This window comes from Canis lupus, chromosome 17 (assembly GCF_011100685.1).
Source record: "Canis lupus familiaris isolate Mischka breed German Shepherd chromosome 17, alternate assembly UU_Cfam_GSD_1.0, whole genome shotgun sequence".
In the NCBI taxonomy this organism is placed as follows: domain Eukaryota; kingdom Metazoa; phylum Chordata; class Mammalia; order Carnivora; family Canidae; genus Canis; species Canis lupus.
This window is the reverse complement of record NC_049238.1, coordinates 53,303,263-53,375,351: the sequence shown is the minus strand read 5'-3', so window position 1 is coordinate 53,375,351 and position 72,089 is coordinate 53,303,263. Positions and strand designations below refer to the sequence as shown.

General features: G+C 42.8%; 1 long non-coding RNA gene and 1 pseudogene across 3 annotated transcripts; both read right to left on the bottom strand.

Annotated features, from left to right (window-relative positions):
* Nucleotides 1-11,872: 11,872 nt before the first annotated feature.
* On the bottom strand, nt 11,873-14,385 carry LOC100688064 (annotated as a pseudogene).
* A 10,535-nt stretch (nt 14,386-24,920) lies between these two features.
* On the bottom strand, nt 24,921-71,852 carry LOC111090445. Of its 3 annotated transcripts, none has more exons than XR_005371907.1 (4): nt 71,657-71,852; nt 43,043-43,201; nt 26,414-27,005; nt 24,921-26,014 (listed from the first exon to the last, which is right to left on the bottom strand). It is a non-coding gene; the product is annotated as an uncharacterized LOC111090445 (long non-coding RNA). The 3 variants fall into 3 exon arrangements; XR_005371905.1 differs by having other exon boundaries at nt 26,768-27,005; XR_005371906.1 differs by lacking the exon at nt 71,657-71,852 and adding an exon at nt 45,574-45,794 and having other exon boundaries at nt 26,768-27,005.
* Nucleotides 71,853-72,089: the final 237 nt, after the last annotated feature.

Below are 72,089 nucleotides of genomic sequence, written 5' to 3'. Positions count from 1 at the left end.
GATCTTTGAAATATAACCAGGTGATGAGAGCTTTGAGGGTCATGAATAGGATGCATGCCCTTGTAAAAAGACTCCAGAGAGAGCCCTTGCACCTTCCACCATGTAAGGGCACAGCCAGAAGTTGGCAATCTGCAGTCTGGAAAAGGGCAGTCACCAGAACCTGACTGTGTTGGCACCTTGATCTTGGACTTGCAGCCCATGGAACTGTGAGAAATAGATTTTTGTTGTTTATAAGGTTCCCAGTCTGTGGTATTTTGTTACAGCAGCCAGAACGAATTGAGACATCCACCTTGAGCACTTGTCAGGTGGACCAGAAATAATCCAAAGGCCAACTCCTTAGACCCATAAGAGTCATCATCTGCCATCTGATTTCCCTGGTTTGGGCCACATTCTCCTTATTTGCTTCCTGATACTGAGATAGGGAATAGCTTTGTAGTTATACAATATTGGATGTATCTTCCTGACTTTAAATACCTGGATGAAAAGTAGAAAATCCTTTCAGAAAATCAGGATGTTTAGCATCATAGTGACAAGGTTCCAGATACCTGCAGATTTATTCCTTCATTGAGATCCTTTTTTGGTTATTGGTTTCAATATCTCCTTGCATGTTGCTTTGTCAACAGTAAGCAGCCTTCCAGGCGAGCATTCTTCTGTTCCAAAGAAGGGCAGTAAGCTCTGGGAAGGAAGTGCTGAGCATCTTCACCCTGGGGGTAAATGGAGTCAGTACAGAAGAGATCTAAGAGAACACTGCAGAAGCAGGCAGGTGAGAAGACTGAACGTACAGGAGGTTGGGGTTAAAGATTTTGGACTCTTGCAGATAAGCAATTCTGAGTTCAGCCACGGTATAGTAATCAGTACTAATATGTGGCTGATGAGGAACTAAAGAGAACAAAGATAAAGATCACAGGAACTGACTCCATTAAGGAACTGGACTGGGAGGGCAGAGATACCTCCATATGGATGCCAAAGTCCCTGAGATGATACAGCATAATAACCTGTGCTCAAATCCTCAAGAACATCCATAGATCATCCACAAGATATCAAATGATAAAAGCAAAAGGCAGTAAATAGAATAGTATGAGAGGATTGGCCTTCCAAAGAGGTGTCGTGCCCAGAAGTTCAGAAATTAGATCCTAGACCTGACCATCACTAATTTCCTGATGACCTTATACAAGTCATTTAACATCTTTGAGACTGGGTTTAACTCATATGTAAGAGAAAAGAGCTAGTTTGGATGATCTCTATGGCCTTCCCTAGTTCTGACGACCAGTCCACTCTGGCTCAGGAAGGAGGGAGTTGAGGGAAGCACAGAGGTCCTAGATGATGGGTTATTGCTGCCAAAATCACCCTTTCCCCTCCCTCCTCCTGTTCTCTCATTGACATGCCCTTTATTATCTTGTTGTTGTTGATGTAGTGTTTTTTCCCACAGAGCTCTGTGGGATAGGACAGCAGAGAACACACAGAGCAGATAGGAAAGGAGAGCGGGAGTGGGAAAGGGGAGGAAGGACTTCTCCAGGATTCCCCAAGCCCCTGCTCTCTAGAGCCACAGGCCGAGGAGGCGTGTCTTCCAGGCTGGGAATCTGAGAAGGTGAAGATCTCTCAACATCCTCCAGCCCCTCCAAACTCTACAACCTTTTCCTGAGTCTTCCTGATTCCAGCACTAGATCACTGGCCATTGTCCTCCATCATGTTCTGTTTTCTTTCCAAGCTTCTTTGGAGGCTCTGGCTCATTCCTGTAAAGGCCAAAGAGCTGAATTGGTAGGATCTATAAAGCACAGTATACTTCTGGTAATAGATTTTTTTTTTGTTTTTGCTGCATAAGAAAACATGATAGAACTTAGTCATTTAAAGCAACAACCATTCTATTTACTCCAATTCTGTTGATCATCTGGGTGGTTATTCTGGTCTGGGATGGCTTGTCTGTGGCTAAACAGTCTAGAATAGAGCTGTCCAATAGAAATATAATACAAACCATGTCTGCAATTTGAAATTTTCTAGTAGCCACATTTAAAAAACTTAAAAGAAACAGGTGAAGTTAATTTTAACAATGTATTTTAAGTTAACCCGATGTCCAAATATTATTATTTCTATGTATAATTAACATAAAAATTATTAGTGAAATATTTTACATTCTTTTTATCATACAAGTCTTCAAAGTTGTGTGTATTTTACACTTAGAATACATTTCATATCATATGAGCCACATTTCAAGTGCTCAACAGCCACCATAAAATTATCTCTCACTCATATGTCTGAGGTGTCAGGTGGGTTGGTTCAAATGTCTGGAATGGCTGAGGCTTCTCTTCACATAGCATTTCATCCTCCAGGAGAGCAGCCCAGATTTGTCTGCAGGATAGAAGAAGAGTTCCTATCAGCAATAGAACCCTAATGCACAAGTGATTTTCAAACCTCCATCTGTTTCATGTTTGCTGAAGTTCCATTGGCCAGAGTGACACACATGAGCTAACCAAGAGTCAGAGTGGGAGGGATCTATCTGAGGATGTGGTTACCAGGAGGTAACTAAAGAGGCCATCTCCCCCTAGACCCTCAGGTTGGAGGGAAACATCCCAGTGCTGCCACTAGCCTCCTCCTCCTCCCTCCTTCTTAGGATATTTCCTTTAAAAAAGAAAAATTAAGATAATCTGTAATCTTACCTCCTGCAAATAACACAGATAATTCTATCTCCCACAAATAATCACAGATAATTCTATTTCTCACAAAGAATACAGATAATCCTATTTCCCAAAGGTAAAAGATACTTTTGCCTTCCCATTATTTTTTCAATGCATACATACACAGTCATTTTATATATTAGCAATCAAATCATAAAATACTAACTACTATCATTTAACAAAACATTTTAGCATTTTCCCACATTATTAAATATTCTTCTAAGAAGTGAATTTTAATGGTTTCATAACATTCTATTGAATGGTTATACCACAATTTATATAAACAATTCCTTATTGCTAAAGGATTATATTGTTCCCTAGTTTTCATACTTATAAATAATAAGGAAATTATCTTAATTCACACATTCTCCATTCATTCAAGCCATTTTGTGAAGAATGGATTCCTAGAAATAGAATTTTTAAGTCAAAAAATATTACACATTTCAAAATATCTGATTGATTGATTGATTTAACAAATAATTACTAACCATTATAATGCCAGACACTCTTACAGGTGCTGGGGATACAGCAGTATGAAAAACAGACAGAAATCCCTACTGTCTTGGAGGAAGTTACATTCCAATGGAGCAAGCCTTCAATAAGGAAAGAAGTATATTACCTCATATGTTAGAAAGTACTAAATGCTACAGAGAAAAGTAGATTGGAAATAGGGGAGTGTCAGGGTGAGAACAGGGCTACAAATATAAATAAGATAGTCACTTATGTAACCTTTGCTTAAAATAGGTTCTTTGGTTTCTTTTTTCAGAGTATATAAGATGGGGAACACTGGGGAAATTACTAAACAGATGACCACAAGGTCAGAATCCAATTCATCTTCATCATAGGACTGGCCCAGGCTATTCTATTGGCCTTCACTTGTAAGCAACTGTAGGATTATAACTAGATCCCAGATAGTCAAGCTAGGGATGCATGGGGGAGGAGTCCCTTGCTGCTCGTCCCATGGAGATACATACACACTGGTACTCACATAACTCTTGGGGACAAATACAGCGAGGGAGATATTATGGAGCAGTGCTATCTTTGAGTCCCTGCCTCACCTCTTTGGTCAAGTGTTTCTTCTGATTGGCCAGAAACTTCCCAGAGGCTACAATCAGTACCCTTTTTTCTCAGAAATCTCAAACCACAAATATAAACCCTCTTCCACTATCATAGAAAGGCTTCCAGATATTAAACATTGATTATATGTGTTTGATGAAGGAATGGCAAATTAAATAACTGAGTGAATTTTTTGAGTTAAGAAAAAAGAAACTGCTTTATCTGAGGAGGAAGAAGAGTAGCAAACCTGTGGCATTAGGGAGGCAAAGTGAGATTTGAAAGATGATAGCAGTCTCATGAAAAAAGAACTTCAGTCTGGTTGTTATTCTACCACTGATGACTGCATTCATGTCCTCATAGAGTACTGATCTCTAGATATGCCATCTTTTTATCTGGACATAGATTACACAAAGCAGTATACATCTGTGCCGTTGAGGCCTGAGTCATGAAGGACATCCAGAAAGATCTCCCATAAACTATCCTTTGCCACTACTCACAAAAGCATTCATTCATTCAACCAGCAAACATTTATGATGTGCATGTTATATGCCAGGAATTTGTTCTAGGTATGCAGAATGATTGTTCTGGGTCAGAGATAAACAAGGAAGACCAGTCCAGATCTACATTCTATGGGGGGAGGTAAATATACAAGTATATGAATACAACCAGATAACAATAAGTACTGTTGAGGAAAGGGTGATGTAACAGAAAATGACTCAGTGGTTTCTTCAAGTTGGTGTTCAGGAAAGTCCTCTCTGAGGAAGTGACATTGAAGTTGAGATTTGAATGACAAGCAGGCACCAGACATGTGAAAATCAGAGACCACAAGGAGGCCCAAATGCCCTGAGACATGTTTAAGAAACATAAAGGATGACACCGGAGTAGTTGGAGTATGACAGGTGATGAGAAAATAGTGTGAAATAAGAGTCAGGTAAGGAAGCCTTATAGGCGTTTGGGTTTTAATCGAAAAGCCATTGAAAAGCTTTGAATGAGATATTGTGCATCATGGGGTGCCTGGGTGGTTCAGTCAGTTGAGTATCTGACTTTTGATTTTGGCTCAAGTCACGATCTCAGATTTCAACTCTGTCATCGCCATCTGTGTGGATGGGACCTTCCACAAATATGTCTTCACTCTTGATGGAAACTGCAACACAGAGGCTTTTGATGTGTACCTTGACATCTGTGATGATGATGACTTTTAAGGACACTGTGGAATGGAGCTCTGTGTCAGGCTCCACACCATGGAGACTGCTTAAGAGTCTCTCTCTGTACCTCTTCCTCTGTTCCTCCCCCCACAACCTCCATGCACACACACGCTATCTCTAAAAAAAAAAAAAAAAAAAAGACACTGTGCATGTGTTTTGTGCATGAAAAATGGAGAAAGAAGTAGAAGGCAAGAGTGAAAACAGTAAGACCAACAGTAACTTTGATGAGAAACAGAAGAAGGATTCAGGTGGTAGCAGTGGAAAAGAAAGAAGTGGACAGATTTTGTTATATTTCTCAGTAGGTTACTGATGGACAAGACATTGGCTTCAACTAGAGGATGAATGCTGAGACCATTTACAAAAATGAAAAAGACTATAGGAACAGCAGATTTTTTTTGTATATTTTTTTTTATTGGAGTTCAATTTGCCAACATATAGTATAACAACCAGTGCTCATCCCGTCAAGTGCCCCCCTCAGTGCCCGTCACCCAGTCATTCCCCGCCCACCTCCCTTTCCACTACCCCTTGTTTGTTTATGGGAACAACAGATTTTGAGGTAAAACTCAAAAGATCTATTTGTCCCAGTCAGGTTGGAGAGGCCTACTAGACATCCAAAGACTATGTTATGTAGACATTTGGAAATGAGCCCAGAATTTCAGGTAGAGATCAAGTTTGCAAGTCACAAGTGTAAACTGGCAGGACATGGATGTGGTTCAGTGTAATCTTTCATTAAACTCCTTTCATTAAGGTGTCAAAGGATAAAATGAATGAGTAGTTGTACAGAGAGTAAAGAACACTAACTCAGCCTCGTAAAACCAGAACTGTTTGTCACTCAACAAGTCACTTCTTTGTGAAATGGAGTTAGTGGTGATATCTACCAAGAAAGATTGTTTTAGAACCAAAGGAGCCAACATTTGCAAAAGCACCAATAGAGTATACAGCACAACCTAGGCCTCTTTCAGCAAATGGCTGTCTGCTCTATTCAATCTGAAAAGCTTTCTAGAAAAATGCAAAAAAAAAAAAAAAAAAAAAATTCAGGGACCACCCTCGGAAGGAGTCTACTCCATGCCTCACAGGCCCTTTTGTTGACAGCTTTGGTGAAGGCAAATCAACACTGTGCGGAGCCCTCACTTGAATCCTAAATCAGCTGCTTCTGAGGGAGAGGGGAACCCAGCAATGAATTTCTTGACAGCCATGCTATTTATCAGCTGATATGTATTTTTCACAGATTATTAGACTTGAGCCAAGGAAGCAACAGTAAAAATGCATTCTACAAATATTATTATTGCTTCTAAGTGGAGTTTTGTTTTAGTTTTCTCTCTCTTTCTCCCTCTCTCTCTCTCTCTCTCTCTCTCTTTTTCTTTAGGAAAGTGCCTGCATGGAGCTTATTTTGGGGGCTGGATTGAGCTGTTTTCCTGGCTGCACTCCAGGGAGCTTCATAGCAAAGGTTGCTCAAGCTGCAGATAGTGGTTTTGTGGGCTATTTGTTGCTGCTTTTAAGTGCCCAAAAGACCTCTCATTCCCACGTCTTCCTAGTTCAAAAAGGAGGTGCAGGACTCCTGACCACTAACAATGAGTGTAGATCCTCTGAAATCAAAGGGTTGAGGAGGGAAGGGGGAAGGGCTACTACTGAAGTCCATGGTCATCTGCTCCCTTCTCATGACAGTGGCAATTCTGCACTGGACTTGCTCCAGGATCCTGGTGGGAAAATCTGTAGACGAACTACCACAGCAAACAGCACCCTTGGGGAATGTTCCTGTGGTGTTTCTGTCATAAAGGGGCCATTTGCGCTCAAGAGGTTTCCACAGAGGACACTAACCCAGCATGGTGTGTCATGAAGGGGGCACAGGGCACGGGCCTGCTGTGAACCGTCTAAGCCTTCCACACAGGAGGTGGAGGCAGGGCTGTCGCCCAAGGCCAGGCAACCACAGGCCTGGACAGTCTGCAAACAGAGGCTGTTCAATGGCCAGCTCAACTGGGTACTTAATTCTGGGGGAATAAATTAAGCCTTCACCTGTCACAGACATGGCTTCTCCTGGAAGCACCAGCACCAAACCCCCACTCTGAATTTTCTGGGAACATAATAATCTCCCAGAGATTCTGTCCACATGGAGAATGCTTTCCTCTGAGATCTTTAGGAATGAGTCAGGTTAGGCCAGAAGGTGGGCGTCTCCTACTGGCAGCAAGTGGGGAAATAAGGAATAGGCAGGAAATTCAGGAGCCTAACCAGAGCCAAGAGTTCTATGAGTTTTATCCTAATAAAGCATGCCCCTTTCAAGTGCTCCTGCTTTTGCCAATGTTTCATAAAGAATGCAGAATTACTGCTCAGGTAATCCCATGAAGGCTAGAGGTCCTGATACATTCACAAACAGGAAGGGAAGGAATTCCTCACCTTACATTTTCACACTTTGAGTTGCCCTAGGGTGAACCTCCCTGACTACAGGGATATCTGTCAGGCACCAAGGTAAAACGGGAAGGGGGAGAAATCCATTGTGGAACTGAATCTGACTCTGGATTTCTCTGAGCAAACTTCATTCAGTTATTCAACAGATATAGATTGAGCTTCTTGCAAGTGCCAGAGATTTCCTAGAGGCAGCAATCCGGAGGCAAACTGCTTTCTGGGTTCATGCATTAATGGAGCACACAGTAAGTACACCTCCCTGAGCCTCAGTTCTCTTGTTGATGGAGTGAGGGTAACAGCAACGGCATGGAAACACTGTAAATGACCAGCAGCGTATGAGTGCATCACGGGGTTATGATATAAGCTTGAGAATTCTATACAGCAGTGCAAACATATGAACTAGAACTACATTTGTCAATATGGATGAGTAAGGTAAGTGAAAAAAGCACACTGGAGAAGTATACATTAGTAGGATTATCCATATAAAGTCTTAAAATGTGCAAAACAATAATATATTGTGGATACACCTCTTTGTAACAAAATCAAGAATTTATGCATGGGAATGGTATGTCAAATTTGGAAGAGGGTCTCTGGACTTATATATTCAGAAAACATAAAAGAGCTCTTGAAAGTTTAGAACATAATAGCAGAAGTTAAAAATTCAATAGAAATATGAGAATAGAGTTAGAGAAAATTTTCAGAAAATATAGCAAAAATCCAGAGATGAAGAACGGAAGTGGGAATATACAAAGTTGGAGGACTCATCTAGGAGATCCAGTAACTGAGTAACAGGAGTTTCCAAAAATAAAATTCTAGAGAAAATTAAGGAAAGGAAATTATTAATAAAATAAAAATCTCTAGAATTGGACTCTGAGTCTTTTGGAGCCATTATTTAGCCCAATTATTTAAAATAGGCTCACATCATAGCATATCCCAGGGAAATGTCAGAATATTGGTATATTTGTCAGGGTAATTAGTGCTGGCTCCAGCAATAGGCAACCTTCAAAAATCTTAGTGTTTTAACAAAACCAAAGTTTGTCACTTTTGCAAAGTGTGATATACTTTAGGTTGTCCAACTCTACCTTGTAAATATATCACCTGGATCAAGGGTACACTGAGGTAAGTAGTTGTAGGAGGAGAAAATAAGGTTGGAGAAGGTACACTGGCTTGTAACTTCTTAGCTTGGAGGGGACATGTGTCACTTCTGCTCTTACACCACTGGCCAGAACTAGTCACATGGTCCTAATCTAATCCAGCTAGGCTTGGAAACCTAGGAAAGGGCATGTAATACTTAAATGTTTTGCATATCAATATTTGGAAACAAAAAGAAGATCTTTATAAGTGGTCAATGACACAAGATCAAGAAGCAAAATGGCTTTGTATTTCTTTTTTTTTTTTTAAGATTTTATTTATTTATTCATGAGAGACACACAGAGAGAGAGAGAGGCAGAGACACAGGCAGAGGGAGAAGCAGGCTCCATGCAGGGAACCTAACATGGGACTTGATCTCGGGTCTCCAGAATCAGGCCCTGGGCTGAAGGCAACGCTAAACTGCTGAGCCACCCAGGCTGCCCGGCTTTGTATTTCTCAAAACCAATACTGGAAATCAGAAGACAGTGGAGTGAAGCTTTCAAATATTTCAAAGTGATTTATTTTTTTTTATTTACTTATTTATTTATTCATGATAATCACAGAAAGAGAGAGAGAGAGAGAGAGAGAGGCAGCGACACAGGCAGAGGGAGAAGCAGGCTCCATGCAGGGAGCCCGATGTGGGATTCGATCCCGGGTCTCCAGGATCGCTCCCTGGGCCAAAGGCAGGCGCCAAACCGCTGCGCCACCCAGGGATCCCTTCAAAGTGATTTATAACTTAGAATTCTATACCTAACCAAACTATCAATCAAGGGTTAGTGTAGAATAAAGCCCTTGCAGACAAGATCTCTACCAATTTGCTTTCCATATACACCTTATTTGGAAGCACCCAGAGAATGTACTCCATTATACTGAGAGAGAAAACTAAGCAGAAGAAAGATAAGGAACAGGACATAGGAGATCTAACACAGGAGAAAGGTGAAAATAATTCTCAGTACTAACGTGGGGGAGATCCTATGATAAAAGTGGGGCACCCAGCATTCAAGGAAAACAGAAGCAAGTGGGAAGACTCCAGGAGAGGCTTCTTCAAGACAATGCAATTGACAGACTACATGAAGTATCTGAATATATTGAGAGAAAAGTTGGCAATGAATTTGTTGCATTAATCATAGGTACTTAGGAAATAAAGAAAACAGGAAAAAAGAAAATTGTTAAATCCAGAGAAAACAAAAAGTTGCTCATGGAAGGAATTTAATTATAGCTTACTACACAGCTCAGCTGTGAATGTGCCCTGAGCATGTTAGAATGAAGGGGTGGGAAGAATGCATGTGGGAAGGTGGAGTGGGATGGAAGAAAGAGAGCCAAACTTCATCTTTTACTGTGGGAAATTAACAGATAATTCCTAAAACAAGCAAACAAAAACAAAGTAGCAAGCACGTTATTAAGAGGTAAGAGGCCAAAACCAAAAGAACAAGACAGAGGAACCAGCAAGTGGTTGCTTATGGGAAGGAAGAAATGGTGGTGAGGAGGCTGGGGACCACTGTTTGACTTAATAAACTTTATTGGTAGTTGACTTTTCAAATTATGTGCTCATATAATGTTGTTAAAAATAAAAAGTTAAAAAAAAAAACAAGTTCTAGACTGATAGATATAGCCTGATACAATTTCTATGAATGCCACCACACTATATTTTATAGGCACATACAATGTGTGTTAATGACTGGAGAGAGAGTCTAGGATATCCACCAAACTGGAAACCATTGTTCCTGGGGAGGTTAGCCTCTCATTTAAAGCTATGTATAATGTTTGATAGAGAATTTGGCTTTATTACCATAAAAATGTATTCATATGTTATCTCTGAAATTAAATGTAAATTAAAAACAAAATTTTATTATTTACAAAAGGCAAAAAAGTATTTTAAGTCTGGAATGTAATAGTCTAATTAAAAAGCCCCATTTTGAACCTACTTCACTTTTTCAGAGCTGATGGTGAAATTGTCAACAGGGAGAGTCAGACTGAGCAAAAGGGCAACCATGAGAGGGAGTAATAGAAGTGTTAATGGGGAAGTGGGACAACACAGGAAACTTGCACTGAACCTCATCACTATGTGTACCTGTGTGGCACTAGTTCAGTCCAAAGCCCACAGAGAGATCTACACATTTTCTTTCTTTTTTCCCTCCATCCATTCTTCACTATCCTATTCATTCAATATCCATCTTCATTCATCATCCTTTCACCATCCACTTGCCATCCACCAGTCTTCCTCCACCTAAACATTAAACCATTCATTTACCATACACCCCTCACTACCTACCACCCAACTCCCATCTCTCTACCATCTACTCATGCACCATTCACCTTTCATACATCCATTTTCCATGATGTAGCTATCTATCATTTCATTACCAGTCATCCATCACCGAATCCTGTACCCACCACCCACCTTCCATTTGCACTTTCACAGGACACAACCCATTACTCATCAATCTAACAATCATCCATTTATTTGCCGTGTACTTCCTATTCATGCATCATCCAGCCACCACTTACTTGCCCACCACTTTCAGTTAGAAAGTCTGTTCAGGAGGAAGCTGATTGTTATTATCCTCATGTCCCAGGGAGTGAGGGAAAGCTGAGATATAGAGGGTGGGTGAAGGAGCTGCTTGGTGTCATGCACTGAATCAGGAAGGGTGCCAAGTGGCCCAGGAGTTACTTCCCAGGTAAAATTTCTCAAATGGTAAATACTCAGGCAACAGGACCTGGATTTGAATTCTGAGTCTCCATCTTATGGTCATGTAAGGTCTGCAAGTTCCTCAACTTCAATGAGCTCCAGTGACCTCTCTTAAAATGGTAATAATGCATGTAAAATCCTCAGTGATGATGTATCACATGCCTGGCATGTAGTAAGCACTCAGTAAATGTTGATAATAATAATTATCAGTACAAATCAGTAAGTCAAGTCTTTTATCTAGCCTTCCTCAGAAATTAAATGGCATGTTCTAAATTAGTCTTTTTTTTTTAATTTTTTTATTTATTTATGATAGTCACAGAGAGAGAGAGAGGCAGAGACACAGGCAGAGGGAGAAGCAGGCCCCATGCACCGGGAGCCCGACATGGGATTCGATCCTGGGTCTCCAGGATCACGCCCTGGGCCAAAGGCAGGCGCCAAACCGCTGCGCCACCCAGGGATCCCTAAATGGCATGTTCTATACCCAAATAAGTATGCCTACAATTATTTGCTGTTTGGGTTCTCTATACGACTGTAGAATTGACCAATAATAGGGTTAAAAATTAATTATTCTTATGAGTACAATGTAGCATTCAATTCTTTTATTTCTATATATTTCAAACCAAAGGTTTAAATAATAAAACAAACACCCATGAACCTATTTTTTAAAGATTTTATTTATTTATTCATAAGAGACACACAATGAGAGGGAGAGACATGAACAGAGGAAGAAGCAGGCTCCCTGCAGGGAGCCTGATGCGGGACTCAATCCTAGGACCCTGGGATCACGACCTGAGCCAAAGGCAGACACTCAACCACTGAGCCACCCAGGTGCCCATGGACACACCCATGGACCTATTAGCTCATTGAAAAGATAAAACATTTTAGGTTCAGTGAAAACTCCTGAGTGTACCTTCTGATAAACTCCTGAGTGTACTTTTCAATGCCTTTTCCTCCCCAGAGATTACAGTTTTTCTTTTTTATAAAAATCTTTATTTTAACATTTAAAAGAAGAATCACATGTTCATCCTGACAGTTTTACCAGATTTGGCCATCCAATAAGTTACACACACACGTAGCTACTTGGAAGGTTATTGCATGCGTCTTTCACTGATGGAGTCACGGCGAGGTGGCCACTCTCCCTGCAGTAGGACCCGGAGTGGGTCCTCCACAAGGAGGCCTGACTCGAAACAGGCTGTGGGGAGGTCCAGGTGATCCTCACCTCCAAATTGTGAAACTAGTGACACTGCCACAATTCCTGTGGCTACACTTTCACTCCTGAGCGTACTGTTCACTTAAGTAGACTCAGAGGGGGGAGGACGAGGCGCCACCTGCGCAGTAGGCCTTTCTCTGCAGCTCCCTCCCTCACGGGAAGGCCGTCAGCAGTATCAGCAGCCCTGCTTCTCAGATTTCTCCCCCTGCACAATCCTTAAAACTGTTTGCTAGTTGAGTCTTTGCTTTTTTGACTACTTGATGGTTTTGATGAGTTAGCCGTGATCCACAGGTACATCTCTGAGAGTTGGCTTTTGGCTGGGATTATGTTTCAACAGTCTTGAAATGAGATCCCTGGCTCCCTCCAGCACGAAGTCAGGGAATGTGAATTCAACTTGGAGTACAGTAAGTTCAGTCACAAAATGCAGCTTAGAGAAACAGTATGAATATTCAGCTCACAGCCAATGTTAAGGCTGATAAGCATTCTACCAGAAGCAACGGATCATTTCTCATTAGGTCTTACCTGTGATATTCTTTGTAGGTCTCTTGGTATGTGCTTGCCTCAAAAGGAGGCTTCCCAACTAGAAATTCATAGCAAAGAACCCCAAGGCTCCAGAGATCCACCTTCTCATCATGCATTTGGCCTTCAATCATCTCTGGGGGCAAGTAATCCGGGGTACCACATAGGGTTCTCCTGGAGGATGGAGCATGTACTGACTACCCAAAATTTGCAATCTTAAGCTTTCCAGCTGATCCAAGGAGTAGGTTCTCTGGCTTAATGTCTCTGTGAATTACTCTCTTTGAGTGACAGTAAGACAGGGCATCTGCCAACTCTGTGATATAAGTAGCAGTTCTCTGCTCATCATACTTTGACAGTTTCTGAAGTTCTCTGTAGACAGCTCCAAGAGGTGCATATTCTAGAATTAGGTAAACTCTGGTGGCATCATGGAAATAGCCATACAGCCAAAGAATATTTGGATGCTTAAGGTGGGACTGTATTTCTACTTCTCTTCTCAGCTGATGCTCAACTCCTGCTTTCTCCAGTTCAGCTTTAAATAATACTTTAATAGCCAGGATAAACTTGCTTTGTTTTTCTCTTGCCAAGTAAACATTACCAAACTTTCCTTTACCCAGTGGACGGCCAATTTCAAAATCTTCCAAAGCCCATTGCCCTTTTTTTTTTTTTTTTTTTGATTCTTCATTTTTCTGTTTTGTTGCCAGTTCCATTTCAGAATTATTTCCAGGGGCTGATGACGAGGGGTGCTCACTCTTTTGGGTATTATTCAGTGTCCTAGAGACTAGAGACAGGACGAGGGACACCAATTGCCTGCAATTGCTTCTGCTTCAGATTCTGAGCCGGTTTATGGCTGGAGACGAGCTTTTGTGTTTGTGGAGGAACTCGCTGGGAAGAATTTGAAGGACACAAGACCCGCTGGGCCTGGCCACTATTTGCAGGTAACGGATTCTGTGAAGGAACTTGCTGTGCCACCAGAACACATTTTGGACCATCACCAAGTGCAATTGTAGTCTTAACAGGCCCTGCAATGCAGTTTTCTTTAGATTTGTCCATCATGCCCATCGGCTCCTGCCTCCGACCCAAGCTGCCAAGTCCTCCAGAGAGCTCATGATAATAGTTTTTCTAAATTTGATATATCATTCCCATGCATAAATTCTTGATTTTGTTACAAAGAGATGTATCCACAATATATTATTGTTTTGCGCATTTTAAGACTTTATATGGATAATCCTACCAATGTATACTTCTCCAGTGTGCTTTTTTCACTTACCTTACTCATCCATATTGACAAATGCAGTTCTAGTTCATATGTTTGCACTGCTGTATAGAATTCTCAAGCTTATATCATAACCCCGTGATGCACTCATACGCTGCTGGTCATTTACAGTGTTTCCATGCCGTTGCTGTTACCCTCACTCCATCAACAGGAGAACTGAGGCTCAGGGAGGTGTACTTACTGTGTGCTCCATTAACGCATGAACCCAGAAAGCAGTTTGCCTCCGGATTGCTGCCTCTAGGAAATCTCTGGCACTTGCAAGAAGTTCAATCTATATCTGTTGAATAACTGAATGAGGTTTTCTCAGAGAAATCCAATCAGATTCAGTTCCACAGTGGATTTCTCCCCCTTTCTGTTTTACCCTGGTGCCTGACATATATTCCCTGTGGTCAGGGAGGCCCACTCAGGGCAACACACTCTGTGGAAATGTAAGATGGGAAATGCTGAATGAGGACTTAAAAAACTTGTTCAATTCATGAACAAAGTAGGAATTTAAAGAAAGAGATAAAATACTGAAAAGTACACAACAGAAATCATAGAGGTAAATAATATAATAACTGAAAGGAAAATTCAGTAGAGGAATTTAACAAGAGATTAGATCAAGCAGAAGAATCAGCAAACTCAAAGACAAGGCATTAGAAGTCATCCAATCAAAGAAACAAATGAAAAAGAGTAAAGATAGTTTAAAGGACTTCTAGAACACTAATGTATGCATTGTAGAGGTCTCAAAAGGAGAAGAGAAAGAAATGAGTAGAAGCTTATTCAAAGAAATGGCTAAAAACTTCTCTAATCTGGGGATAGAAATAGATATCCAGATCTATAAAGCCCAAAGAATACCAAATAAGGAGAACTAAAGAGAATCACACCAAGATACATTATAATTAATGTGTCAAGTTAAAGACAAAGAGAGGATCTTAAAAGCAGCTAGAGTAAAGCAACTTGTTACATACAGGGGAAAACCCATAAGACTAAGCATATTTTTCAGCAGAAACCTTGCAGGAATTGAAGAGAGTAGATGATATATTCAAAACCCTGGAAGAAAAAAACTGCCAACCAAGAGCATTTCACCTACCAAAGTAGTACTTCAGAATTGAAGGAAGGATAGATAAATAGTTTCCCACACAAACAAAAGCTAAAGGAATCCATCACCACTAGATTGGCTTAGACTAGTGTTACAAAAAATGTCAAAAGGAATTCTTCAAACTGAAATGACATCATGCTAAGTAGTAACATGAAAACACATGAAAGTATAAAACTCACTGGTAGAATTAAATTCAGAATAATCCAATATTGTGATGGTTGAAGGAAAATCATTTTTAACCCTTGTATAAAGGTTAAAACACTAAGATATTAAAATAACTAAACTACAATAACTCTTTAGTGTATATGCAATATAAATAGATGCAAATTGAAACATCAAAAACAGAAAATGTAGGGGAAGAGTAAAAATTTAGAGTTTTTACATGCATTTATAGTTTGTATCAGCTTAAAATAGGCAGTTAAAAGTATAGGATGTTTTAAGTAGGCTTCACGGTAACCACAAACCAAAAACCTACAGTAGATACACAAAAGAGGAAAAGAAGGAAATCCAAGCATCCTGCTGGAGAAAATCATCAAAACAGAAAGGATGATAGCAACAGAGGAAAAAAAGAACAAAAGAACTACAAAACAGCCAGGAAACAATTAACAAAATGGCAATAAGTCCATACTTAACAATAATTACTTTAAATGTAAAAGGACTTAATTTTTAATCAAAAGACATGGTTGAATAGATATTTTTAAAAAGAAAAAAATAGACCCAAGTATATGCTGCCTCCAAGAGACTTCAGCTTTAAGGACACTTATAGACTAAAAGGGAAAAACATATTCCATGAAAATGGCAATCAAGAGAAAGCAAATTTATATGCTACTGCCTGATGTTTTATAAGGCCATTGTCCTTATACTTGAAGAAGAATGGAAAATTGCCCCCACACGCTTGGTCTGTTTCCTTAAGTAGCAAACCAACCTATCCTAGCAGCTTCTACCCCCAGGCAAAGGACTTCACTAACTAGAATGAATTCTTGCAAACTACTATGTCTCTTAGGCCTGAACATTTAACATTCCTCATCTTTCATTTTAATACCAAAGCACATTTTAAGGGCATGGCTGAGCAAGGTACTGTACCCAGCAAGTCAAGCACATGCAGCCTCTGTTGTCAAAGCAGAGAACACCATGAAGAGGGAATACAGATAATTTGACATAAACACTGAGTAATAATTCCTTTAAGTCTGTGGCCTACTGTGCCTACAGGATGCCAAACATCTGGATGGAAGATGCAACATTTGGACAGGAGTTTCACTATTCTTCCAGATAATTGAATAGACTTTCATTGTGAATTGTATAAACCTAACAATTATAATAGTTATGCCAACTTATATTTCCATGATTTACAACTGCAGGATACATATATGTGTAAGTATGTGTGTGTGTTTATATAACTTCATTTAATTACCATATCCTTATGGAATAGGCTTAATTATCCAATTTTACAGATGAGGAAGTTGAGAGTCTTTGTTACACATGTATTGATCTCATACTCTGTGCCAAACACAAGACCTACAAAAAAGAAATAAAAAAGTTCCTGCCCTAAAGGTGCTCGGAGACCAAAGCAGAAGCTTGGAATTTGAACTTGACTTGCCCAAGGTCACATAACTATTTACTGTCAGATCCGGGACTCCATCCTCCATCCAATTTTTCTGGCACCAAATTCAGTGACCTCTTAACAGCTGTCATCAATAAAGTCCAGATGCAAGAGCAAGGAATAGATAGGATAAGGGATAAAGATGTGCTAGAGTTCGCTGGAATTGGAAGAGTCTTGTTAGTAACACCAAAATCAGAAACAAAGTACAAACAATTAAAGTTACAATTCTGAAGATTATGACCAGACATTAGAAAATGTTTTTGATGTAATGTTGGGTTAAAAAAACAAACAAAAACAAATGGCATGTGTCTACCCATGTTCACTTGGTACACATATGGACAGGTACAGGACAAGAGCATGCACAAATTTAAACAGCGAGATTTTCTTCATGTACCAAGGTAGTTAGTGGCTGAAATTTCCTTTCTTCATTTCCTTCTTTCTTTCTTTCTCTTTCTTTCTTTCTTTCTTTCTTTCTTTCTTTCTTTCTTTCTTTCTTCTTTCTTTCTTTCTTTCTTTCTTTCTTTCTTTCTTTTTCTTTCTTTTTTTCTCCTTCCTATTAGTTTATAGTTTTGTTGATGTTGCTAAAATACAAATTCTAGGTAGGAAAAGAGATAATATGGAAGTATTAAAGTTTTTGCAGCTGGGAAGACCTGGATCCAAATGGCAGTTTTGCCAATGACTAACTATACAATGTAGGGAAAGTTATTTAACTTCTCTGTGCCTCGGTTTCTTTGGCAAAGAATAATATTAATTTTGCAGGGTTATGCTAAAGATTAGTGATTGTGTCTTAGGACACTAAATAAACAAAGACCAACCACTCAACCTGTAATTTTTAAATTTATTTATTTATTTATTTATTTATTTATTTATTTATTTATTTCAGACAGAGAAAGAGAGAGAACACAAGCAGGAGAAGAGGGGCAAAGGGAGAGGAAGAGCATGAAGCAGGCTCCCCACTGAGCAGGGAGCCCGATGCAGGGCTTGACCCCAAGACCCTGAGATTAGGATCCAAGCCAAAGGCAGACACCCAACTGACTGAGCAACCCAGGCACCCCTCAACCTGCAATTATTTTATCATTATGATTATATAATATAAGCCAAGAAGCATGTCAGAGAACATGTAGACTTGCAGAGCCTACTCTGGGGCTCCGGTTTGGCCAAAAGTCTGCAATGACATCTTTAACCCAAAGAAGAGGAATGTGGAATCATCCTTAGCAGCAGCAAAAACACATGTTGAGCCAGGTCCTTAGAATACAAACATATAAAACACCACCTGTTCTAAAGGGATTTACCATCTATCTTTTTACCAACTCAATAAGCATTTATTATGAACCTCTTATAAGTCAGAGACCAAAAGAACAACCAGTGGTATAAAGATAAATAGGACTTAGTCCTTACCATAGTTTACCAGAAAGAAACAATCATGAAAACAGATAAATACAATATAACATAGAGAACATAATCACAAAGTTAGGCATTTGGAAGCATAGATAAACACACCCAACTGGAAAGGGAAGATTAGGGAAGTCTAGGAAGGATTTCTGGAAGCATTGGCCCTGGAACTAAGCCTTTAAGTATAAGCAGAAGTTGGTTAGAAAAAAGGGGACTGGGTGGGTGGCAGAAAATCATCCCAGGAAGAGAGCAAGATATAAGGAATGACATGTTACATAACAGTTAGGTTTTTTTCCAGAGCACAGAATTTGAAGCAGGGGATGAGACTGGAGAAGAAGGTAGGAACCAGCTCAAATGAGGCTTCATATACCTCCAGAGGGTAGTGAAGAATTTAAAGCCAGGAAGGTGGGTGTCAAGGTGGTCAGCTTTACAGCTCATATGAAGGCTCTAGAGCCTGTAGAGGAAAGATGTGAACGGGACAATCAGGATGGAGGTAAGGGTCACCTCTAAGGGTTCAGAAGAAAGATGAGTGTGCACTGAGACAGAGATCGCTTACAAGGAGATGATGGTTATGGAAACCAGATGGAAGACAGTTCCTAACAATCCCAAGAGCCTGATGAGAAGTAGAAAGGAAGTACTTTCTTAAGCTTTGAGAAAAATTTTGTGACAGACTGTCTGGGAAAGCTTAGTAGAGGAGAGAGGAGTTGAGCAGCCCTTTAAACTTTAAAGAAGAAGAAGACATGGTGGAGAAAGAGGGCAGATCCCAGGGGAAGAAACAGAATTAACAAAGACAAGCATAATGTGTAGGTTGGGTTCACAAAAGAAGGTCAGTCAACAATAAGAATGTATAACCTTTGACCGGCCCTCTACATTGTAAATTCTCATCCCCATTACAGGGAAGTATTTGTGCCAGATAGATTATGTTTTCTCCCCCAAACTCCTACTTTCCTGAGGCATAAAGAGAGGTTATCATAAGCTCAAAGTAGAGAGATTCAGAAGTTCTTCTAGACTATAATCCAGAAAAGAAAAGAGTCCCTCCTGATGGCATGAAACCTCTGGTGGTCTTGTGGTGACTCCAGGCTGTGGCCAGACAAGGGCAGAGCCTCCTTCTCCTGCTCTGGCTTTCTCATTCCCCACCTCCAGCTCCACTCCCTGCCATCCAATGGCAGACAGAATAGCTGACCAGTGGTGCCAAAGAAAAGAGAAAAGTGAGATGGGAAGAGGTGGGGAAAAAAACTGTTAAAGTGACCAAAGGGTCAAGGATGAAGGGAAGAAAGACAGTGTCAAAGGTGAGAGGTTCCCTTGCCAACCTGAATGTCATGGGAGTGCACAGGATCAGACAAGAAATATAAGACTTGGTGAGACATTCGCTCTTTGTCTCAACTTCTCATCTCTGCCACTTAGCATCTTGTGTCACTTAGCACAATTGGTAAATAAAGAAGCATAGCTATGTTTCAGTAAAACTTTGTTTTTGGACACTGAGATTTGGATTTCATAAAATGTCCACAAAATATTTGTCTTTGATTTTTTTTTTCAGTTAAAAACATAAAAGCCATTCTTAGCTCACATACTAGTACAGCCAGTGGGCTGGGTTTGGTGTGTGGAATGTGGTTTGCCATCCCTGGTTTAGAATAATGTTCTCACACAGAAGAGCTGGAATGGGTCAAGTAGCCTAGGGAAGTCATTCCTAAACCTACACTCCTGTGGGTTCTGACTGGGATGGGATATAGGGCAGAAAGTGAAGAACGGAACAGTTTCTCTACTTTCACTGGTGTCTCCCTAGATAATAAGTTATACAGTAACTGTACCACTCGTTTTCCCATCATCAAGGATGTAGCAGTGGGGTTTTATATTGTTTTTTATTAATTAAATTTTGAAATACTCCTTCCAATATTTCTATAAACCAAATCATGGTATAAGAAAAACCATAATACAACAATAGCCATACATATTTTGGCTATGATATGCTCCTCTGGATACTAAGGAAGTCAGGTTAACACCTAGAGGCATGCCCATGAACAGCTAGACCTCACGGCCCCAGCTGCCCATCTGGGCAATGGCAAAACTTCTTATGAAGCTGTGAGACCTGCTCTTGCCCAGCTGACTGCTCCCACTTGTAAGGTTCTCATATGTTCTGCAGACACATGATGTTTTATTGACCCTCCCAAGTCTCAGTGTCTTCCCTTACTAGATACTAAACAATCTATCCTAATTTCCAAAGATTTATGTGGCCTTGGTTGGAAAATACTTAAGAATCCTTGGGCTTTGCCTTTTCTCCCAGCAGCATAACTGAGGGGTAGCTGAGCATCAAAATAAGGTGATTAGGAAGATTGACATACGTGATTCTTGACAAAGAGCCCAATTTTCCTTGGCCTAGACATAAGTCTCCAGATTTCCTTAAAATAAATCATCAATATCATATCAAATTCAGATTCTAAAACACCCCAACCCCCGCCCCCGTCCGAACCACTGCCCCCAGAATAAAAGGATCCATGTTGTTACACTTCCCTTCTTTTCTGCTCTCTGGAAGCAGTTATTCTTGCTTTTTAGAGAGGATGTTGGAGATGCTCCCGCTGACCTGTTGCTTTATCTATGCTCTAAAAGTTCTAACTCTGCAGCCACCAGCCCAGACTCTTTCTCCTTTGACACTCAAAATCTTTTAGAAGTGAAGACAAAAGGAAGGAGCAAAGGGAAGAAGAAAAGCCCTAGAAAAAATGAGGATGCATATGGAGGTTTCTTGTTCCTGACACTCCTGACCTCAGCCAGCCATGATGGGTGGGAAAGGAGCCAGCCACACACACTAGTGTATGATCCACAGAACTCAAACCTGAAATGACCCTGCTAAAGGAATTTCATAGAACCAACTATGAAACACTTCGTTGGGTACATTTCCCACAAGTCAAAGCTCACAGGACTCACTTGGCTGGTAGTAGAGAGCCCTTCCCTCACTGCTAGGGTGTCAGGAAGTTGGATGCACTTCTCCCAACTACCCAGATACAGGCAAAACCCCACTTTCTGCCACGAGGCACAAGGGTGGTTCGGCTGGCTTCCCACAAATCTGGTTCTGAAGGAAGCACACAGCTCCTCTGAAAACACATTCATTCTCTTCTCCCATTTGATCTTTCTTCCACATGCTTTTTGGATTAATGCTGGCATTTTATTTCCATCTGTTTTCAACTCTGGGTTAGAAACGTCCGAGTCAGGCTCTAGCCTTCTATGTGGCTGGGGGATCCTTTGCAGGGATCTGTGGAAGATTCTTGCAAAGGAGCAGATCTGTGCTCCAGAGCAGGATCTGTGGAAGATCACCTGCATGTCTTCCTTCCACAAACATTCAGTGAGCACCTCCTATGTGCCAAGCATTGTGCCATTCATCAGGCACTAGGAGGTGCCATGTGCACCTGTGCCACTGTGCAAAATTCAGAACAGGTTCCCATGTCACTTGAGTAAAAGCTCAAGCCATTACAGTGATCAGCAATTCATAAGATGACCCTCCTTCCTGCCCACCATCCCTCTGATCTCACATCCTGCAACTTTCCTTCTGATGATCCAAAGCCATCCTTGACTCGTTGCTGTGCCGTGGCCATGCCTGCCACCTTCTGCCTGGGTGCCTTGGCACTCCCTGCCATCCAATGGCAGACAGAATAGCTGACCAGTGGTGCCAAAGAAAAGAGAAAAGTGAGATGGGAAGAGGTCCCCTCCCCAAATGCCCTTTGCCCACAGTAGCCAACTTCCTCACCTTCAAATCTTTGCTCAAATATCACCTTTCAACAAGGCCAATACTGACAATACTGCTGACAACTGCAACCCATCACCAGCACACCTGACACCACCTTTTACCCACTCTAAATTTTATTTTTTCTGCAGCACTTATCACCTACTGCCTTGGCCCAGTTCCCTGGAAAACATAGCTTAAAGGAATGCAATCCCAGGGAAGCAGACATGAGGGAAGAGGAGGTAAGGTATAGAAGCAGGGAGAGCAAACCTAAGGGAATATGTTTTCCAAATGACCATAGTATTGTAAAATGTGACAGCTGGGTCCCACAGGACATCTTCAGGGAGGCTAAGCAAAGCAATTCATCTCCGAACAATTTGCCCAGGGGAGGAGAGAAGAATGTACCCTTTGGTCGCTGCTCTCTCATTGGTCAAAGTCAGCCCCATGTGTGTCAACTCATACTTCTAAGTGATGTGAAAGCAGATGAGCCCAGAGGAGTTTTTCAGCTTCATGAGAACAGGAAACCCCAGTGTGGAAGGTGAGAATTAAACGATGGCAGGATAGGCACCAGGTGAGGGCTTCTGGGCCATGCCTGAGATCAGCCTAAAGGATGGCCCTTGCAGCTGGCCCCTTAGCTGTAGGAGTGGCAGTGGTGGGTATCTCCAAGGACTGCACCAGTGTGCACGCATAAGTGGCTCCAGACTGGCAGGCACAGACGCAGCCAATGCCAGGCCTGCTCCCAGCCAGGCCAGGTCTGTGGATCTGGATGACATAAAAACTGAATCCTGTATAACCTTCCAACATCTCCCCCGACTAGAAATTAAACTCCTCAAGGCAAGACCTTTGTCTACTTGTGTTCCCCAATGCACCCCAGGAATCTAGGTAAAGGCCTGGCACATGATGGGTCCTCAGTACTTTTTGAAAGAACAAAAGGGCAGTGCTAATGAATGAGATAGAAACCCTGCCCTCGGGATCCCTGGGTGGCGCAGCGGTTTGGCGCCTGCCTTTGGCCCAGGGCGCGATCCTGGAGACCCTGGATCGAATCCCACGTCGGGCTTCCGGTGCATGGAGCCTGCTTCTCCCTCTGCCTGTGTCTCTGCCTCTCTGTGTGTGTGTGTGTGTGACTATCATAGATAAATAAAAAATTAAAAAAAAAAAAAAAAGAAAGAAATCCTGCCCTCAACGAGCTTACAGGGCCTGGGGGACACAGACAAGCAAACAGTTCAGTGCGGTGCCGAGTAGAAGCGTAGTGCTGGCAGTAGAACAGGCAGCTGCAGGAGCACTTGGCAGAGCTGTGAGTCCTGGTGAGTAGACTTTAGATGTGACAAGTTGTTCCCAGCCTGGTGTATCCCATAAAACAAGGACACTGGAACAGGAAGTCAAGATCTGGGCTCCAAACCCAACCTCAGCTGCAAATCAGCCGTAGGATCTTACGAAAATAATTACTATTTATCAAGTGCTCACTTTCCGCCAGATCACAGTGTGAGTAATTCACTGTCTCGGTCCGTTTGGGCTACTGTAACAGAGTACCGTAGACTGGCTGGCTTATAAACAACAGAAATTTATTTCTCACAGTTCTGGAGGCTGGGAAGCCAAAGATCAAGGCACCAGCAGATTCGGCGTCTGGTTCATAGATGGCTGTCTTTGTGCTGTGTCCCCACACGGCCAAAGGGATGAGGGAGCTCCCTGGGTTATCTTTTATAAGAGCGTGAATCTGGTACAGAAAGCAGAGCTCTAATGATTCCCCCAAAGGCCCCACCTCCTAACACCAAAGCCTTGGGTGTAGGATTTAACATATGAATTTGGGTCAGAGTAGGAATGTTTAGTCCATGGCATTTCCATATATTTCTTATGTCATTCTTGCAACAATTCCTTGAGACAGATATGATGGTGTTCATTTAATGGAAATCTAAACCAAATCCAGAAATGTTCAATGACTCTACCCAAGTTTTTCTGACTCAGAAATGGCAGAGCTAGGATTTGAACTCCCAACCTCCTCTGCCAAAGTCTAAGCTCCTAGTCACTGCCCTCTAACATTGTACAGCCAACTCTTAGTGCTCTCTTTTGTAAAATGAAAAGATTAGGCTACCTAATCATTTTTTTTAAAGGTCTATTTATTTCAGAGAGAGAGCACATGTGTGAGTTGGGAGAGGGGCAAAAGGAGAGAATATTCAAGCAGACTCCCTGCAGAGTGTGGAGCCTGACGCAGGGCCTAAACCCATGGCCCATGAGATCATGATCTGAGCCAAAAACCAAGAGCCAGATGCTAAGCCACCCCGATTACCCCATCTTTCCCATTAAGCCTCCTTCTAAACATGTCAAGGTCAAAGCGAAGTGATCCAGCTCAGACTTGGTGGCAAATGGTAGCATATTGTCCAGGACAAATACACTTATGGTGTACTGGGAGCGACCAACCAGATCTGAGTCACCAGGAGCCTCCTTCCAGCCCTGGACCAGTGAGCACAAGTCTATCTATGCTGCACATGGGGACACACACAGGACATCAGCCTGGCCAGGGAAGAGGTGCCACCTGACGGGACTTGGTGTGGGATCCCAAAGGTACACATGAAGACAGAGTGTTCCTACTATTCTCAGTTCTGGAACGTGATTTATGAAAGCCCACCCATTCACTCAATGCACAGCCTGAAGGGTGCAGGGCACCAGGACAAGTACACTCAAAGTCTATGACTCAGCTGAGGCATTGCAAAGTGTCCGTCATTGGTCCAGATCACCACTGTCCCGCAGAAATGTACTATGAGCCACAAATGGAATTTCACGATTTCTAGTAGCCACACTTTAAAAAATAAAAATAGGTAAAATTAATATTGAAATGTATTTAGTTTAACCCAACCTATCCAAAATAGTACCAATTCACAATGCAATCCATATAAGAATTATTGAGATATTTTACATTTTATTTTTCATACTAAATCTTTGAGTGTATATTTTGCTGAAAGCACATCTTAATTCACAAGCCATATTTCAAGCACTCAGTATGAATCAACATGAACCGTGTGAATGAATTGTGGCTGCTAAACTAGAGTGCCGGCCCCAGGGGCTGCTGGTGCTGCCGGAGAACACACACATGCATGCACACACTCACACCAAGCAGCATGGATAACGGAACTTTGTCAAATCCCTGCAGCATCAGGACCAGCAAATAACCCAAGTCACTGCCCTGCAGAGTGGGGGCCCAGGCGAAATGGATACCAACCTGAAATCACGCACATGGAATGCAGACAAATGAGAGGAAACCAGCCCTTCGTGGGGGAAACAAGACATCTGGCCTATTGCCCTTTGAAGTTCAGTTCACCTTCTGATATCAAGAGAGTAGCAGGCCAAGGAAAAAAAGTACTAGAGGCCTTTAAGCAGTTGAGGCAAGAGGTCAGAGTTCCTTGGTCAGTTCCTTAGGAATGAGATTCATTTGAGATCCGGGAGAGGGGAGAAAATTGCCGAAAAACCATCAAGTTAACAATTTGTCTATTTTGGTGGTGTCAAACCACAGGGGCCTGGCATCCTAACACATTAAGGAAAGCCTCAGCCTCATACTCATTTACACTGAAAAGTAATTGTGGCTCGAAACATCCACAGGAGCAAGGGGTAGCAGAGAAAATGTGTGTTTTTCAAAACTGAAGGACTTGGAGACTGCTTGGGGGAGGCGGGGGGATTGTGGTTTTCCAGGAATGGGCTGGAGCGAAAGAGATTTTTTTAAAAAGAAAGAAAGAAAAGAAAACATTTCCCAGCCTCCTTTGTAGCTCCCCAATGCCACCCCAACATGCAAAGCCCTGAAGGCAGGATGACTCCTCTGCCACCAGAAGGGAGAAGGCTGGTACCTCCCAGGGCAGACGTACCCCGGGGCCCATCCTCCCAGCCTCTCCCTGCTCAAGAGCAAACCAGAGGGGCGAGGCCTCAGAGCTGCACCAGGAGTGTTTACTCGCCTGCGTTTGTGAGGCTGACACTGGAGCCACATGGAAGGCACATGCAGGAAGTGTGCTGTAATCATCTTATGTTTATAATTCTGAGAGAGGGATGGCAAAGTCGAGGATGGGATTGATCCGGTTCCAAATCGATTTCCTGGAGTCAGATTTAAAAGAGAGATGTGAAGGGCAAAATCTCTAATGATGCGGGTACGTCACAACAAGTTACAAGTTTATTTCTATTGGTGCTTGTCCTGATTTTTTAAATCTGTTGCTTTCTTCTCACACGCACTGAGCCAGCCCTGCCAGAGCTCGCAGAACTCTGAAAACTGCCTGCTCCGATACGTCCTTATCAAATTCAGAAAATCGGATTTTCTAAGAGTTCATTTACAGAACAACAGACTCCTTTCACTGTAATGCCTTTATCATTTTCCTATTGTTATTGTTCAGATTTTAAGTGTTACCATCTGCCAATCTCATCCCTTCTCAGCGATGTTAAGTATCCGTCCGATCATAGTCTGGTTTCCAAATTTCTCCCTGAACAACTAAAGCTTACCACGGGTCTGCTCGCCTTCATTCCCTGGCACACCCATGTAAGACGTTGTAAGGCCAGAGGAGCCTCAGCAAAGCCTCTTGTCGGAGCGGGCCGCTCCCCTGGAGCTCCTCTGACTCATTGTTCTCCTTTGTCTCTCTCAATTAGGATGGGATGTTTTACAGCTCTTGCTGGGAAGTAGATTTTCTGGGCTCCCTAGCATTTCAGTCCTAGTCACATGCCCCAGGTAGGAAAGCTGCCAGGCAATGAAGGAAACAGGTGAGCTGAAAAACCGACTCTAGGGATGACGAAGAGTAATTACTACCACTGGCACAGCACTTCACAGTTTACAGAGTGATTTTGCACATGATGTCTCACCTAACCTCGCAATCATCCAACAGTAGAGGCTTTTAACCTTCTCTTTACAGTGAGGAAACAGAGTCTGGGTTTGCTGACACATCTCCCTGAGGTCACACACGTAGCTCACAGTGGAGCTGGGAGTGGGAGCAGCTCTTCAGACAAGAAACCCAGCCCAGCTCTGTCTGTGTATCTTCTTCCCTTGGAGACATCAGCAAATAATCCAGGCAGCAGAGACCTTTTGGTTACTCAGTCAAACCTAGAATAATAAGTACGACATGTTTAATAGAAATGAACATACCTTTAAATTTTTTGAGGGGGGGGGGGATCCCTGGGTGGCTCAGCTGTTTCGCGCCTGCCTTTGGCCCAGAGCGTGATCCTGGAGTCCCAGGATCGAGTCCCGCGTCGGGCTCCTGGCATGGAGCCTGCTTCTCCCTCTGCCTGTGTCTCTGCCTCTCTCTCTCATTCTCTGTCTCTTAAATAAATAAAAATAAATCTTTAAAAAAATTTTTTTAATTTATTGATTCATGAGAGACACAGAGACAGAGGCAGAGACATAGACAAAGCAGGCTCCCTGCAGGGAACCCAATGTGGGTCTTGATCCCAGGACCCCAGGATCACACCCTGAGCCAAAGGCAGACGTTCAACCACTGAGCCACCCAGGTGCTTCTGAACATACCTCTCTTCCTTAGCATATTGCTGTGTCTCTTCCCTCATAGCTTTTTGATGGTGCTTGAGTAAAACCATTCCAGGGTTCATCCATAATGGATAGGAGGAAAAAAGTAAACCTTCAACCAACTACGTGTGGAGGGGATCCACTATGTGAGAAAAGACTTGATGCTCACTGTCTGGAAATTTCTATGGCTTGAGTAGAAAAGCTATAGATTGTTGATGACTCTCATTCAGGGTCCCAGAACCACAGCCATCACCTGGTCAAAGCATGAGATACAGCCTGGGCTGGGGAAGAACCACGGAGATTCTGTGGAGGAGGAACATGAGTAAGCCCTAGCCGGGACATCCCAGCTTCTCTAAAGACAGGTCACTAGGAGCGCTTGCTAAAGATACAGATTCCTGGATGCCCTAATCCTACCCCTCTCTTACATGTTTCATAACCCTTTTTTCGCTGTATTTTAATTTTGTATATTTTCTCATTTCTCAAATGAGACATGGAGTTTTAAAATTGAAAGCCCTAGTCTGAAAAAAGAAAAAGAAAATACAGATTCCTGGGCTTCCAACCAGAAGGCAAGAGAAAGGCCTGGTAAACCTGTGCCCCGGATGATCCCTAACTTAGAGAAGGCTGCGAGCCCTGGGAAGCATGAGTCAGCTCTGGAAGTGAGGGAAGGGCAGAAAATGTGGTGAAAGAGACTGAGAGAGGGGAGACTTACAAAGTAAGAGAAATACAGAAAGAAGACAGTGACAGTGAGAAGTAGGCAGGCAGCTGGACAGAGAGAGGGAGGGAAGGCTGGGGGAAAGAAGGACACCTCCCACCTGCCCCTGAGATGAGCTGAGAGGAGCCCTCACTTCAGGTGCCTTGCTTGCTGGGCTGTCCCAGTTTGTCCCCGGAGTCCATGCCAGGGACTGCAATCACCCCCCGCCCTCTTGTTTCCAGCCGAGGGTCCATCAGGGCAGCAGAGAGGTGTAAGTTGCTGAATGAACATAGGAGTTTGCTTGATACCTGATTTTCTTTTTCCTTTTCACTGGGATGTACCCATGATGGAGCCCTAGGAGACTCCAGGGACTTTGTCCCAAAGGCAACCTCTAGTAGCCATGGTGAAGGTGGGAAGGTTCTTGGCCTAGGGTAAACCTGGGCTCTAAGTCCACTTCCAGGAGAGCTTCATGGAGCAAAATCACATTTTGGTCCTTGGTTTCTTCCTAACACTTATATAGGACTTACTACTTGCCCATCATTGTTCTGGATAGATTTACAAGTTTTCGACCTTTGCATTCTCACAACAACCACGTAAGGAAGGTCCTGCTGTTGTCCCTGCTTCATAGATGGGAAACCTGAAGCCCAGAGAGTCTGTCTCTTGCCCAATAAGTAACTGACAGAGGCAAGATTCAAACCCTGGCAGTTGGACTCAGAAGCCCACACTTAACCTCTGTCCCTACCTCCTCTCAGAAGAACAACATCTGCCAACAGACAGAACAGGTGTGTGTGTACATGCGTGTGTTGGCATGTGTGTCATGTGACAGAGGAGAGTTGTTTTTTTTTTTAAGATTTTATTTATTCATTCATGAGAGACACAAACACACACAGAGAGAGAGAGAGAGAGAGGAAGAGACACAGGCAGAGGGAGAAGCAGGCTCCCTCTGAGGAGCACAATGGAGAACTCGATCCCAGGACCCCAGGATCACAACCTGAGCCGAAGGCAGATGCTCAACCACTGAGCCACCCAGGTGCCCAGTAGATTCTGAGAGAGAAGAGGATTCTGGGCAGGGAGTGGGGTGGGGTGGGGGTTGGGAAGGCTTCAGGAAGCAAGTCTACCCACCTGACAGAGAAAGCCCAAAGGAGTGAAGAAGATGCCTCTGGATAGAGACTGGGAGAAAGGGGCCTTAGGGTGAAAATACGCAGCACCCGTGGGCTCGTTCGTTCAACTTGGTAGCTGTTAAGTGAGCACCCGGTGTATCCCAGACCCCAGGGCAGAAGCAGCAGGCACCTGGTGAGCAAACAGACCCCCTCCCTGTGTCTGCAGGGCTCAGAGGCTAGCAGAGGAGATGGCCAAAAAAGAACACCAACAAAGGACTGAAACTGCTAGAAAAGTGATGAACAGCACGGAGAGTAAGAATTAAGTGACTATTTCAGCTGGGGTGGAGACAAAGGCCTGGGGATGGTTGTCTCAGCAGTGACCTGAGGTGCAGGAAGTGGAAGATCAGTGTGACCAGGGAGCCCTAGATGAGGACAAGGTGACAGAAGAGAAGGCAGAAGACAGGCAGCTCCCCTCAAGGCTGCCAGGAGGAAGCTAGAGTGTCTTGCTTCAGGGAGACATAGCCCTTGGATCAGGAAACAAACACTATCCAATTCATGTTTTAAGAAAAACATCTCTGGTGGCTATCAAGAGAGTTACCCGCAGACACTCAGTGACAAGGGAGCTGCTGTTGTCCAGGCAAGGGCCGGTGGTAGCCTGACAGGTGGAGAGAAGGACCATGCCTGGAAGTGTACTTTAGAGGTAGAAGGGACGGACGCCTTGCCCCCACCACCATGGAAGACAAGTTGCATAGACAGTAGCAGGAATTAGACCCCAAGTGGGCGCCTTATTTACCAAGCAAAAGTCCAAAGGAGGTGGGCAAGAAAGACCACATCTGCACAGCGTGTACCGGTGGGAAGGACAGACAGACACAAAGGGACACCCTGGTGTTGGAACAAGTGGTTCTGTGCCACTCTGCAGGTATGCACCATGACTCTGAAAAATGGATGTGAGAGCCAGATCCTCTCCAGCACTTTCCAATGAATCGAATTTAGGGCAGTCATCCAAACAGGAACAATGGGTGCTCTGTGCAGGGCTGAGAAAGGTCCCCACGCTTTGCACTCAGGCAGACAGATAGTCACAGTGACCAAGGGTGTCCTGAGGCATGGAGCCAAGCCAGGAAACCCCAAGCAGCAAGCAGATTCACAGAGCCAGGGACAGGAGGTGGCCACCAGGGACAACCCAGCCGTGTGGGAGCTCAGGCCCAAGGGCTGGGTACTTGGTGCTCTCAGGGGAAATGGGGGTCTGGGGGCAACTCAATGTCTGTGGCTGTGGACCAGAGGCAGGGTCTTCTGCAAGTGGACTGCCATTGGACTTAGTATTTGCTTAGTAGTATTAGTATTGGCTTCCATTTTTAATAGAATTTTCCTTTTAAATAAAACCGGCAGTGTCTGAGCAAGGTATTTTGCTAGCCTCCTAATCTTACTCCTTCATTTATTTATTTAGTACACGGGTTTTTTTTTTTGTTTTGTTTTGTTTTAAAGATTTATTATTTTATTTATTCATAGAGACACAGAGAGAGAGAGAGGCAGAGACACAGGCAGAGGGAGAAGCAGGTTCCATGCAGGGAGCCCGACGTGGGACTCGATCCCTAGTCTCCAGGATCACGCCCCGGGCTGCAGGCAGCACTAAACCGCTGCGCCACCGGGGCTGGTACACGGTTTTTGACACAACGTTCTAGCCCAGAGCTTCTCACGGTTTTATACGCAAATGAATTGCCTGGACAAACTGGTTAACCTGCAGACTCTGGCTCAGTAGGTCTAGGGCAGGGCTTGAGATTCTGAATTTTTATTAGCACTCTGGGGACTCCGACCCTTACGATACACTTTGAGTAGCAAGGCTCCAGCCCAATCAGATGTCCCTTTCATCTTCCTTGAGTCCATTCCTCACTCCACTTCAACTTTAAAATAAAATTAGTCCATTCACTGTTTATCAGAGTAACGCTCTACAGGAGGCAATGGGTTGAGTGTTGAGAGAGATACAGAAACAGACATGAGGCAATGTTACCTATAAGGCAAGTGCAAACTGGCTGGGTGGAGAGATGGGTGCTAACACAGAGTCTAGGGCCTGCCCTGTCCCACACCTCCTACTACAATGCAATTATAATGCATTGCCCCTCAGAAGCCTCACTGCACCCCAAAATAGGAATTGTCTCTATCTTTCAGAGAAGGAAAACTAAGCTAAGAAAAGTTAAATAGATTTTTCAAGTTCACACAACCATTGAAAAGCTGGATCTGCCTGGCCCCAAAGTTCAAATTCTTTCCATCAAACTATACCGAGGACATAGATCGAAGCAGAAATACGCAAAACCCTGGGCATTATGTGATGCGTGCAAAACCAGAAGTAGACACACATTGCTACTAATTCAGCAAGTGGGGTGGCAGGTGACAGACATTTGGAGCGATAGTAAATTTACCAAATTGGACTGGGTTGCCAGAAAAAAAAAAGCGACAATGAAGACTTCATGTTGAAAACATTTTTTAACGTTGCAGAAGAGAGATCGGTTTCCTTGTTTGTTCATAAATTCTCCTTTTATGGACTGCAATTCTAAAGTCCGGGGAGCCGCTTGCCCAGCCAAGAGAAGCTGGCATCTCCGGCTCATGGCTCCAGATGCTACCCGGCATTTCGTCTGCAAACACCCGGAATGAGGGCTGCCCATCCCAGGAGCAATCTGCTATCACACGTCCAAACAGAGAGCAGAGGTCAGCCTAGAAACCCAGGACCTGAGCAAGCTTATTACCTGTAGTATTTGGCTAACTCTGTACCACGGTCACAGTGAGGTTTTCTTCCATTGTCACTCTCCCTTCTCAGGGCGCCTTGTCCCTGGTTTTGCCATCCTGCGTACACACAGATGCTCCCTCTCCTCCCGCCAGCCATGGCCAGCCGCCGGCTGACCACTAACAAGGAGGCCCCGGGGCAGCCTGTCTGGGCCTCAGAAATGACTCTGCTTTCTCTGCCGCTTAGTCATCGTTATTGGGATCGGGACAGGAAGACCAAAACCCATGAAAGCGCGAGTCTCAGTCACGGGGGCCTCCTTCCACTGCCACTCTCGGGACTCCACCTGAGCCCCATGTTCCTGGATGGTGGCAGAGTGATCCATGTCATATTTGGAACAGGAAGGACAAAGAGAAACAAGACAGTCTGTCATTAAACATTGAAATACCTGGAAGTCGGCGCCAGAGTCACAAGGAGGCTTTAGTCACATTTTCTATTTCCTGGATGCTAAAGCAAGCTTTCTATTTCCTGCAGAGAACAGAGGAGGCAGTGAACTGAAACAATGTTAATTAGGGAAAGCATCCCTGTAAACACTTGCAGACAGGCATTGCTTTCCCAAGGTCCAGAGCAGCCTCCTCTCTGGACCTGTCCCTGTCCCTGATCCCCATTCTGGGGACAGAAACCATTGCAGGTCACGGATGCAAAGGGCAGCTTGCGTGGAGGGTGTTCCCACATACCGGAGCACCCCCAGCCCAAGTTGTGGGGCCTCCCAGAGCTAATTCTGCAGTTGGACACACCCCCAGTGCCAACAGTACGTTTAGTCACCAAATAGTTGTAAGAGGGATCTGAAAGCACCAGCATTTCTTTTGCCAAACATTGTGGAGACACTTTCTGGAATCGCTGAAATCCCATTTCTTTCCACCAGCTGCTGACTACAGGGCCAAGGATGACACTTTAATACAAATTGAGCCCCTTCCATAATGAAACGAGCTGGGCTTTAGGGGTGATTTGTTTAAAAGCCACATCGTAAATCAGCTGTCAGTTCTTCTTTATTCCAGGCCTGGCAAGCTCACCTTTACACTGAATTAATCGCATCTGAAACTTGACCTCCCAGCCCCAGAGCCTGCTGGAAACAACATGTGTTCAACGGTTTCCAGTCAAAGCAGCAAGAACTTAAATTGTTCCACATTTTTAATAAATGGGCCAGGAACCCATGGAGTGATTCCCATTGACCTGGGTGCTCAGCATATTGATCTGATGAAGAGGATGGAGACAGGTCTGCAACAGCCAGATTTGCGAGAACATTTACTAACATTGGACAATGCCAATTCATGTTCTTAAGTACAACCAGAGTGAGTCTAAACCTGAAGAAAGGCCCAGAAACATTACCTGAATTGCCAATAACAGCTTGGCTGGGGGGGAGGGGTGAGTGGAAGTGCTGAGGAGTGAGTGGGGAGGCATTGCAGGACCACCTGCCAGGGAGAGGGGAGGGAGCTGGAGCTTTCTGTGAGGAGATGGGCCTTGGGGACTCCTTCCAGTTTCTTGATTCTCTGATGCTAAAAGAGAAATTTGAGATTATGCAGGAAGAAGGAGTTTTGGGGACAGGGCCTTGGAGTTGATGCTCTAAGTCAGCCTCAATAAGGAGCTCTTGCAAGCCAGGCCTGTGCTAACCCCTGCAGATGTGAAATAATGAAGGTAATAAGTTACATCCTCAAACATGAAAATAGATATGATGGGTTAATATGAGGAACAGCTACTACAAGCCAGTGCTAGTTCAGGGCTACAATAAAGTGCAGGATATAGAGCCCCTTCCCCCGAGATGCACACAGACCAGCAGGAACAAAGAGATGAAAACAGAAAGCAACTGCTCAGTGTGTATGATAGGGACTATGAGAAGGTGCCCCTGATGCCCAAGGGAGGGCCACCTGGACACAGGTACTCAGGGACATCTTTTCAGAGCTGAGGTGTTCAACAGAGGCTCAAGGATGAGCAGGGGCTAACCACGTGGAGTAGACGCACAGAGGAGGGACACGCAATGCTGAGGCAGAGATGAGAGGAGGCACAGCCCCTCGTGAAACGACAGGGAACATATGGCTCATGTAGGACTGGAGGAAAAAAATGTAGGGACCAGTGAGAGAGAAAGCAGGTGGCACACAGGGCCTCCATGCACAATGCACAGGGCACAACGCAAGCGCACAGCAGGAGCTTCATAGCAGCAGGATAGGTGAGCTGTGGGTTCACAGAGAAGCAGCCATGGAATTCCTTGAGGACCCCCTGGAGAAGCTTTCCAAACAAACAAACAAGCACACAAGAATGCCTCCTAAATGATGACCAGGCACTTAGCAGAAGAAAGGGGAAGACAGAAACCACTCTTGGCAGAGGAACCAGTGTGTGCAAGGGCACGGGGCGCTTTGAAAACCAACCCTATTCTCTCCCCCAACCCCAATGGGGTCCAGAATGAACAACACCATGTACCCAATTCTGTTCTGCAGGGTTGTATCAAGGTCAAGATTATGAAGCTCCAGAAAAAGTGCTGGGGGTGGGAGGGGGTGGGGGACTGGCAACAAGGAATACCTGCTTACTTAGGCTAAGGGCCCTATGCATGGGGACCCTCCGACTGAGAAGAGCCTACATTTCCGAGATCAGGAACACAGCCCGGCCAACTGGAACATTTCTAAGGGGAACTTCAGGGAATAACTCAAGAGGGAATCACTTCTTGATACCCTATAAAAAGATATTGCCTCATTAACAACATAAGAATACCCTCAAAACAAGAACCCTCTGAAATTATGCCAATTTAATCAGTGGCACCTGCACCAGGCACTGTGCTAATTGCTCCAAAGGCCATTTCAGTTCATTTCTTAGCAGCCTAATGAAGGGTTAAGTCTTCCTATCACTTTACAGATGAGAACACTGAAGCTAATGTCCTGCCCAGAGTCTCAGGATGGTTTATAAATGGCATCTGGGGAAGGACGAGGACTCTCCAGCCACATTTCCCACCACTCTGGCTCCCCATAGACAGGTAACAGCATCCCCAAACCACCTCGCTGCCATGCCACCGGAGGAAAACACATGGAGACCAGCAAGAGAATGATTATCTCATAAATGTGTATGTACCAAAGAGATTACTGTGGGGTTTACCTGAAGTTAAAGGCCTTTTATCTTCCCAAGCAGTGAAAGGCAGCCAACACTTCTCAATTTACTGAAGGTAAAGATGCCTCTCCCATGAGGGCATCTGGACCATCTTGCATGTGAGACCCCTTCACTCTCTTTGGCTTGTGTGTTCCTCAATATACCCATTATACAGGTGGGAAAATCAAGATTCAAAGCTGTTAAGTATCTTTTCTGAAGTCCGACTGCTCTCCTAGTGCACGAGCCAGGACTCAAACCAGGCTTTGTTCAACTTCAGGAACTAAGCCTTCCCAAAGCACCTGCCACCTCAAGCAAAATGGAAGGGAATCGTGGATCTTCCCAGGAGGAGATTCCTCACAGCCAGTGAAATAAAGCTAAGGACCCACTATGCAAGGCCTTTCAGTAAAAGAAATTATACTTTACAAGATGCCGACATGTCTATCCTGCCAAACACAGGTTCTTCCACAAAAGAAAAAAAAAAAAGACAAAAACAAAGACAGTTAGCAGTGTCAAAAGAGAAAGAAAGGGAACACCTGCAGATGAATAGAATGCTTGCTCTCCCAGCCAAACTTATGGTTAAACTTTCCACTCTCAAATGCCACTGTTGGAAAGGAACTCTTACACTGAAGATCTTTATAATACAAGACAACATAATAAGGGGCAGGATGGGCCCCTAGAGACCTGGGGTGAAATTGCAAGACAGGTCACTTGGGGAGGGGAGATCTGCAGAAGGAGGAGCCCATCTGTGTACACTCGCATAGATGAAAGCTTCATTGTAGTTCATGTCCAACTGCATTGATTCCTGAGCTTCCTGTAATCTTGGACAGAGTGCTGAAATGTGATGTCAGAGAAAGGAGACGTGGGTTCAAGTCCCAGGCCCACCCCTATTTCGGGAATCTTGGAATCACCTCAGTCTCTCATTTTCTTTGTCTGAAACATGAAAAAAATCAATGATCTCTGTGACCTCTTCTAGCTCAAAAGCATGTGATCATGACCCTACCACCTTTCTCTCCACATTATTGATGTGGCCACAGAAGTGGGCCCCACCTGAGGGAGTATCCCACATAACTAGCACCATGAGAAGATATTACTAAGGATTTTGGAGCCTAAAGATAAGTTCTATCCATACCAAAGACCACCCTGTAGTCCTGCTATAAGCCCTGGTCACCAGACCTATGCAACACTGAAATCTCCCTCATGTTTGCAGCTATCTGCTATCTGCTGTGATGCTCTGTCCCTCCCTGTGCCTTCTGGACCAAAGAAGGTTGGGCACTTGGAGAAGCCAGAAGAGGAATGGCTCCACCTTGGGATCAAAATGAATATGCCTCCAAGAAGGCAGAGAATTTGCCCTGGGGTTGAGATAATACATGTGACCATTGAGAGCAGTAGGTTCCAGATGGACCAGGACTGTCTCTTACAGGCTTGTGATCTATGGGATTTCACCTCACTGAGCCTCAGTTTCCTGACATGTAACAGTGATGATGGTAATATGGCCTGATGACAAATAGCACCCCTGGAACAGGGCTAGAGGCTGTTGTATGTGTGAAGTTCAGTACACACTTAACTGGCCCTTTGCCTACAAAATAGTCCCAAATTGCTACACATGTGATGGAAGGAAGAGGAATCTCTCTCTTCAGGTGGCAGGAAATGTGAAGTAGGTACATGGGAAAGGATCCAGCTACTCATGCCAGACTAGAGATCCCACCAGTCACCCACCCAGAAGCAAAAGCCCCATTGGGTTCTGGAGAGAGGGGAGTTTGAAGATGTGTCTCTTTCCTGACTGAACCAGCCTCCACAGAAAATGAGTCAGGACAGTCCCCCAAAGGAGGTCATAGGTCCCTGAGGGCAGGAGCCATTACCTGTGCACTGCTGGATCCCCAGCACCCAGCATGGAGCTGACACATTGTGGACATCGATTAAATATTTGTTGACAGAGTGAATGATTAGAAGTGGAAAGGCTGGTGGAACAGGAATCCCGGTGAGCAAATGAAATAGGGGGCTGAGGACCGAAAGTAGCAGGATTAGCCTCCACACCAGGGGTGTCCCTGAGGTTGGAGTGACCTGGAGAACTAAGGATAGTACTTGGAAAAATCAGAGAGAGGGTTACTCTGTGAGTCACCTGTCCTTCAAACCTGGGCTCTGACTGAGGAATGCACAAGCATTAGTCAGCAGGTTATCTGTGTCGCTACCTTCTGAGTCACTGCCTGACCCCCTGTGGCCCTGCCCTCGAGTGTGAGAGGGTGTGGGGGAATGTGTGTGGCCATGTGTTTATATCTATACCCGCACACTCAGCAGACACCACCAGCCAGGATGAGTCAAGACTTTCTCTCACGTTTTATTTAAGCTATGTCCTAGGCTGTCCTGTCAGTGACTCACTGCTTACCTGCCCTCCCCCAGGAGAAATGCCTTCTAACAGAGGTGAAGCTTGGCATGCCTCACGGTGTGTCAGCGGCAATGAGATCTGCTTACTAGCCAGGTTCTGTATGTCTTCAGGAGCCACGTGCTTCCAGACTCTCTGTGGTGTCCCAGTGAAAATGAGGCCCAGGGCCAAAACTGAACATGGTGCTAACCTTAAGCCCTACCAGGAACTCTCTCTCCCTCCCCCAAAAGCCCTCCCTAGTCTGCCCTTCTTTTCCCCTTACTGCTACCTGCTTCTGTATTGTCTGCTAGGGTATAATTGTAGAGAAAGCAGCTCTTCCATGGCAATTGTGATCTATTGCTAGAAAATTCTTGAAGGCCCCAGTGCCTTCCCATTCCCTTCCCCCATCTTGCTAAAAGAATTTCTAGTAGGGGCACCTGGTGGCTCAGTTGGTTGGATGCTGACTCTTCTTTTCAGCTCAGAAGCCCTGCATCAGGCTCCGGGCTCAGTGAGGAGTCTGCTTGAGTCTCTGCCTCTGCCCCTTCCCTCTTACTTGCATGCACTCTATCTATCAAATAAATAAATAAATAAATCTTTAAAAGAAAAAAAAAAGAATTTCTAGTAAATCATCCCTCTCACCATTGAAGTCATTTCTGACATTACTACCAGATAACCTTCCTCAGATGTAGCTCAGTACTTAAAAACTCTCATCTCATACTAAATTCAGTAAAAATATCTCTTCCTAGCACTGTATAGTTTGTTGCCAACCACACATAGGATGAGGAGAAGGAACTTGTGGCAGCTATGTCTGCACCGTGTGGCCCTGGCCACAGCCAGGCGTTCAGGAGTGAGCCCCTGGCCTAACCTGGGCTGGTCTGAATCTCTTCCTGTGAAATTCTGAAAAGAGGTTCAGAAATTCCAATCCCACTCTGGACTAAAGGATTAAACAGGGGATGTGGAAAGACTCAGGAGTAGGGGTGCGAAGGGCAACTTTCAGAAAGAGAGTCCATGGTGAGAGCAGGATAAAGCTGACACCCACAGAGAAGCTAAGGTGAAAGGAAAATTTATTTCCCTGTCCCTTATAGCCTCCAGTTCCCTGGCCCAGTGCTACCCAAAATAGGTGATTAAGTATTTCTCCAGTTTTGATATATAAATATGGGGAGTAGTAAATGAAATAGTTAAATGCCCATGTACTGTAGAAAATTTAAATTAGAAAAATATTTAAATTACATGGTATATAAAATAATATTTTAGAAAAAAATTTCCATGGAAAGAAAGGAAGAAAGAAAGAAAGAAAGAAAGAAAGAAAGAAAGAAAGAAAGAAAGAAAGAAAGAAAGAAAGAAAGAAAGAAAAAGAAAAGAAAGAATAGAGAAAGGAAGGAAGAGAAGAGGAAGAAAAGAAGAAAGAAACTCATTCAACCTAATTTTACTGAGCACCTACTGCATACTAGCCAAGAATTCTGCTTCATTCTGTCATTAGAATTTCCAAAATCAGGTAGGCATGAGCCACAAATGGAGAGCAAGCTTGAAAGGAATGAAGGAAAGAAAAGAAAAGATGGGAAATTTTTAAAAAGAAAATGTATAGTGTCAGAAATGTTGTTTTTCATTCTTCTTGTAAGCAACTATTCATGATCTAAAAATGATCTTCAAAGGCCTTGTTTACAATTACATCCATCGCTTGCAGCTTCCTGCCTCGACTTCTTGTAGGAAAGTCAGGATGTCACAGGCATATTAACCTACTAACTGGATTTAACTCTACCTGGGAACCTGAATAATGGTTCATAATTTTTGCTGTAATTGAAATTTACATATTTTTAAGTTAATAATTGTCTCAGAGTTTAACAAAACTGGTTTACTATAAACAAATAAGCTCCCAGCCAAGATGTGAGGACCTCTGGAAACATCCATACTCTGTTTCTGTTTGTGTGTGTCTCTATCTCATGTTTTTGGTTCCCAGATGTGGAATCCTAGAAGGGAAGTAGGGCAGCAGCAGGGGGGGGGGGGGGGCAGGAACCAGAGGAGAAAAAAAAGAAAATTATGTTCTCTGAAAAGTCCTTTTATAATAGCAATAAAAAATAGCTAGTATTTATTGAGCATTTACTATAGGTCACTCATTGAGCTAGTTGCTTTGGGAATTTGTGTCATGCAATCCATACAAACAGCCTTAAAGGTGGTCATTATCCTCACACTCCCACAGAGAAAGAAGCTGAGGTCTGAGTCTACTCAGCTAGGAAGTGGCAGGGTCACTAAATTCAGAGTCTGGGCCCTTAGTCCCCAACTACACTGACTCCTATGGCCCATCTGGATGGCAGGCCTCAGTTATGACCAAATAGCATGGCCTTGTGTCCATTAGCCCATCTAAAATCCAGGCCATGCAGTGGAGAAGGAATAAGAGTCATTGTGATTTGAGATGAAGAGAAAGCACATCACCACCTCAGAATAAAGGCCTGGGAGCTCAGACCTGAGCAACTCTCCTGCCATCCTTTTGTCAGGCACCTGACATCCTTTTGTCAGGCACCCACTGTCAGGCAAGTGGTCGAGTTTTTATCACTAAGATCCTGGAGTCTTGAACCCTCCCTCAGGAAGATCCTATAGGGAAAAGGAGCTGCCAACCAGGTGACTGTTCCAAAAGCCTTAGCCTAAATGAAATGGGTTAGATTGCTCTTGAAAAGCCAGAAACCAAAGTGACAGTGTCCCCTCATTCTCCATCCCCAGAGGCCCCTAAATGTCCCCAGGGAAGCAGGAAAAAGGAGCCACTGTGCCGAAGCATCTTGTTCTGATTGCACTGAAAACATCCCCGTCACAGGCCTGACCCTATGAAGACTAAAGGAGCATTCTCCACTCTGCAGGCAGAGCACAGGGCCGTGCAGAGAGCCCGTTCACTGCACTCGAGGGTATGACAGTCAAGAATGCTTTCATAGTTGCGCTTTGCTGCCTGATTCCTTCTGGAATGCACGGACTTTGTCCCTTTGATCTTTAATATGGTTGCGTGGAGGGGCCAGGATGTGGGCATTTGCAGCTACTTCTGTCTCCATTCTCCACCAATTGTGCCTCCACCCCAAGTTTTTGGACACAGTTCTGCAGCTCAGCATTTGGAGGCCAGTCCGTCCTCTTTCCCTCTCATCTCCCCCCACGCCTAAGAGTGTGCCCTCCCTCCAGACCCCTGACATCCTGCCGCCCTGCCAGGCAGGCCACCCGTGACCTTCCCCCTCTTCTTGAGACTGCTTCCACAGTGTTGCTTACACCCCCAAATACAAGGACCCAACATCTAGATGCTTAGAAACAAGCACCTGGTTTAACTGCCTGGGGGTTTTCTCATTTGTTTTTTGCTTTTCTTACAGATGTTGGTGTCATGTAGATCCAGCCTGGAAGTCCTGGGTTTTTTTATTATGATTCAGAGCAAGTTGTAATAACTAGAAGAAATAAGATGCCATTTGTCCCTTCTGGCACCATACCCAAGAACAAGACCTGGGGGCTTAATCTGCCCAAAGAAATTCAGTTGTGAAGATACCAATCTCTTTAAAAGGAGAAAAGAATGGGTGAGGTAAAGGCAAGATTCTGGAGTCTGCTTATAGTGGGACGAATGATGGCCCCAGAGATACCAGGTCCTCATCTCTGGAAAAATGTCTCTTGCAGATGTGAATAAATTAAGGACCTTGAGATGGAGATGTCATTCTGGATTATCCTGGTGGGCCCCATGTGCCACCACATGTATCCTTATAAGAGGGAGGCAGAGGCAGACCTGATGCACACACAAGAGGAAAAAGCCATATGAAGACAGAAGCAGAAGTCAGAGTACTACAGACACACACCAGGGAACGCGACAGCCACCAGAAGCTGGAACAGGCAAGGACAGAGGATGCCCTGCTGGCTTGGGTTTAGACTTTTGGCTTCTAGAACTGTGGGAGAATACATTTCTATTGTTTTAATCGACCAACCTTGTGGCAATTTGTGACAGCAATCACAGGAAATGAATGTGATGCTTATTTCCAAGAGCCACTGCAGACGAGCCTGGAGAGAGCGGTAAATGAAAGAGCACATAGAATAGACAGTAGGATCTACACTCGGACCTGGGTGAAGCCGGGACTCTTAGTTACAGCCTTGTCGATGGGCCCAGCAGTCTCAAGATCTGCTTTGGCTCAGCCAGCCCACTCCCTGTGTGTTCCTAAGAGAAATGGAAGCCGAAGGGAAAATAGCAAATGCAAGATCAACACACTTCTGTCTACACATCTAACTGGGTTTGGGCCTGAGATTCTACTGCCCACTCCTGATAAGCAGAGCTGACCCATTGTCCCAGTTGAATGGCTGAAGGATCTTACCACCTCTGGCCAGCTTCAGAGGACCAAAGTGATGTGCTCCCACAAACCTGTGTGAGTTGGTGAACACACCAGCCCATTGTCCTTAAAGTTCTACCCACGAGTAAATATGGCTCAATGATCTGAACTGTGACTAACCTAATTAACAACTCATCTTCCCTGCCAGACACAAGAAGGGAAGTCGGAATAGAGCTAAGCTCATCCCTCGCTTACAAATAGGAATAATTTGGGAACCACAATTTCCCCAAGACCATTGATTGAGATCTCTATTTTGGGGTACAGATGATAAGAGTGAATCACCCTTCTGCCCATTTCAGCTTTCTTCTCTTGTCTCCCCCAAGGGAAAGAGACATCAAGCCAACTTTCCCTGGGTGCCTGTCTTATGCCAGGTACTATTTTAGGCATGAGCATAGAGCATTAACAGGACAGACACCATCCCTGCCTCCATTAAGGACATAAATTCTCTCCTAGGCTTACAAAGCCTTCACCACTCTGAAACACAGTGCCAGACAATTCACCCTAAGCTTAGTCCCTCCCAACTCCCCATCCCCACCATATATACTTTCCATCTAGTGCCATATTGGTCTGAAAACCTGAGAACTCCAGCTCTTGAAAGAACCACGTCTTAAGAGTATGAGAACAGATAAAATAACCTTCTGTGAAGAGCATGAAACATTGTAAAATTACAAGGCATTTTTAATTGCAATCTATAACCAGTCAGGTCAGAGGATCAGAAAATTGTGCTGCTGAGGCCAAAACTTTGTGGTCTCATTAACTGCATTTATTCTCATGTCACATCCTGGACTTAAACCCCGAACAGCTGATTAAAACCAATAGAAATCAGCTGACTGCCATCTATCCTTTTTGAGGAGCAGCCAATAGCACTGGCTTCCTTTACAGAGGATGGCATGTTATTTTTGAAACATGAAGAAAGAACAAAAAGAGGACACTTTGCAAGGCCCAGGCAAATAAAATCCAGGAATAAGCAAGCTATATATCTAGGGGTGACAGAGGAGAAAGAGGAAGAGGAGGGGGAGGAGGATGAGGCAAATACTTCTAAGTGCACAAATGTTATGATATAGAGCTGAGAGCTCTGTGAGTGATCATTAAAGGAGACTTTGCTCTTTATTTGATCACTATATCCTTGAGCAAACACTAAAACTGAAGGTAATGGAAACCAAAACAGTTGTCCCAAAATGACGAAATATGAAAATTAAGTCTAATTGTTTAATGCTAGTCAAAACAAGTCAGTTTTGATGAATTCCGTGGGAAGTGGCACAAAGTTTTCCCGTCCAGTATCTGTGGTTACCTGGGTGGCACACAGCCAGAACCGAACGTCTTTGTTCTATTCCTTCAGTCCCAGCTCATCACTGACACTCATGAAGCTTCCCACGAGACCACAACACATTAGGAAGAACAACCATTGTTTGGGTCAACATGAGTGGAAAGGGCACCACAGTAGGAGAACCTACAATAGAGAAAAAGAAAAGAAAGAAGATGAAGTGACAGAGATAAAAACAGAGCAGGAACATGTAATTTGAAGAAAAAAGTGGGGACATGCCACTTCAGAGGTTTGGTTGACTGAATGAACTGAAGACAAAGGCCAGTGAAACATTCCCGTTACCCGGGGCTTCAACTAGGTTAATTATGTCCTCCCAGAACAGCCTGTCCAAGAGTTCACTGAGGTCTTTCACAATCCCTTCCTCACTCGCCCGCTCATTCAGTGAACAGTTATGTAGAGTGTGCAGGGCCCTAGGCTTAGTTCTAAGGAGGTAGATAAGGTGAGTACAAACCTGAAGGTAGAATCTTGTAGAGACACGAGACATAAGTGTAAATATACATAGCACTAGTGTAACCTTTAAATGGGAAGAGTAGGGATCCCTGGGTGGCATAGCGGTTTGGCGCCTGCCTTTGGCCCAGGGCGCGATCCTGGAGACCCGGGATCGAATCCCACATCGGGCTCCTGGTGCATGGAGCCTGCTTCTCCCTCTGCCTGTGTCTCTGCCTCTCTCTCTCTGTGACTATCATAAATAAAGAAAAGAAAAAAAATTAAAATAAATAAATAAATAAATGGGAAGAGTAGAGCTGGAAGGGGTGCATTTTTAAAAATAAATATTTGGGGCACCTGGGTGGCTCAGTCAGTTGAGTGAGTGACCCTTGATTTTGGTTCAGGTCATGATCTCAGGGTCCTGGGATCGAGCCCCATATGGGTCTTCCCACTCAGTGGGTGATCTGTTTCTCCCTCTGCCCCACCCCCTGCTCATGCATTCAAAATGTAAATAAAATCTTTTTAAAAAATTTTAATAACCATTTTATAATGTTTTTAGGTTTATGGAAAAATTGTGAAGAGAGCACAGACTTTGCATATATATCCCATACCTTAGTTCCTCATTTTAACATTTTACATTAGTGTGGTCCATATGTCACCATTAATGAAGCAATATCAATCAATCATTGTTAACATAACTCCATACTTTATTCAGATTTCCTTAGTTTTTTCTGAATGTCTTTTTTCTGTTCCAGGATCCCAGCTAGGATACCACATTACATTTAGTTACTGTGTCTCCTTAGGATCCTCATGACTGTGACAGATGAGAGTGTACATTTTAAAAAATTATTCATTTATTTATTTTATTTTAGAGAGAGAGAGAGAGAGTGGGTGGGGGAAGGCAGAGGAAAGGGGGGAATCTCAAGCAGACTCTGCACTAAGCATGGAGCCTGATGCAGGACTCAATCTCAGGACCCTGAAATCATGACTTGAGCTGAAACCAACAGACAGACACTTAAACAGCTGAGCCATCCAGATGCCCAATGGCATACATTTTTAAAACAACTTTAGTTTTTCTTATGCTGTCTCTCCATAAAGGTTTAGTGAACTGGTCATTTCTCTGTCCCTAGGTAAATCCTAATCCTAAGCTGGCCCTAAAGCTTTTTCAGTCTCTCTCAAATAATACGTCCTATGAAATACAAAACATTATGCCCAGCACACTGTAACGATTGATCAAAATTGAGGATGGGGAGACAGTAGAGGAATAAACAGAGAAGACACATACAAAGAAGCTCGAGGACACAGGAAAGTAGACTATCATGGAAGCCAGGAAAGAGAGAATCTTAAGAAAGAAAGGGCAATCAGATGCTGAAGTGAAGCCCTGATAGAGGAGGAGGAAGAGAAAAGGATTTGGCTGTCAGAAGTTCACTCATAACCTTCAAGGAAACCAATGTGTAGGGGCACTTGGATTGCTAAGTGGTTGAGCATCTGCCTTCAGCTCAGATCATGATCCCAGGGTCCTGGGATCAAGTCCTGGGATCAGGCTCCCTACAAGGAGCCTGCTTCTCCCTCTGTCTTCGTCTCGGCCTCTCTCTGTGTGTCTCTCATGAATAAATAAATAAAATCTTAAAGAAGAAGGAAAGAAAGAAAGAAGAAAATAAAGGAAGAAAGAAACAAACAACAAAGAAAGAAACAAAGAAAGACCATTGTGTAGAGTGGCAAGAATGGAAGCCACCATGGAATAGGTTGAGTGAATATGTGGCCAGAAAATGGGGCTTCTACCAATTTGGATCCCTCTCTTAGGATGCTGAGTGGGTAATATAAGGAAAAAAAAATATTGACATCCTAAGTGGGTAGCAGCAGATTTGAGGAAGGATTTGGGGTTGGGGTATATGGTAGGCAGCTTCTAAAATGTAACCCCCAAATCCCTCCTCCTGATACACTTCTGTTTAATCCAATCCCTGTGTACACAGGCCGGACTAGTGATTCACTTCTAACAAACATAATGCAGGAATGTTGGGATGTTATGTCTGAGATTAGGATTTAAAGGTCTGTGATTTTGTATTACTTACACTGTCTTCCCCTGTCTTTTCTCAGTTTGCTCACTCTGATGAAGGAAGCTGCCATATTATGAGCCACCTGTGGAAAGGGCCACATGGCAAGGAACTGAGAATGACCTCCAGCCAACATCCAACGAGGAACTAAGTGCTGCTATCAATGACATGAATGCACTTGGAAGTGGATCCTTCTCCGACTGAGCCTTGATGTGGACAGCAGCCCCAGCCACCACTCTCCAGCCTGTGAGAGACCCCAAAGCAGAGAATTCAGCTAAGCCACATTTTGAGTCCTGATCTATAGAAAACCATGAGATGAGAAATCATGGGTTTAAGCCCATGGGTTTATTTAGGGTTTGAGCCCCTAAATTTAGGATCATTTGCTACACAGCAATAGAGATCGAACATGGGATGGGGATCTTTGGTAAGAGATGCCTGGCCATGATTCTAGTTTCAAAATGTATTGTCCTTGAGAATTATTTGCGAGTCTGTCAAAATGCAGATTCTGGGCACCAGACCCAAAGATTTTTATTTAGGCACCGGGGGTGTGGCACTAACTGTGCCGCACCGGGGGTGTGGCACTAACCGGACAATACTCTTTGGAAAAGGATCCAAGGAATTGCACTTGTGGGAAATATCTGAGATGGTTGTGATGCAGGTGGGGGAAGAAGGGTTGCATCCAGTGAAACAAAAACACCAAGATATGCAATTCAGAGATTTGGGTCTTGATGCCCGAGAATAGGCAGAGCAAGAATCCAGAAACTATGGGGAAGTTGGCTTTCAAGTCTTGACTTCTTGCTCTGAAATAACAAGGAAGAACAAAATTAGGAGAAAGACACATAGGTATTTTGAGAGAAAAAGGAGGAAAAGCTTCATTCATCTCTGCAGGAAGGACATGGAGCCATCTACATAGTCTAAGGAAGTGGAACAAGTGTTCAAGATTTAAAGAGAGAAGAAAGGATTTGGAAGAAATTAGCTCCTTGAGGAAGCTTTGGTGAGTCAGTAAGAATGTTTCAAACAATAGCAAAAAGATGGTGAGGGCCTGAGGATGACTAATGAGTATAATCTGGAGGAAAATGAGGGAGCACGCTCACCTCACTCTCCTTACTCTGTGAGCCATTGTGAGAGGGAGGAGGAAGGTCTATGTTGGAGAAAGTTGCAGAAATAGTATCCAGAGAAAAGACTAGCTTCTGCTGTGACAAGGAGGCAGAAAGAAGGTTTTCAGGAAAGATGAGAGAAGATTTTGTCCTCAACAGGTTGCGGGTTCTCCTGGACTCAATGGAAGAGTCTCATAGGGGGAAGCAAAGGGTGAGAATGGGGCTGAACTAGATAGAAGGAGAGGACGACAGGAGACACTGCCTGAAGAGGTGAAGGCTGAAAATGGGCTAGAGATTCCCCATTATAATGGAAAGACAGAACTGATACCAGATAAATTCATTGATTTAACTCATCCCCATAATCTAAGATGAGTATTGATCTGTCTTCAACATTTATAGCTCCTCTAAGAGCAGATCCAAGATGAGGGCTGACAATGCAAGCCTCTTAGAAAGAGAGGCCTGTCTCTGAGAGCTGACCTATAGCAAGGTTCAGGTTTCAGGAGAGCAATGCAACATGTCCATATTCAAAATGTTTAAAGTCCTTTATCCTTTACAACTTCCCCATGCATCTCATAGAGGAACTTTCCTGTGGTTAAGCTGATATGGAGGAAAGATCTCTAGGCTAAGGGCTCAGAGACTTAGGTCCTTGTCCCAGCTCCACCCCGACAAGCTATGTGACCTTAAAAAGCCATTCACCTCCCTGATGCCATGTGTACAATGAGGAGGCTGAACCAGATGTTCCCTCAAAGTCCCTTCCAGCTCCAACATTCTAAGGGCCTGAAAACATGCAAACCTAAACCAGGTCTAGGAATCATATGGTTTCATTTTTGGAAATTTAGCTTCAAAAAAAGAAGGAAAGAATTCCTGCCCTTATCTGTCACCTTCTGGAGACTTCCTATTCATTGGTAGGATTCCCTGTGGGGAAATGTTTTGAAATAGTGGGCATTCATGAAATGAAATTCTGGGGATTAATCTGCAATAAGGGCTGACAATTTTCTGAGTGATTTTTCCCAAATGTATGAGAAATCTTTATCCAACTGGATGTGGGGCAGATTCTCTTCTGAAGCTTCCTGTTTGCATTCTCAAGGCAGGGTTTGGTAGGAAAAAAGCACTTAGGCCCAGATACCTTGCCACTTACTCATAAAGCTGCTGGGGAAGATGCATTGACAATGACTGGTGAATCACGTCTGGGTCATTTCGTGTCTAAGGTCTTAAACTATCTCCAAGTATTGCCACACACACATCTACATACACCTCACCACCAGAACCATGAGATGGATTGCGAAAGAACTCCTGTCACATGGACGAAGCGAAAGTGGGACTTTCTCCTGACCTCCAGCATCCCTGAGGAATGCTCTCTCTCACCATCACTCACTTCTCTGATGAAAATCTTGAGGTCATTTAGTCCCATCTTACATCTTGGAAACTCAGGATAACCAAATAGATGTCCCAACTCATATCCCCAAACTTTACATGAAAGAGAAAGGATGAAAAACAGACATGGAAACTTCTGATTTCCAAATGCGAGAATTTTGATTACCCTGGCCAAGTACTTAGGGATGTTGCTTACTTTTTCACAATATATTACCAGTAAAAATCAAAACACTCTTTACAATGGTACACTGTGTATTTTAAATATTTTATTCTTTTTTTCAATCATTTGACAAATACATATTTAGCATTTTGCTAGGTGCTGGGAGGGAACTCAGTATCTAGGCTATGAATTAACTGTAATGCAATGAAATAAACTCTATAATAGTGGCATGTGATAAGGGGTTTGTAATTAATTCTGCCTCAGGGTAGGGAAGCTGAAGAAGGTGAGTCTTAAACAGTAAGAGTTTGAAGATGAGTCAGAGCCAACCAGGTGATGAATGGGATGTGAAGGGCATCCAAGGCAAGAGAAATAGGGGTAAAGAAAAGACACAAAAATGTGATACTACCTGAGCAGTATTTGGCGACTCACTAGTAATCTAATGTGGCTATGGCATGGGGTTCAAAGCTAGAAAACAAAAGGATGTAGAAGATAAGCAGGTTTAGACCAGCCTGTGAAGGAACAACAGACTAAGGACTGGACTATGGTCTTCATTTTTTAGGCAACAAAGAGACAAAGATAATGATCATAATCAAACTGTATATTAGATAGGTCATTCCGATAGCAATGAAGACAACAGATCAGGAGGGAGAAAAGAAAGTCAGAGAAAGGTCATTGTAATAGCTAGGAGAGAAAGGATATATGTACAACATATCACATTGTACTGTCACTGTTTTTGTCTCCTCCAATTCCCACATACAAATAAGCTCCTGAAGACTGGTACCATGTCTTGTTCACCTTTGTATCCTAGCCCAGAACACAATGCCATGCATGTGGGCATGCAATAAATGCCATTCATAGGCGAATGAATGAATGGGAACTTAAAGTGGGCACTAACAGTAGAGATGTAAAGAAAGGGGCATATCCAAGAAATATTTTCCAGGGAAAATTCTGAAGAATTTGGTCTGAGGAAAATGGAAAAATTCAAAATTTCCATGTTGTGTGATTAATAAGGTCTTTAAGAGTTTTTAAATATAGAAGGCTGAGCAGGTTGAGAGAGAAAGGAAATGAATTGAGTTGAGAACACATTGAATTAGAGGTATCTGGGGGCTAGGGTCCAAAAGACAGCTGGAAATATGCATCAGGGCCTCAGAAGATAGTTTATTGGCTAATTTTTACTCATGACCATTCATATAAGCAGGTGTACCAAATTATTCAAAATCTAAGTGTTTTTTTTTAACATGTGCTGAAAACTTTGCTCCAAAGAAAAAGATAACTAAGAAAATAAAGACTGCATTCAAAGATCCCTGCTTCATGAAATAAAAGCAAATATGAGAGGAGAAGCCAGAGATAATTTTCCACACTTTGATCTTTGAATCGGTCACAGTGAAGTCCTCATATCTTCAAAATCCCAAGGAAAAAGTTCCCATGAACAGCAGTAGTTCTCCAAACATTAATTATCTGGAATACTGCAAAGCATTTAAAAAAATGAATTTTTCAGCAGAAAATCCTAAGGTTCTTCCCTTTGTTTTCTTCTCACACACTGCCCCTGAGAATGCTCAGGTAGAAGATGATTTCTTGAAGCCACAGAACATAATGGAACCCTAAGGCCATATGGTACCTGGAATGTGCACTGGATAAAGAGTTGGAAGAACTGGATTTAGTCCCTTCTCCACCACTAATTGGCCATGTGACCTTAGGCAACTCTCTTTATCCTTCTGAACCATGCTTCCTCATCTGTAAAATGAAGCAAGTCTTGATTTTCTGTGTGTGTGTGTGTGTGCGTGTGTTTATTTTCTTAAATATTTACCACTGATCTAGATCCTTCCATATATGTTAATCATTAACTTATCCCTAGAACAATAGAGTTTTGCAGGTGTGACTCCAACTAATTCAGGAACTCAAGTTGGAGCCAGATCATTCCACTGAAAGAATCAGTATGTGATATGCCAAGGCACTTCATTACTGTCCTTTGGTGAATTAGACTGCACCCAAGAAGACCTAAAAATATACACCTTCTAGTGTTTTAATTGGTGCAGCTTTTGGTACCTGGGAACAAAGTGCTGCCATAATAAAAACGAATTGTAGGAGTGGTGTGGGAACCAGTCAATGAACAGAGCTAGAATGGTTGTAAGGACTTTAAGGAAAGCACTAATGAAAGCCTGAGTTACCTTGAACAGACTGTCAGGCTCAGCTTTTGAGGAGGTAGCTGGTGAGATCTTAAAGGAAAGTGAGGAAAATCTTGTTAGAAACTTGGAAAAGGAGGGATCCTTGTTAAACATGGCAGAAAGTTTAGCAGCACTCTCTTCTGTAATAATGAGAAAGGTAAAAACATATACCTGATACACTAGCTTATTTAGCTAAGAAGTTTTCCGGCCATAGTGTTGAAGGTACCACCAGCTTCTTGTGGTACTTATACCAGCAGCTTCTTGTGACTGCTTATATTAAAATGTGAGAGGAGGGCACCTGCGTGGCTCAGTGGGTTAAGCAGCTGCCTTCGGTGCACGTCATGATCTCAGGGTCCTGGGATCAAGCCTCACATCTGGCTCCCTGCTCAAAGGAGCATCTGCTTCTCCCTCTCCCTCTGCCTCTCCCCCTGCTCATGCTCACAGTCTCTGTCCCAAATTATTTAATTAAATTGTTAAAAACAAATAAAAAATAAAATGTGGGAGGAGACAGATGAGCTTAAAAGAAGGACTGTTAAGCCGAAAGAAAATGAGATTTTCTGATTCTGAAGATTGAGCCTCCCCAAATGACAAATAATACTAAACTTAAATTGCTCCCACGCAAAGATCAAATCCAGGACATTCTCAGGAAACAATGTTCTAAAGGCAAAGCCAAGAGTATATCTGTAAAATCCTTTGTTAAGGCCTCAGAAAGTTAAAAGATGGGTCTTCAGGGTATTTTCAGACAGACAAAAGGCCCTCTAAAGAGTTCAAACGTTTGCCTCATGGCACCCATAAATAAAATAATATGGATCCTAAGAAACTTAAGTGCTTTGTCCTTCATCCACATTAGCAGAAGCCCAAAGTAGAGAGGATTTACCTCAAAGAGATTTGTAGGTGTGGGCTTGTCAAATGGAGCAAACCTCGATGAGAGTCACAGGAGAACCACAAAGTTTGAGAGAATGTTATGGCCAGAAATACTGCCAGCTTGAACTGAAAAGGACAGAAACAGTATAAAATAAACAGAGGACTTGAACTCCAAAACTTCTACAAGCGAGAAACAGGCTGAGAAAACCACTCAGTTGTAAACACACAATAACTCTCATGAAAAGAAAAGGGTGATGCCAAAGGAAGACTAAGAGCCCAGAGAACAGAATCAACAACTACAGAAAGTCATTTCCAAGTAGAAGTAGTGTGGAGTCTTTATCAAGGAACTTACAACATTTGCCTAGCTGGATTTCAGAATTGCTATGAATTAGTGAGTCCTTTGTGCCTCAGTTTCCCCCTTTTCAAATGAGAGTGTCTATATTGGGTAACATCTGCTGTGCCAATATTATATGTTGTATGGGTAGAGGACCAATAACTTGTTTCCTTAGCTCATAAGTCTACAAACTGAGAGGAATTATACTCATAAAGCTGTATGAGGAATAACAGGAATAACACCTGAGAACCGTGATCTGCTTTAGAAGATGAAATTCTGAACTCAAGGCTGATGCTATAATGGGATGAAACTTTTATGTGCTTCAGAAGGGGGATAAGTATATTTTGCATGTATAAAGCATATGAATTATCAGAGGCCAAAGGACGACCGTGGTAGCCAGATCCCAAGATGATCATGTGTGATCTTACACTCCCTGGTATTCACATCTCACGTAGTCCCCTTGCACATTGTACAAAGGTTTGTATGTGTGATAGCATACAATAGCATATGGCAGAAGTGATAAGACATCACTTCTGAGATTAGATTATGAGCAACTTCCTCTCTTGCTCTTCCAGATCATTCATTCAGGGGAAATCCACGTCCATGTCATACTCAATTTTATATGTGGTAAGAAACTGAAGCTTCCAGCCAACAGCCACATGAGTGACCTTGGAAAATCATCTAGCCCCAGTTGAACATTTGGGTGACTGTAGCCTTGGCCAAGAGTTGACCACAGCTCATGATAGACTCTGACCCATAATTACCCAAATAAGTCATTCTTGGATTTGACCCTTAGAAACAGTGTTTGTTTGTTTTTTAATATGCTAAGTTTGGGGGCAATTCATTACACAATTGATAACTAATAAGATCAGTATTTAAAAATTTGTTGTATTTTTATGTTGTTAGAAAACAACTGGAAAATGAAATTTTGTAATATGATTTATAGTGGCATCAAAAAGCATAATATATCCTCAGGGATAAATTTGAAGTCCTACAGAAATTATACATTGCTGAAAGAAAATAATGAAGATCTAAACAAATGGAGAGATATACCATGTTCATAGTTGGGAAGACAATATTTTGAACACATCAATTTTTCTCAAATTGATCTATGTATTCAACAAATTCCAGAGTCCTTAAAGACTTCTTTGTAGAAATTGACAAGCTTATTCTAAAATTTATATGGATACATAAATAGCCAAAACATTCTTGAAAAAGAACAAACTTGGAGAACTTACTTAACCTGATTTCAAGGCTTATTATAAAGCTATCATAATCAAGACAATGTGCTAATAGTATGAAGATAGACAAATAGATCGAAAGACTAAACAGAGTCCAAAAATAGACCCATACTATACAATTAGTATCTTACCAAGGTACCAAAGCAAATAAATGGGGAATGGAAAATCTTTTTTTTTTTTAATGATACTGGAAAAACTGCCTTTCCGTGTCGAAAAAAACAAAACAAACAAACAAAAACTTAACCCATACGATGGATAGTATGCCTAATTGTAAAGCTAAAGCTACAAAGCTTTTGGAGAACAATACAGAAGGAAATCTTTACAATCTTCAGGTTTCTTAGATAGGACACAGAAAACATGAAGATGAAAAGATGAAATTGGTAGATTGGAAGCCAGAAAAGATGAAAATTGGTAGATAAATTTTAGCAAAATTTAACACTTTTATTCTTCAAAAGACACTTAAGCAAATGAAAAGTAAGACTAGAAGAAAATACGTATAATATGTATAATCTGACAAAAGACTTACATCAAGAATATATAGGAATATATTTTTCAACACACAACACAGTAATGAAAAGATAATCCATTTTTCTTAAAAATTGGCAGGAGACTTGACAAACAATGATCTATAAATGGCCAGTAAGTTTATGAAAAGATGCTCAAGATCGTTAGTCATCAGAGAACTAAAACTAAAACCATGAGTTACAAATATACCCACTGGCATGACTACAATTAAAATGAATGGCAATGCCAAATATTGTTGAAGATGTGTATGCAGCAAGTGGACTTCAAACATTATTTATTGATGGAACTGTCATTTAGCACTTTGGAGCTAAGTCTGGGAGTTTCTCGTAGAGTTAAACATACACCTACCCTAAGACCAAGCCACTCCACATCTAGGTATTTCCTCAAGAGGAATGAAAGCATATATTCACACAAAGACTTATATAAGAATGTTCAGATCAGCTTTATTCACAATAGCTCAAATTTTCATCAACAGGAAAATGGAAAATCAAATTGGTATCTCCATTCAGTGGAATACTATTTAGCAATATAAAAGAGAGAAGAACTACTGGTACACACACACACACACACACACACACACACACACAACAATATAGATGAACCTCAAGTATATTGTTAGATGGATTTTAACATTTTATGCATTTTACTGTTTATAAATTAAACCTTAATTTTAAAAAGGGAATGCCATTTATTAAATCTTTTAAAAAATATCAGATTCCTAGAAATTATTCTAATGAAAAACGTGTGAACCTTTTACAGAGAAAAAACGTAAATCATCATTGAGATAAGACCTAAATAATTGGAAGGATATTCCATGTTCACGGCTTGGAAGAACCATGTAAAGTTTTCAATTCTCTGTAACTTATCTTTAAAGTAAACACAGTTCCAATAAAAATTGCAGTTAGATAAAAAATTGCCAGAAATTTTCAGCTTTTAACATTCTTGGGCCCTGCCTGGACTCCCAGGGAAGCTATACTTTCGCATTTACCAAGGTCAAAATGACTCAGCAAAACCTCAAAGCACGGTCTCTATTTCTGCCCCAAGCACATAGTATATCGCTTTGTCAAGGAAAATAATCAAAAAAGGAGCATTCTGAACACAAAGAATAAGAAAAAGTAAGAAACTTCCCTGGTTCCCATAAGATTAAAGTCATACAGCCCTACATATACTAGAAACTTAAGAGAGGGTCTGCAACTTTCTGAAATGTTCTTAATCTAGGAATTTGTAACTTTTTATGTAAAAAATGTATATAACCCTACACCAAATGTTCCCTTGCCAGAGCACTCTCTTCTTTGTGAAGACTGGGTATCCTGCTGGGCAGCTATCCTAACTTGGACTTAAATAAAACTCTTTTCCTTTTTTTTTTTTTTTTTTTAGAAATGTTAAAAGGTTTGTTTATTTTGCATCAACAAGTAGGCTTTTGGGGGTTTTTTGGTGGAACTTAATGAGCTAACTCTAAAATAGAAGACCAAGGATAGCCAAGACACTCTTGACAAAGACAAAGAGGGAGGAGACTTATTCTAAAAATTAAGAGAGTGGCTTTGGATCAATGGAATAAAATAGCAATTTCAGAAATTCACACATATAAAAACACTTGATTTGTGACAAATGTGATATAGCAGATAGTTGTGGAAAAATATAATATTTTTCATAAATGGTGCTGTAGAGATTGGATATCCATATGGAAAAAAATAAACTGAACTCACTTCACACCTTACACAAAAATAAATCCCAAGAAAAATTCAGCTTCAAATGTGAAAGGCAAAATAAAGATTCTAGACATTAATAAACAGAATATTTTCATGATTGTGAGGAAGCATATATTTCTCAAGCAGAAGTTTAAAAATGCATCACCAAAGGAAATGATTGATAAAATGGGAATTAAAATTAAGAACACTAAAATTAAGAACATCTGTTCATCAAAAGACACAGTTAAGTCACAAAATAAACCAAGGTATCAGCAATTTATGTAACTGACAAAGGGTTTGCATTCAGAAAAAAAAAAAAAAAAAAAAAGAAAAAAATAAAGAATTCCTATGTATTAATTAAAAAAAGAAAAAAATATATACGTATATATGTGTGTACATATACTGTATATATATGTGTGTATATGTATACATATACATATATATATACATATACATATACACACACACATATATATATACAGCCCAATAGAAAAATGTTAAAGAGATCTGAACAGGCACTCTACAAAGGGTAATAACCAAATGGCCGGTAAATAGGAAAAGTTGTTCAACTTTATCAGTCATCAAGAAAATGCAAAATAAAACTATTAACTGCTAGCTCTATATTTCCACCAGCGTGACTACAATTTATGGAAGTAAAATAATTAGCTTTGGTAAGGATTTGGAGCAACATAATTTCTCATACACTGCTGGTGGTTGTAGATTTTGGTAGAGCCACTCTGGAAAATAATTTGACATTAGGTAGTAAGATAAAGACACTGTTATCCTGTAACCTAGACATATACTCCAGATACATGGTCAAGAAGGTTCATATCAACTTTCTTAGCCTAAATCGAAAGCAACCCAAATGTCCATCAACAGTAAATATGTGTAAGTAAATTACAGTATATGTATACGATGCAACATTATGCAACAATGAGACTTACAAATCCCAGGTACGCTTAACAACATGAATGAGCCACAGAAACCATGCACATAAGAAAAATTAGGGTACAGTTCTAGCTAAATAACCTTCAAAACAGGCAAAACTAAGCTTATAGCATTAGAAGTCATTGGTTAACTTTGAAGAAGTCTCTAGTGTGCAAACAGATGAGTGGGCACAAGAAAGGTGCTAACAGTGTTCTATTTCTCACTTGGTAGCAGTTACACAGGTGATTTGCTTGGTTATAATTACCTGAGCACATTTATTTTCTATTAAAATGTATATATAGTATGTGTGTATATTGTGTGTGTGCGTGTGTGTGTGTGTGTATATATATATATATATATAAAATTTCTGTATGTGTTATATTTAATTTAAAAAGTTAAAATTAAGTGCCTGTCACATAACAAGGACTCAGAAAATAGTTTCTACTATTCTCTCAGCAGCCCCCTCTGCCCTGAGCATACACACAGACTTTGTTCTCCCAGGGGGCTCTCCAAGGAAAGTTACAAGCTGTCACAGGCAAATACTGACCTTCCTCTCCCTCTCCATTTGGGACCAGATTCCGGATGATGAGAGGGGCCCAAAAGCACATTCTACCAAGCTCAGACTAAGACAGGACTCACAAGCACCCTCATACGCCACTGCTATCTGTTCCACAACTTTGTAAACTGGTGCAACCAATATGGAGGGTAATTTAGCACCGCTAGTAAAGTCAAAGATGTACATTTCCAGTGACCCACCAATTCCACTTCTAAATATATATCTCGGAGGTACTCTTGCAGAGTACACAGGTACAAAGATATCTAACATAGCATTTATGTGTAGTAGCAAAAAGTAGAGAAGAAAAACATCTGGAAGAACCTAAGTATCCATCAATCTAGCCATAGGTAAATAAATTACAGAGTAATTATGCAGTTGTTACAATGAGTGAACTAGATCTAATTTATTAACATGAATAAATCTCAAAAATATAGAGTGGAGTAAAAAAAGTTGTAGTAGGATGCAACTTATATACATTGATGAATTCAAGACAATCTATGTTGCTTATAAAGGTGTATCCATCGAAAGATGAATGGATAAAGAAGATGTGGTCTATGTATACAATGGAATATTCCTCAGCCATTAGAAACGACAAATACCCACTATTTGCTTCAACGTGGAGGGACCTGGAGGGTATTATGCTGAGTGAAATAAGTCAATTGGAGAAGGGCAAACATTATATGGTCTCATTCATTTGGGGAATATAAAAATAGTGAAAGGGAATAAAGGGAAAGGAGAGAAAATGAGTGAAAATATCAGTGAGGGTGACAAAACATGAGAGAGAGAGAGACACCTAACTCTGGAAAATGAATAAGGGGTAGTGGAAGAGGAAGTGGGTGGGGGGTTGGGGTGACTGGGTGATGGGCAATGAGGGGGGCACTTGGCAGGATGAGCACTAGGTGTTATGCTGTATGTTGGCAAAGTGAACTCCAATAAAAATAAATAAATAAAAAATAAAATAAAATTCAAAAAAAGGTGTAACCAATTTACAAGAGAGAACGAGAAAGTGGTTACTTATGAGATGGGAGGGTAATGGGATTTAGGGAAGATGGCTCCAGCTGAATCTCTAATATTTTATTTAAGTATCTGAAACAAATATGGGAGAATAGTAACAATCGCTTAAATCTGGTGGTGGGTATATTGGGTGTCTATTATATTATTGTGTGGTTTTATGTTTAAAATACTATCTAACTTTTTTAAAAATGATGGATATAAATCACCATTCTGCAAACATTCTCCAGGCTCCTTCCTCATTCACAAAGGATAAATTGTCTGATTCTGCCAGATTTTCTTCCTTCTTCAAAAGCAAATGGAAATTTATGGTGAACAAAAGTTGGCGGTAGGATCATCAACTCTCCTCCAGGCTGTTCCTGACAGAGAAGTGTCTCTGACCTAGGCAGACCTTCTCTCCACCCTGCTCTCTACCCTGGAAAGATGATCTGTAAAAATAACAGGCTCTTCACCTTCTGGCTTCAGATGGGGTTTGGTAAATGGGAAGCAGAAGCAAAGGTGGCTACACAGAAAGAAAAAAAAAAAAAGGGTCCAGGTATTTATTCCCTGACTTCCTCCTGTAAGCCTATATGTTGGAAGTGGTTGCATGTCTCTACCGAAGAGCACATCTCCTAAATGTGGGCCTCCCTTGGGCTTCGCTGTGGCTCTCACTGGGTTACAGCCACCCCCCACTCACCCCCATCTTCTTCAAGCCTGGGGTGTGCAGTGGCTCCTCGCTGTCACTAGCCAGTGCCTTCACCATCCCTTCTGGTTTCCTTCATTCTGACCACATCTTTATAAATAGACCCCTCCTTAAGCTCTCCTTAATTTCCCCCACTTGAATGTGCCTTCTCTTTCCCACTTGGCACCTACCCCATGGAACAGAGGGAAGCTCGTGAAGCATAAGAAGGACTGGGAGAGTCCAGGCCCTCCGGTGAAGTGCACAGATAAGGGTCATACTTGAGCAAAGGCTTGAAAGAGGAGCAGAAATTTGTCAACTGGTCAAAGAATGATGATGGAGGTGAGGGAGGATGACAAAAGCAACAAGACTGAGGGAACAGCTTCAGGAAAGGTTTTTATACTAGGATGACTGCAGGAAATTGCCAATTATTAGACCATTTTTTGACATACAAAAAAAAGTATATTTCATATGACTCCACCTAATAATGGGATTATTCTGTTCTATGACTTTGTACTTGTCTTCTTGAAAGGTACAATGACCTTAACAAAGGTCAGACTATGATGACTATGATGACCCCTTGGGGACGGCTCTACAGTAGCAGGAAGAATCAAAAATGACCCCGTCCCCATAAAAGTAGATGTCAAGGAAGGGTAAGGATAACATGATCTGAAGAGGATTTTGCTAAGAGGGATACAATGTGCTTTCTATGTTTTATTTCTTCAAATAGAACCTTGGATCTCTTTCTGTTCTCCTTATATCTGCATCTGCGGTCAAGTTCTTATAAAAGCGGTAGGTACATACAGATTTCCACATCTTGAGCCATAGCCCTGATATTCTACTTTCTCATTTTAAAGATTAAAAAAAATGAGGCACAAGAGTTAAGAGCCTTGCTCACTATCACACAACTATGTGATCCTCCAATTGGGTATCTTGATAATGGAAAACTTCTGGAAAGAATGAGTTTGGAAGGATTCCAATGACACAATTCTGTGGAGAGAGGGTGAAGATCATTACAGAGACAAGTCAAACCATGATAGAAATAAAGGAATACAAAGTTGCCCGGGGAGAGAGGCTGCTGCGAGCCAATTAGCTTGGCTGGAAGAGCAAAGAATGAATATGGCGGATGATCTCTTTTTATTAATCTTATCCTTGGACCCAAATTAATTTTTTCCTAGACTTTTCAGGCTGACCAAATTTATTAGATGTTTTCCCAGCTTTGGGGAGAGTTAAAAGATGTATGATATATTATTCCTGAGCTCATTCCCAGGGTCCATAGTGCTGCTCTTCAGAACTAATATTTTGACATTTAACAAGCCAAGGAAATTAGGCCACAGGCCATGTAGTTGACATTAGCCAATTAAAAAAAAAAAATGCTGGTAATAAAGTTGGAGTTGTTTTCATCTCATAATTTCTCTCCTGACATTTGAGTTAATATATATCTGAAACCAGAGTTTCAGAAGCCTGTGTTGAGGGTGAGAGCAGCCTCTCTAGATTCCACACAGTTTGAACTTAACTATCCAAAGTCCAGACTTTATTGGAAGGTCCAGTGTGATGCAGCGCCTGGGGCTTTTGAAGCACTACTCAGACCATTATAAGCCAGGACTGTAGTGGAACTTCGCACTTTGAGAGTAGAGTAAGGTGACCTCTTATAGAAGCGGGGGATGCTGAGGGGGAATAGGGGATGGTGACTAAGCTCTCCCCCAGGTTGAGGAACTTGTAGACACACCTGTCTTGGTAGACAACTATGAATGTCAGCAGTATTCCCAACCAGGAAGAATGATAATGCAGTTTAAAGTCCTCCAGGAGGACATGACTCATGTGCCGGTCCATTGGCTCAACATAAATCGTCAAACCTGTTGTGGTGTTTATTGTCTCTGGGACTTATATTTCCAAGTAGATTACTGAGTTACTGATTTCATAACTAAATCACCAATCAGACTCTACTCCTAAGCCTTTGGGCAGAGCTGGAAAATGACCACAAGTCAACAAAATAATTGAAGAATTTTCCCCTAGACCTTGTTGACGACCTAGTTTTTAATCATCACCCTGAAAATGAGAAGACACAAGCCCAGGGATAGCTAGCCACTTGCTCAAGATCCTATAACTAGTAAGTACAGTGTTGCACTCCATCTCAAGTCTCTGACTAGGAGCAAGTCCTGGATCTTCCTTCAGTAATAGTCTACTATCTCACAAAGCCTAGAAACTTCTTCTTCATCCTCTTCTTTTATACAAATATTTTCCTCTCCTTTGATCGATTACTTCTATTCTATGACTTTGTGCCTGTCTTCTTGAGAGAGATTGTATGCATCTTAACATTAGTATTTCAATTTGCTGTGATTCAGATCACATTTATTCGGGATCTGTAAGTGCTAGGTCTATTAAGCACTCAGTCAATATTTATTAAAATGGACTCTACATGGGAAGCCATTCTAGCATCAGCACATGGAGGAAGAGAAAATGTGAGGAACAGTGACGGGAAATATAACCATACTAGTGCACTGGTCATGACATCATTTGGTCTTAAAAGAAGATTATGGTCATCATGATGGGAATAAAAATCATAGAAAAAAATGTGGAATTCATTTCAGAGTAAAATTGGATTCAGATTATATTTTACACATTTCAAATGTGAGGTACCAACTGGGCATGCATTTAGAGAAGTCCCACAAACAGGGTGAAATGTGAAGTGGGACTCAGGCAGGAGTCAAGGTCAGAGTCAAGAGAGAAGAGGGTTCAAACAGTGGAAGTAGAGCTTGCCTTTCTAGAAGTTAGCCCGTCTCTCTACTGAAATTCTCCTCCTGCTTTGAAATATTTGAACTAGATCAAGGACTGGCAAAGATAGCAAAAATAGACAAAGTGAATAGGACAAGACCAGTAGCCCATGCAGACTACCCCAGAAAGAAGGCCAGCCCTTACCCATTGGCCCCGCCAGCATTCTTTCTACCCATCATTGCAAATGCTCTGTCTCCTCCAGGAAGGCCTCCCGTTTTTGATGAGTACCACTAACTTACCTGCCTCTTTTCCTAGATTTGGAAATGTCAGTCATCCTCATGTTTCTATTAGTGGCATACACAGGTACATCATAGTAAGTATTTCCTGGTCATGCTGATGGTTGCCAAACCACCCACACGCACATCACCCTTTCTTTAGCTGCCCATCCTCCCACTGTTGTGCCCTTTCTCAGCCCCTGCTCCCAATAGTCTTCTCCTCCAGGCTCCCTGGAGCTCTCCTAACTACCCTTATTCTTCATAAGTTCCAGCAAAGAAGGAGTTTTATAAAACAAAATTTTTAAAACTGATTTATGTCGAAAAGGAGAAAGAAACCTGCTTAAAATAGGCTTTGGCTTTGTAAATAATCTGCAAATGTTACAGTTACTCCCTAAATGTGGCAAAGATCTCCATTTGATAAACCTCTAAACGCAATCTCATTATAAATATTTGTAAAATTTCCACTGGAACATGCAACAATGACTGGTGGCACCGATGATCAAAATAGAAGCAAGGAAATTGGTTGAAAACAGCAGACCACTCAGGCCACCCAAGCGGGGAAGCCAAACCACAGAGCAGCAGGAAACGTCAGGGACACAGCCCTCTGGGAAAAACCTTCAGCTTCCTCTTTTCCAGGACAAAACTGTGGTCATATGGTGGTTTAGCTTATCATGAAAGGGGTTCCCAGCCCAAATACTGGTAGGTCAGGGGTTTCATACACTGAACCCCAACAGCACCACAATTTACCACAACCATCAGTGTTTTGGAACTCATCACATGTAGTCTTCTAGATTACCCAAACCTACAAAATCTTCACCAACAATGTCCTGTTACTGGATCTTACAAGGAAGAACTTGAAATCTGAAACTCTCAAAGCCTATGACTCGAGGAGGTGTCCTCCCGTGTGCTTAACATTTTCTGGTTGGTGCATCACACCTGCCATGTGCCAGAGTGAAAGGAGCAGTTTAAGCCACCTCGAGCATTCTTCAGCTTGGCACTTTCATGAAGATAAGGAGCGTTCCCCACAGAACATTTCCCACCACCGCAGCTAACAATAGCATCTTGTCTCCTAAGGCAGCCCCTCCAGTAAGAGCCTGGGCCAGACCCCGCCACACCCAGTAATGGGAACTCCACTGACAAATGCTTCTCATCTGAACCCAATCAGTTTATAGGGTATTATAAAGAGCTATGAATGTATTCCATATGCGCTCCATCTCTGAAAATCTGAGGCCTCAGCCCCAAACCAAAATCATATTACTACCACTGTTGTTGTTAGTTAACATTTGTTCTTTTTTACAAGTGCAAAGTGTGGCCCAATTATTTCATTAGGGTCTTATCATCTGGAGCCCAGTCTCTGTTCACTGCAGACTGGCAACAGAGGTATTCTGGAGAAATGCACTGGTCCTGGTGTAGCCCTGGTATTCTTTCCTCACCCAACCCATCCACCACCCAACACCCCCTTTACCTTGCAAAGGAAAGGCTTGGTCTGAGGTCCATGCAAAGTTTTGTTCACGGAGCTGCCCTCATGCATAAATAAGAGATGGAAGCAAAAGAGCTCCAATCCCTCTAAACACCAAAGGGACTGGTAATGCTCACAACCCTTAGGCCACAACAAAGAGTGAGGCAGGAAGATGAACCAGAATGCTCTCAATCCCTCTTGGGGAACATGTTCACCCATGGGGAAAAACGATGGTCTGTGAGTCTGTGCTTGTTGGAGAACCTTCCAAGAAGAGGATAACCAACTAGGTAATTTCTGGAGGGCAGTGGCCCACTCACAGCCTTAGCCCAAACAATTCCCAAAATCCAAGGCAAATAGCACCTTCTCCACCCCCGCCCTTACTTGAGCACACCCGGGCCAAGTTCATATGCCCATCACAGCATTTCAAATCATTTTGATAGTAACCTAAACAAAAGGGACTTGAAAGGTGAATTGTCTGCCTGTAAAATGGTAGGTTCTTTCAGAGTCTAAAAGAACAGATCCATCCTTTGGGATGAGCCCTCCCCAGTCCCCCAACACCTATGTCTACCATCCATGCTCAGTGTGGCTCAGAATCCAGGTTCTGTGGAGGCTGGTGCCCCATGAGCATGCCTGCACTGCCCAGATCAAACACTAGCAGCTTTCTCAATGCTCTAAAAAAATGTGAACATAGACTTTTCTCAATTGTAGGCATTTCTCCCATAAATTTTTTCCACCCTCCATGCCTGTTACCACTTCCCTATTAGTGAGAACTAGCATAGGACAAAATAAATGAATGAGTAGACACTATAAATGAGAAACTCAGAAACAAACGCTCTCCTATCCTTCAGCAGTTTGTTTCTTGTGACCTCGGTGGCTGGTGTTTGTGGTTTAATACGATCGTGTTTGCTGGGGGAAATTGCTTCTTGATCATATGAAGGAACTCAAGAGATCGTAGTTTATGGCATTCAGAAAAAAACAAAACAAAACAAAACAAAAAAAAAAACAAGGGTTTCCATGATAAGACATTGCAGAAGAGGATTTTGAGCCTGGTCTGGTTCCCACCGGAAGCAAGTGCTTCAACTGACCTGATCTCCCCAGGGTCATTTTCCATATCAGCGAAATGGAAATAAAGAGTAAGCAATCAATGGAAAAATATTCTGAGGACTAAGTGTGACCATGCATTAACGTGACTGGTATGGGGCAGGCACTCAGTAAATGTTAGTGATTGTGATTATCAGGATAAATGAATGTGCATTTGAAATATCCCTAGCCCAATTCCTCACATTTGCAAGGTGATCCACAAATGCCATGCCTTTCCCTTCCCTGTAGCCAAAGGGCTATTACTCTACAGCTGCTCTGTCCTCAGATCTTCCTGAGCTCTGGGAAGTGCTTTACACCACTTGGCTTCAAGGCTGGTTTGTGAGCTCCTGCCCAAAAGCCAACTCGTGATGGCCACAAACAGCCCCCAGAAAGCTCCAGGGAGCTGAGACTCAGGTACAAGTGAGGCCAGAGAGAGAGAAAGCGTCTGCACACCTACAACCAAAGGTGTCCTGCCCAGGCCAAACCCTGCTGTTTCCTCAAAAGACAGCCCAGAGCTCTCTCACATGGGGCCCACCTAGGCCCCAGTGTCACCCTCTTATAGCTTTGCCTGGACCAGACCCAGGAGTCTGGCACTCCTGGAGCTTTAATCAAATGCAAAAAAATGTAAATAGTCCTTCCTTAAACAAAGAAAAGTGCTGCCATGCAGAAAGAGCTAACCCCTTGGACATGCATAGCCTGGTGCTCATCACAAGGTGTTAATCAGTTGGCTGAAGAGCACAGATGAGAAAGGCTCTTCTTTTTTTTTTAATAATAATAAATTTATTTTTTATTGGTGTTCAATTTACCAACATACAGAATAACACCCAGTGCTCATCCTGTCAAGTGTTCCCCTCAGTGCCTGTCACCCATTCACCCCCACCCCCCACCCTCCTCCCCTTCCACCACCCCTAGTTCGTTTCCCAGAGTTAGGAGTCTTTATGTTCTGTCTCCCTTTCTGATATTTCCCACACATTTCTTCTCCCTTCCCTTATATTCTGAGAAAGGCTCTTCTTGAAGAGAGAAAAGCTGGCTGGGCAGGAGTGCTGGCCCCCGGCCCCCTCCCCAAAGTGGTTCCATTTTTGGCTTCCTTAAGATGACTCTAATTGTTTAAACAAGATTAAACAAGCATGGAATTTGGGAGGGAAAAAGAAGAAATTGAAAAAAAAAAAAGGAAGAGAATTTTTCTTACCAAAAGACCCAAAACAAATCTAAACTGTAAAAACAGTTTTAGCTCTTAGGAGCTAAAACAAAACAAAACAAAATAGAAAACAACAACAACAACAACAACAACAACTTCTAGGCTGAAAGTGTCAGTCTCCAAGGGAAATTAATTTCCTATGGCCAACATATTATAGAAGAATTACAAAGGAACGATGAACCCAGAGTCACCACCTTCACTTTGCTTTAAAACTAAGAAAGAAGAAAGGAAAGAAAGAAAGAAAAGAAAGAGAGAAAGAAAGAAAGAAAGAAGAAAGAAAGAAGAAGGAAGGAAGGAAGGAAGGAAGGAAGGAAGGAAGGAAGGAAGGAAGGAAGGAAGGAAGGAAGGAAGGAAGGAAGGGAAAGAAAGAAAAAAAGAAAGAAAGAAAGAAAGAAAGAAAGAAAGAAAGAAAGAAGAAGAAGAAGAAGAAGAAGAAGAAGAAGAAGAAAGAAAGAAAGAAGAAAGAAAGAAAGAAAGAAAGAAAGAAAGAAAGAAAGAAAAAAGAAAGAAAGAAATAAGATTTCTAATACTAATGCATTTCTACTTAGAACATCAGCATCAGCCACTATATAATACGAAAACCATGTGCTCTGTTAGAGCCCTGAAAACCTGATAATAGATCTACACAAAAGGATTCAGGATCAGACTCTTGATTCATACATTCATCAAGTTAGTCATTCAACAGACAGTTTCCAGACATCTATTCTGTGCCAGGTACAGTGCTAGGCATTGGAGCTATAACCAGCAACCTGATGGAAATGATGCCTTCCTTCACGAAGCTTCAGGACTCATGGGGCAGAAGGCTTGTAAACCCACCACACTGGATGCTGTGCAAACAAAGGTAACACAATTGATTCTGCCCAGAAGGGTCATGGAGGTAGCATATTGCTTCAGATGAGAAGTGACATTTATCCTGGAAAGAGTAGGAGTTCTTCAGGAGGAAGAGAATCAGGAGCTCTAGGGACACAGAGGTGTCCCTAGGCATGCCATGTGCTGGGGAGGAAAGATGGCTATGTCCAGACTGCCAAAGCTTTATCTACCATTTTCCAGAGCTCCCACTTTGCCCTCTGCATGTTGGAACTTGTCAGAAGGCAAAATGACATAAAGAGAATACTGTATTAAGCACCAAGAAACCAAAGGATCTGCCATTTCCTAGCTGTGTGACCTTGCGTAAGGGACTGTCCCACTCTGATCCTCAGTTTCCTTTTCTGTCAAATTTTTATGAGAGACAAGTAAAACAAGCTGAGGATAGAAGCATGGTGTAGAAGCAGGTCATGAGGCTGTCCACTGGGAAGGTCCCCTTACCCCTAGGCCCTTCGACTATCATCTGAACCATGTGCATCCATATACATAACAATCCCACTCCTCCAATCTGTCCTCCATTTGCTCACCAAACAGCGAGAGGATTAAAGCGCTTCTAGGATCCAGAGCCCTGGTAGGGTAAAGTTAAAGCTCCTCAGAATGGAAGAGAGACTTTATATCTCCATAGTCGCACATCACAAATGTTTTAACTAGACATTCTGGCTCTAACTGTGCCTCTGATTCCCTGGCCCCAATGCCTCTAATACATGATGTGGCCTCACATATCTACTCCTTGCCCATGGGGCTTCATCTGTCTGGAATGCCCTTTCCCTACCCTTGCTCACTTGATAAACCTCTGTTCACTCTTTAAAACTTGCTCAAAAATGACCTCAGCAGGGGGGCCTGGGTGGCTCAGTCAGTTAAGCGGCTAACTCTTGATTTCAGCAGGTCATGATCTCAGGGCCATGGGATCGAGCTCCAGGTCAGGCTCTGTGCTCAGCCAGGCATCTGCTTGAGGATTCTCTCTACTTCTCCCTCTGTTCCTCCTCCCTTATTCCTCTAAAATAAATAAATAAATCTTAAAAAAAAAAAAAAAAGAATGATCTCAGTAAAGCTCCCTCCTACCCCCACTCATCAGAGTATCTTGTACATACTTCTATCCATGCTTGGGACACTGGATGTAGCCACTGGCTTACATGACTTTCCCCACGGAAGATGAACTTCTCAAGAATAAGGGCTCCGAGAAAATGCAAATCAAAACTATGGTGAGATACCATTCTGGCTGGCATCAAAAAAGGTAAGAAATAACTAGTGTCAATGATATGGAGACAAACTTCATGCATGTTGGTAGGAATATAAATTGGTGCAGCCACTGTGGAAGACGGTATGGAAGTTCCTCAAAATTTTAAAATAGAATCACTATATGATCCAGAAGTTCTACTACTGAATATTTACCCAAAGAAAGCCAAAACACTAATCCGAAAAGATATATGCACTCCTATGTTCATAGAATTATGTAAAAAGCCAATATATGGAAGCAACCAAGTGTCCATCAATAGATGAATGGATAAAGAAGATATTATATATACACATACATACATATTACATGGTGGAATACTACTCAGCCATAAAGAAAAATGAAATCTTGCCATGTGCAGCAACGTGGATGGACCTAGAGTATATTATAGTAAATTAAGTAAGTCCGAAGAAAACAAAAACCATATGATTTCACTTACATGTGGAATACAAAACAAACAAAAAACAGAAACAGACTTATAAATAGAGAGAACAAACTAGTGGTTGCCAGAGGAGAAGAGGGATGGATGAGATAGGTGAAGGGAATAGAAGTTCAGACTTCCAACTGTAAAATAAAAAAGTCATGGAGATGAAAAGCACAGCATAGGGAAAGTCAATAATATCGCAAAAACCTTGTACGGTGACACATGGTAATTATGCTTATTATGGTGAGCATCATGTACCAGAATTGTCAAATCACTATTTTGTGCACCTGGAACTAAGGTACCATGGCATATCAACTATACTTCAATGGTGCAATTTTTAAAGAACTAAAAGATTAAAAAAGAAAGAGCAAGGACTATGTCTCAGTGATTTTCATACCCCTAAGCTAAGCCCCTAGGACTGTCCCCCAGACACAGAATGCCTGCAGCAGACGTCCGTTGAGCTGATCACCTGCACTTTTATTTAACTGTTCCGACTGTATGCACAATATACAAGATGATCCTTTGATGGTCTTTTGGGAACCGGGGTCCCTGAGAGCTAAGTTAGATGCCAGAAAAGAATGACCCAGCATAGATTGAAGGCCCATCATCTTGTACATGCCCAACTTCTTACCAACTGCACATCAGACCATGGGAGGACATGGGTGAGAGTGGGACCCCTCACACTTGCCCAGCAATCTGTCATTTTCATCTCAGTTTCATTTCCTCGAAGCTATTGCAACCCTCTTCCCAGGGCCGAACACCTCTGCTATTCATCCAAATTTGACAGTCACACTCCGTTATGGGGGACCCTATCATATTAGGGACTGGTTAACAGAAATCACATCACTCATATAATCCCAGAGTTTCCTGTGCTCCTGTTGCAGTAACATCTTATTCCAGAGACACAGTCTTACAACCAAGAAGAGGTAAAGATGCAATTCAAAAAACAGCAAGGGATTTCTCAGAGATCATCAAAAAGCCATCAAGTAATCAACTATAAACAAGGTCTCACAATCCCCTTTCTATGTGACTCTCTTTTGATCTCCTACTCAAAGCAGATGACCCCCCCAAAAAAAATTTTTAACCATTTGAACCATTCCCAACAAGCCTGCCGGTGGACTGCAGCCTCTTACACAGCCCTCCCCCCACCTGCCCTCTGACTCTCGGGGATAATCTTAGCCTCTCTAGCTTTTTTTTTTTTTACTTTCTGTTGTTTTCTCTCTTAACCCCGCTCCCCAGATTCTGCACTACAAAAGAAAGCCCAGAAGCTTCCTTGATTTTGAAAGCACTGAAACTTTCTATTCCCCTATTATACTATTATACGGTGGTGGAAAGAACCACCCACTGATGGGAAACTTTCACATTTTCCCTACATCTTTTCTTCTGCTGTCTACATGGTCTCCACTGCTTCATCAGACACCTCCCCCAAATGCCACAACCATTCTGATCACCCTCCTTTTGATACCGTCCTTGGATAATTCCTATTGTCTATAAAAAGACATGCCCATGACTGAACACAATCAGTCAAGTGTGGTTTCACAACACAGAGCACTGAGGAACTTTCCATGAAGAAAAACTCTATTAATGAAACAAAAGAATCCATTACTTTTTCAACATTTTCTACAAAATGAAAGTACCGCCCAATTCAAAACTAGACACTAGCTTTTGGAGGTGGCCACTACTCTCGGCACATAAGGTGAGCTTGGGATGTATGCTGATGGATGTGTACCTTAGCACATCAGAAGGGACTGAGCTCTCATAGGGACCGTGGATGTGAGCGGAGGGGCTCCAAGGGCATCCCCACCCCTCCCACCAAACTGTGCCCATCGCCCACATACCACATGATTCAAAGGTATTGAAAGCAATTGTTAAGATGTGACAGGAGGGTGACACCCTCAAACTTTCTACAATTAGTGTCTTAGCTGGAGTGATTGCAGATGATTTTGGTTACCCCGAAAAGGAAGGAAAGAGAGGTATAAATGTGCCACAGTTGAGGGTTGTGGTGTCCATCCAAGGGAGCACGAGGGAAGGGAAAGGTGGTGAGAAATACAAAGGATGCATCTAACAGGAGTGACAGGGAGGCTGGTAAGGGCAGCACAGCTCCTGGGGAGAAACTAAGGAGGAGCCATCCTCTGCAGGGCTCCCCTCGAAGCACACGGCGACAGTGCCCTCTAGCGGAAGCAACAAGGGCTCACCGCCCTCAGCTCTGCACCCAGTGGCTTGGTCTATTGATCTGTCACCTTCCCTGGGCACTCATTCCACAGATACTGCTGGAATCTCCACCCCGTGCTAGCCACCACCATACACATGCAAGTAAGACATAATCACTCCATCAAGAGGGTTTGAGGCTGGCTGGGGAGGCTAGACAAGTCGTGGTAATTGTGTGTGTGTGTGTGTGTGTGTGTGTGTGCCACATGTGTCAAGGGCAGTGGTCATGCAAAGGCAGAAGTGGTGGCACAGGAAGGTCTTCCCAAGACAGGTGACCTTTGGGCTGAGATGTTTGCCAGACAGAGAAGTGGGAAGCAGGCCTTCCAGACGGAATAGCACACCCTGGAGGTGTGCTAGTCCTGTCTGAGAGAAAGAGAAGGTGGGGCCCGTGGCCAGAGGAGAGGCTAGAGAGAGAGGCGAACTGGGTCAGATAATGGAGGGTTTGACCTTCATCTCAAAGGTGATAGAAACCAGAGAGACATAGATCAGTTTTACAGATTTACAAGGATTTCTCTGGTAAAGAGGACAGAAGCTGAACCGCAAGGAAAAACCGAGGGCCTAAGCTGAGGCTGTTGATGGCACAGAGGAGGAGATGTGAAGGAAGGAGGGTTCACAGGCCTTGGCTGTAGACAAGGTGCAGAGGGTAAAGGACCCAGGTTATGTGATGGTGATGTCACCTGTCAAAGCAGAAACAAAGAGAAGGTGCAGATTGGGATGTGAGAAGGCAAGATCAGGTCTGAACAGGTAGGATCGGATGTGCCTGCAGGACAGCCCCAAGGAAAATTCTAAAAGGCAGCTGTTCACTGACTATGACGTCTGGAGCTCTGGGAACTTTGAGGGTTGGGAATAATCTGTGGCACTGGAAGAGAAGATGCCTCAAGGTGCACAGTCGATATGAAGAGAGGACAGACCCTTGGGGAAAGCTGATGTGTAAGTTGCTGGCAGAGGAAAAGCTGCCCCCGGGGAGACCCAAAGAGATTACTGAAGTGGAAGGAGAACCTGTGGACCGAAGCTGTGGAAGACAACTCAGGAAGCGTGTGATTGGCCTTGTCCAATGACTACCAGGACTATGTGTCTTGCAACAGGCGGTAAGATACCTGGAGCTGAGAAAGAGCATGGTCTTACTCCTCCATCTGGATTCTGAAAATATCAGTCTCTTTCCTTCTACTGCTCAGTGTCCAGGACTACCCAGGTAAACTGTTCCCTAGAGGATGCGAACCCTTGGTTTGATAACACTCCTTACAGGACTATAAGAATTCAATAAAACCAAGGCGCCTGGGTGGCTCAGTGGTTGAGCATCTGCCTTTGGCTCAGGTTGTGAATCCCAGGGTCCTGGGATTGAGTCCCACATCAGGCTCCCCACAGGGAGCCTGCTTCTCCCTCTGCCTGTGTCTCTGCCTCTCTGTGTGTCTCTCAATTAATTAATAAATAAATATTTTAAAAAAAAAGAATGCAATAAAATTATTCATGGAGAGCACCTAGAAAATCGCTCAGGACATAGTAGGCACTCAAAGCAAGCTCCTGGCCCCTACATTGATAAAACAATTAGGAAAATAAATCTAACAGAATACAGACCCACATTGGATTAGCTGGGGTCTAGGCTGACCAGGTCATGGCTCCCACCCCTGAACAGGGTGATGGAGAGTGGGCCCAGCTCACAAGGACAAGTCGCCACCAAGTGGACATTGCGGTCAGGTGGCCCACATGTTTAGCAAGGGGTCAGAAGTTGGGCCCTAGGATTTAGATCCATGAATGACCTTGGTGGCCCATCACAACAGTGGTACGAGGTGAGTGTTATCCTTGTTCCCTATGTACAGATGAGGACACTGAATTTATAAAGATCATGTAATTCTCCTAATGCCACACATTCTTTCTCAGGAACTGGGGTCTGTTTCTAAACTATGTCATCCCCAGTGTCCTTTTTGAAGATTTGGGAGGACTAGAGAGGAACATGCTCGCATGCATGCATGCACACACTGACTGTACCGGGTGACAGCCACTCTGGTGGAGCAAGGTCAGCTCTATAGCAAGGTCATTGCCTCACCCTTATTAAGCTCCTCTCATTCCTCAGTTTCACAATCTGAAAATGGGATGAAACAGTCCTATGTCTCCCGATTCCCTCCAGGGAGTGGCTCTGATGAGATCATGTCTGGATTTTTGCCTTGGACAGAAGGAAGGCCAGTCCTCCGGATGTGCAGACCGATGTCATAATGGTTGTCCAATCGCATCCCTCACATCTGAGGCCTAGAGGGAACAGGGACGTGGAAGGGTTGATCATGCTTCTCCACAATGAGCAGCAAGGAAATAAAAGCTCGATTTCAATGGCAAACCTTCAAGAGGAAAGGTGGTAGGCCAGCCGACCAGTCTCAGCCACATTCTAGTAAGATCTGTAAATCATATGATTCTGGGAACCCGAGTTCTTTACTCTGCCCTCACTCCTAACCTTATCCCTTCTTCTGATTTTAATCTCACCCCAA